The 69,950-nt window shown below is 55.0% G+C and overlaps 1 protein-coding gene across 2 annotated transcripts; it reads right to left on the bottom strand.

The window, feature by feature from the left end:
• Positions 1-12,949: 12,949 nt before the first annotated feature.
• ATP13A3 (ATPase 13A3) lies at positions 12,950-67,154 on the bottom strand. 2 transcript variants are annotated; one of them, XM_054982182.1, is made up of 33 exons: positions 67,106-67,154; positions 53,345-53,436; positions 49,888-50,061; positions 47,125-47,304; positions 46,619-46,689; positions 46,411-46,491; positions 44,288-44,357; positions 43,909-44,043; positions 40,720-40,792; positions 40,164-40,295; positions 39,700-39,879; positions 38,427-38,584; positions 37,886-38,074; positions 35,993-36,054; positions 35,342-35,492; positions 34,168-34,284; positions 32,658-32,675; positions 32,400-32,553; positions 32,195-32,315; positions 31,432-31,556; positions 28,122-28,300; positions 26,892-27,014; positions 26,400-26,479; positions 25,953-25,995; positions 25,731-25,840; positions 24,806-24,902; positions 24,409-24,481; positions 23,611-23,788; positions 22,206-22,393; positions 21,435-21,523; positions 19,814-19,894; positions 18,596-18,688; positions 12,950-17,173 (listed from the first exon to the last, which is right to left on the bottom strand). In XM_054982182.1, the coding sequence occupies exons 2-33, from the start codon at positions 53,390-53,392 to the stop codon at positions 16,976-16,978; spliced, it is 3,771 nt and encodes a 1,256-aa protein (XP_054838157.1). In that variant the 5' UTR covers positions 53,393-53,436; positions 67,106-67,154; the 3' UTR covers positions 12,950-16,975. The 2 variants fall into 2 exon arrangements, with proteins under 2 accessions (XP_054838157.1, XP_054838156.1); XM_054982181.1 differs by lacking the exon at positions 67,106-67,154 and adding an exon at positions 66,489-66,642.
• Positions 67,155-69,950: the final 2,796 nt, after the last annotated feature.

Below are 69,950 nucleotides of genomic sequence, written 5' to 3'. Positions count from 1 at the left end.
TTCCTCATTTCCAGCTTTGGGGAAAATGCTTGTGGATGCCACACTGCAGAGGAAACACACTTTTACAAAACTGCATCTGCATTTTATTTTGTGTCATTTATAGCCTGCCTTTCTCACTGAGACTCAAGGTGGATTACACAGTACAAGCTTAGTGTAATCAGTATCAAGGACACTTCCATAAACAATGCCACAGGGTAAATAGACACAAGTTTAAAAAGACGTAGCGTTAGCAAGAATCCAGTTCAGAGTAGAAGAAAATACTGGAGCAGAACATAATCACTTCTGGGACTGACATTAGACAACATGAAGCACAGGTAGTACATAGGAGTCCACATTTAAAGCAGCAGATAATGTGCAAGGCAACATAGCGGTGAAGTTTATGGTCCCTAACTCATTAGCGAAGCATCTGAGACCCCCTCCCTACAATACAGCCCTCCCATTAGAGTAGAAAGCCTTTTTAAATAATTCAGTTTTGCATCATTTGTGGAAAGCCAGGAGAGTGGGGGCTCTCCCGGCCTCCTCAGGCAGGCCGTTCCATAGGGTAGGGGCCACCACAGGGAAAGCCCATGTATGGGATACTGTTGATTTCGCCCATGTGCAGCCTGGCACCTGCAGGAGACCCTGTTCAGATGATCGAAGCTGCCATGGAGGAACATGGGGGGGAGGCGGTCCCCTAGGTATGCCAGACCAAAGCTGTGAAGAGCTTTGTAAGTGATAACCAATAACTTGAACTGAGCATGGTAACTGATGGGTAGCCAATGGAGTGACTGTAGGATGGGAGTGATGTTCAGGCTCCTGCTTGCTCCTGATAATAGTCGAGCCGCAGCATTTTGCACTAATTGGAGCTAACTAATCCTAGTTAGCTTAGATGGGAGACCTATGTATAATGCATTACAATAGTCAAGTCGTGATGTTACCATAGCACGGAAACAGGTGGCCAGGTTGTCCATGTCAAGATAAGAGGCCATCTTCCAGGCAAAGGTAGTACAGTATGCGAAATAGATCTTGGGGTAAGAGTGGACTGTAAACTAAATATGAGCAGTCAGTGTGATGCAGTGGCAAAAAAGGCAAACTCAGTCTTGGGTTGTATCAGAAGGGGCCATAGCGTCGAAATCGCAGGAGGTCATAGCCCCTCTCTATACTGCCTTGGTCAGGCCACACCTGGAGTATTGTGTGCAGTTCTGGAGGCCTCACTTCAAAAAGGATGTGGACAAAATCGAGAGGGTGCAGAGGAGAGCGATGAGAATGATCAGGGGTTTGGAGACTGAGCCCTATGAGGAAAGGCTGAGGGCCTTGGGAATGTTTAGTTTGGAGAAGAGGAGGTTGAAGGGGAACATGATTGCTCTCTTTAAATGTTTGAAAGGCTGTCATTGGGAGGAGGGCAAAGAGCTGTTCCAGTTGGCAGCAGAGGGTAGGATGCGAAGCAATGGGCTAAAACTACATGCAGAAAGGTACCGACTGGATATTAGGAAAAACCTTTTCACGGTCAGAGTAGTTCAAAAGTGGAATCAGCTGCCTAGGGAGGTGGCGAGCTCCCCCTTACTGGCAGTTTTCAAGAAGAGGCTGGATGAATATTGGTCAGGGATGCTTTAGGCTGATCCTGCACTGGGCAGGGGGTTGGACTAGATGGTCTGTATGGCCCCTTCCAACTCTGTGATTCTGAGTGAGGTTGTAAAAAGCATTTTTTTGCAGCTGCCTTAACATTTTTTTCTAGGAGTAGCACTGGATCCAGTATAACTCCTAGGCTCTTAACCGAGTCAGCGAGTGTCAAACAAACTCCATCGAAAGTGGGGAGTACAGTGTCCTTCAAGATCTCTGCTTTCCCAACAAGCACCACTTTGGTCTTGTCTGGATTCAATTTCAGTTTGTTGTTTTTCAACCATTTCACCACAGCTGTCAGGCAGCGATCTAAGATTTCCACTGCGTCCTGTGGGGACCTGGACAACGAGATATAGAGTTGGGTGCCGTCTGCATATTGGGGACAACCAACTCCATAGCTGCGAATGAGTTCTCTTAAAGGTTTTACACAGAGGTTGAATAATATGGGAGATAAGATTGCGCCCTGTGGAACCTCACAAGATAGTTCCCATTCTGGAGATAGCTGATCTCCAACAGCAACCCTTTGAGTCCATTCCATGAGAAATTATTTAAAACAGTCTAGGGCACATCCTTTGATGCCCACTTCTGTTTCTAAATGCCTCAACAGGATGGCCTGGTCTACTGTGTCAAAGGCTGCAGACAGATCCAGGAGGAGCAATAAGGAGGCGTGGCCCTTGTCTATATTCAGACGGAGATCATCCACTAATGCTACTAGTGCTGTCTCTGTCCCACACCCTGGTCTGAAGCCGGTGATGTCACTTCCGGAAGTGATGTCATCATGCCGCTGGCAGAGTGCACACATGCATGGGTAAGTTCCAGGCCCCTATCCTCCCGCTGAGAGGATAGAGGGACCTGGCAACCCTAGTGGGTCCGGTCCGAAATGTTCATGCCCAAGATGAAGTGAGTTGTTTACTCACGAAACGGGTTAATTGAAATCTGCCAGCATACTCCCGTCGGCGTTTTTGGCGGTAATAAATACAATAAAAACAAGTTACATAAATTAGATTAAAACATCAGTCACATCACCCGAGTATTAAAACACACCTGTGAGGCCGGGTGGCTAGCTACCCTGGGGGGCAACACTCCCACCCCCTAGTGGGAGTGTTAAAAATATAGGTATGGTAAAAAAGGTTCACCTCCAATTATACTCGCCGATTTCAGCAGAAACGCATTTCTTCAAGCTCTCTGGAGCCCGTTGGGAAGTCAGAGCAGCCCGGAGCAGCCAAGCCACAGGGTCGGTCTCCCCCCACCCCCCCGCCCCGCCCCCAGTGCTGCCTCTCTCGACAGAGACCCACACACGCCTGGGCTCACAAAGAAGCACAGCCAGCTACTAAGCGGAAAGTAACTCCAGACTGAATTGGACACACGTCCACATGCGCTGCAGCCTGGCATTTGGGGCCATCTGCCCCCCCCTCACTGAGCCTCTCCTGTGGCCCTGCCCTGGCCTCTGGAGCCCGGCCTGGCTCACCCCTGGCTATCAGTAGCCTTTCAGGGCAACCCCCACCCCGGCTTCTCTTCAGTTTAGGGCTCTGGAGGAATGCCAGGGCCGGACAATTTCAGCCACGGGTGCTGGAGGAGCGGGCAGCAGGGAAATGCCCTAAACACATTGCAGGAATGCTGGAATCTCTCTCTCTCTCTCTCTCTCTCCAGGGACGCAATGAGCTCTTCACTGGCTCAACTCATCAATATCAGAGCAGCATTTTCTCAGCCTGACTGGCTGCCCCTGCAAAGAAGCCTATTGAAGTTGCTTTTTGTGCCCCCTCAAAAGTAGCGTGAAAGCCGTGCTGCACCCACAGCCATGTTGTGCTCTTGCCCACCACAGAAGCAGCGACCCGAGTTCTTTCCCATTCGGCCCTCCGGCTTCTGCACGGGACACAGCGCCCCCAAGAGGCACAGGCGCAGCTCCCTCAACGGGGCCGACCAGCGCCTGCCTTCTCAAGGCTCGTGGCTGTGGCGATGCCGCCTTTGGCTTACCCCAAAAGCAACTCCCACCCAGCCACCCTCCTCCGGTGAGGAAAGAGGCCGACCCTGGCTGCAGGCTCACGTGGCCAGGCCCGTCTTGTCTTCCGGCCCAAAGAGTCCCTCCTGCAGAGGAATGGGTCGATGCCCACGTGCGCGTTCTGTTTCCTGGATCACACCACCAGAGGAGAACGTGGCTTTTTCTGCCTTCGCGAGAGGCTTCGGAGCTTTGTTTGCAGACCCATCTCAGATCGGCCGGGAGACGGATGGCGGGTCCAAAGGCGTAACTTCAGGCAAGGAAGAATCTCTGCCTGACTTCCTCCTCCCCGCACCGGGCCTTTCACTTCTCCACTTGAGTGTGGAGGCTCCTTGGGGCAGAGGCGTTACCTCCAGTGACAAACCAGTACCGAATCGAAGGCTCTTTTGGCTCTGGCCCTCAGCTCTGTCTGAAAAGGGAGTTCTGGGCAACAGGGACGCCTGCCAGGCCAGCCTTCCAACCTGCGGGCGCCCCCCCAAGGCCAGGACGTTCTCCCAGCGCCCCTTTCCCTCCCCGCCCTCCTGCCCCACAGAGCGCCCTGCCCTGCCCTGCCCCACCAGACATTCAGTCCTCCTTGGCAAGCAGACCCACTCTACAGCCAAGCCCCTCCCCGGCTTGGCTGCTTCACGCATGAGAACAGCAACTAAAATTAGCTGCAGGGAGAGCCCCGAAGGGGAGTTTGGCTGGCACACCTGCCAGACAAGAAACTGGCAGGCCGCGTCCCGCGGATGTGAAGCCCAGGCAGGGTCTCGGGAGGTGCTGGCTGGGCTGCGGGCCAAGGAGCAGGATCCGGCCAGGCCAGGCGGTCACATCAGCCCTGCAGGCCATTTCAAGGGGCAGATGGGATTCCAGCCCCAGGAAAGGCCCTCCAAGGGGCTGGGGTTAACGGCTGCTCTTAGCTCCCCCCTGCCCTGCCCTGCATGAGGGAACTGGGCTGTGGGGGCTACCGGGAGGGGCTGGGGGCAGGGTTAGGGTTGCCAACCTCCAGGGTCTGCTGGGAAACGTTGGGTGCCTTACCGGATGGGCTGAAGGCGTTGGCAGCAGGCCCGTGCAGCATTCAGGACCCTGAACTAGTGAGAGTGACAAAAGCCTTCATTACTGAGACTAACAAACTGGACAGGAAACAGGAGCAAACAAATCTCGCCGTCCTGCTAGTGGAGGGGTGTGCAGAGTTCTGAGAAGCCCCCAGAACAGCCTTCTGTGGACAGCCAAGGCAGAGCCCCTGCAGAAAAACGGCGTTCCCCCTGCAGTCCGCCTAGCTGGGGTTTGGTGCCCCCGCAGGGCCTTCTCTTTTCTTTGTGCTAATGAGGGCATTGTGAGACTCCGGCAGAAGGAACATAACTAGTCCTTAACATGATTTAATTCCTGGAATTTAGGGCCACAGGATGTCACGACAGCCACAAGCGCAGGTCTTTCTGAAAGGAGGTAATTCTGCTGCAAAAGAGGCTTCTTTTAATCTTCACTTAGCCCAAAATTGCCCCCCCCCCCCGCCTTGACTCAACTGATCCACCTTCATGGATCCAGCCTGAGGTCATGGCGGCCCCGGCTGGGTTGAAAGGTGTGTGATATAGATCTTGGAAATAAACAAACAAAGCACTTCATGTGATGTATCGTTCAAGGCTTTCACGGCCGGAGAACGATGGCGGTTGTGGGTTTTCCGGGCTGTATTGCCGTGGTCTTGGCATTGTAGTTCCTGACGTTTCGCCAGCAGCTGTGGCTGGCATCTTCAGAGGTGTAGCACCAAAAGACAGAGATCTCTCAGTGTCACAGTGTGGAAAAGATGTTGGCAGGTCATTTATATCTACTCAGGAGGGGTGGGGTTGAGCCGAGATGAAAAACACCAGGCTAACAAAACACTCTACACCCGACAATAGCCCTGCAGAGAAGATTAGCACGTCAAGCACCAATCCATATGCAAAAGAACCTCCTCAGGATACAGTGAAGCCTCCCTCCATCAGCATTCCACACCCTGGGAAACTCCTACAGGATGACTCAGCTCAACCCCACCCCTCCTGAGTGGATATAAATGACCTGCCAACATCTTTTCCGCACTGTGACACTGAGAGATCTCTGTCTTTTGGTGCTACACCTCTGAAGATGCCAGCCACAGCTGCTGGCGAAACGTCAGGAACTACAATACCAAGACCACGGCTATACAGCCCGGAAAACCCACAACAACCACTTCATGTGAGTCTGCCCGTGAAGACAACTTGGAAACTCCAGTTGCTACAAAGTGCCTCATTTCCGAGGGTGGTGGAACAGGCAAACTCAGCTGTTCCACGTGGAAGAATAAGAGGGCTTCTACAGTCCACCATTCTCACTGAGACCCAAGAGGGGTTATACAGCGCAAGTCAATACGATCCACCCTTAGGACATTCAGTGAACAAACGCCAGTGTACGGGCTGCAGAAATTTGAATTCAAGCATAAAACCAAACAGAGGTGAAACGGATTCGGTTTCGTTTTCTCAGCCATGCCGGACGCTCCTCTCGGCTGGTCCGGGAGGAAACGACCGGGCACCCTGACCGGGCGGCTGATCCGCAAGGATTAGCCCCCAGGACTCCCAGGGAGGGAGCCAGGGTCCGGGACGCGGCGAGAAGAACTCCCCGAAATTAATGCGGGGGGGGGGAATTGCCCGTTTGTCCCTATGGAGGCCGGCAGATGTGCGCGGCGCCTCGAGTGCCGCCGGGCAACGAGAAACGGCAAGTAAAAGAAACAGGCGGAAGCCTGTAAACAAGCGAATCCCTTCTGTTTTACAAGCGTTTGTGAAGGAGAGGTTGATCTGAAGAAGACTCGCTCTTCCCCTTCGTTGAGTTCCAGAATTTTGTTGGCGCCCCCCCCCCCCCCCAAAATGGCAGCAAAGAAGCAAAGTCCCGCTCTCGGTAAGTCAATCTCGGCTACTTTGAAGGGGGAGTCGCTCGAAGAGTTGGTGCGCAGGGCGGTGGTGGAAGCCATAAAACCCTTTGTTGACAAGCTGAACGAAACTGATCAAAGGGTGGGCTTAATTGAAAGCGAGGTGAAAACCATTAAGGCAGCAGCGGGGGGGGCAGAAAAGTCTGCTCTGGAAAGTGCGTCACTTGTGAAGGCTACAAAAAAGGAGCTGAAGTTGGTGGAGAACCAGCTGATCGGGCTACAGGTGGAATTAACGCAGACAATTTTGCGTCTCCAAAACGTGAAAGAGGAGGAAAATGAGGATCTGTGGGATTTGGTCTCGGAACTACTGGCGACACCCGCGAGGACGACTAAAGAAGAGGTTAAAAGCGCCATTTTGGAGGTCCGTCGGGCTTCTTCAAAATATGCAACAAAGCGACAGTTGCCTCGTGAGATCATTATTGACTTTTCATCTAAAAAGATTCGGGACACCATCCTATATAACTCATACAATGCGGATTTGGACTTTATGGGTTTGAAAGTCAAGATTTTGAAGGACGTTCCATTTCTAGTCCGGAAACGGCGTTTTAAATATAAAAAGTTTGCAGCTCTTCTGAGGGACCATGGAATAAAGTACAAATGGTTATTCCCGGAAGGAATATGGTTCAGATATAAAGATCAGGCCTATAAGATATTATCAGAAGATCAACTAAAGGATTTTGAGAATAAAAACCCAGAACTCTGCTGCACCAAGAACGAAGAAAAGGAGGAGCCGGAGGGGGGGGAGGAGGAGGAGAGCATCGCAACAGCAGTTGCACAGAGAGAACTGCGTCCGGGACCTAAAAGGGGGAGGAAAGTTTAATCAGAATGATTAACCACTCCATCATTACTCTATGGAGCTATTTTTGTATTATGACAGTATGAAGGGAAACATTGAAGTGTAGTGATGTATTGTCGAAGGCTTTCACGGCCGGAGAATGATGGTTGTTGGGGGTTTTCCGGGCTGTATTGCCGTGGTCTTGGCATTGTAGTTCCTGACGTTTCGCCAGCAGCTGTGGCTGGCATCTTCAGAGGTGTAGCACCAAAAGACAGAGATCTCTCAGTGTCACAGTGTGGAAAAGATGTAGGTCATTTGTATCTACTCAGGAGGGGTGGGGTTGAGCTGAGTCATTCTGTAAGAGTTTCCCAGGGTGTGGAATGCTAATGGCGGGAGGCTTCACTGTAACCTGAGGAGGTTCTTTTGCATATGGATTGGTGCTTGATGTGCTAATCTTCTCTGCAGGGCTATTGTCGGGTGTGGAGTGTTTTGTTGGCCTGGTGTTTTTCAGAACTGGAGCCCATGCTCTGTTCATTCTTAAGGTTTCTTCTTTCCTGTTGAAGTTTTGCTTATGCTTGTGAATTTCAATGGCTTCCCTGTGCAGTCTGACAAAGTAGTTGAAAGTGTTGTCCAGTATTTTGGTGTCCTGGAATAAGATACTGTGCCCTGTTTGAGTTAGGCTATGTTCAGCCACTGCTGATTTTTCAGGCTGTCCAAGTCTGCAGTGTCTTTCATGTTCTTTTATTCTTGTCTGGATGCTACGCTTTGTGGTCCCGATGTAAACTTGTCCACAGCTGCAGGGTATACGGTATACTCCTGCAGAGGTGAGGGGGTCTCTGCTGTCTTTTGCTGATCGTAGCATCTGTTGTATTTTTCGGGTGGGTCTGAATACTGCTTGAAGGTTATGCTTTTCCATAAGCTTTCCCATCTGATCAGTAATTCCTTTGATATATGGCAAAAACACTTTTCCTGTAGGTGACTGTTTTTCCTTGGTTGTTTGATTCATCCTGGGTTTGATTGCTCTTCGGATTTCATTTCTGGAGTAGCCATTTGCCTGAAGTGCGCGGTTTAGATGATTAATTTCCTCATTGAGAAAGCGCGGCTCACATATCCGTCTTGCACGATCCACTAATGTTTTCATTATGCCTCTTTTCTGTCGGGGGTGGTGATTGGAGTTTTTGTGTAAGTACCGATCAGTGTGAGTTGGTTTCCTGTAGACCTTGTGACCTAACTGAAAGTTTGCTTTGCGGATGACCAAGGTATCCAGGAATGAGAGTTTTCCCTCACTTTCTTTCTCCATTGTGAATTGTATGTTCAGGTGGATGTTGTTGAGATGATTCAAAAACTCCATCAATTCTTCCTCCCCATGGCTCCAAATGATGAATGTATCATCCACAAACCGGAACCATACACTGGGTTTGTGGGGTGCTGATTCTAGAGCTGTTTTTTCAAAATGTTCCATGTAGAAGTTTGCTATAACTGGGCTGAGTGGGCTCCCCATGGCCACCCCATCCATCTGTTCATAGAATTCGTTGTCCCATTGGAAGTAACTGGTTGTCAGACAATGATGGAATAAGGCTGTTACATCCTCTGGGAAAATCTGATTAATCAGTGCAATAGTGTCTTTTACTGGAACCTTGGTAAACAGGGATACGACATCAAAACTGACAAGTATGTCTTGTGGATTGAGTTTCAGAGAACTGATTTTGTTGATGAAATCTGCTGAATCTTTGATGTAAGACGAGGTTTTCCCGATGTGGTCCTGCAGGAGATCTGCCAGATGTCTAGCTAATTCATATGTCGGTGAACCAATGGCACTCACAATGGGTCGGAGTGGGACTGAATCTTTATGTATTTTGGGGAGTCACTTGGAAACACTTCGGAACAAGAAAGCACATCTACTCTGTTCTTTGACCTTTCTTCTACGCTGCAGGGACACAAGAACCATTCCATCTTTTCTCACAACTAAAAGAATCTTCAAAACCACACAGGCGAACCGCATTTATGACCGTCTAGAACAGGCCCTCTTACGTGAGAGAATCCACACTACCCGCAGAGAACTTGCTGCCACAGACAAGGAGCTATTTTGCTTGCATATCAACACCAGCCATAAAATGAGAAGTCAGGATTGGGACAAGGTCGATAATCTCACCTACAGGAAGATGGAACAAGTGTTTACCAACCACACATCCAGACAGAAGCAGAAGTTTAACAAACTACAGGAAAAAAGACAGACAAGCCCAATGCTCGACAATGCACGCATTGTCATCAATCTGACAGACCGTCAACTCTCACCAGAAGAAACCTCCATCTTGGCAAAGGGAGGAAACTTTGCAGTCACCCCCACCAGAATTCCTGTGGAAGACATCATTGCAAATGTAGAAGCTGCCATCCGTCATCTACCTGAAGAGGAAGCTGAGGAAATAAGAGGAGAGACAGCCAGGATTCTACGAAAGGCAAAGCTTCCCACCAGCAATATAACACGCAAGGAGAGAAATGCCATCAAGACCCTCAATGCAGATCCAGACATCATCATTCTACCAGCTGATAAAGGCAATGCTACAGTGATCATGAAAACGGAGGAATACAAAAAGAAGATTAAGGAACTCCTGGACCCCTCCACCTACAAAAAACTAAAACGAGATCCCACTTGCAAAATCACCAGGCTAACAAATGCGCTGATCAAGAATTCCTCACTACATCCCGACACGCACAGCAAACTATGCAAGACTGAAGCACAGCCACCTAGACTATATGGACTCCCCAAAATACATAAAGATTCAGTCCCACTCCGACCCATTGTGAGTGCCATTGGTTCACCGACATATGAATTAGCTAGACATCTGGCAGATCTCCTGCAGGACCACATCGGGAAAACCTCGTCTTACATCAAAGATTCAGCAGATTTCATCAACAAAATCAGTTCTCTGAAACTCAATCCACAAGACATACTTGTCAGTTTTGATGTCGTATCCCTGTTTACCAAGGTTCCAGTAAAAGACACTATTGCACTGATTAATCAGATTTTCCCAGAGGATGTAACAGCCTTATTCCATCATTGTCTGACAACCAGTTACTTCCAATGGGACAACGAATTCTATGAACAGATGGATGGGGTGGCCATGGGGAGCCCACTCAGCCCAGTTATAGCAAACTTCTACATGGAACATTTTGAAAAAACAGCTCTAGAATCAGCACCCCACAAACCCAGTGTATGGTTCCGGTTTGTGGATGATACATTCATCATTTGGAGCCATGGGGAGGAAGAATTGATGGAGTTTTTGAATCATCTCAACAACATCCACCTGAACATACAATTCACAATGGAGAAAGAAAGTGAGGGAAAACTCTCATTCCTGGATACCTTGGTCATCCGCAAAGCAAACTTTCAGTTAGGTCACAAGGTCTACAGGAAACCAACTCACACTGATCGGTACTTACACAAAAACTCCAATCACCACCCCCGACAGAAAAGAGGCATAATGAAAACATTAGTGGATCGTGCAAGACGGATATGTGAGCCGCGCTTTCTCAATGAGGAAATTAATCATCTAAACCGCGCACTTCAGGCAAATGGCTACTCCAGAAATGAAATCCGAAGAGCAATCAAACCCAGGATGAATCAAACAACCAAGGAAAAACAGTCACCTACAGGAAAAGTGTTTTTGCCATATATCAAAGGAATTACTGATCAGATGGGAAAGCTTATGGAAAAGCATAACCTTCAAGCAGTATTCAGACCCACCCGAAAAATACAACAGATGCTACGATCAGCAAAAGACAGCAGAGACCCCCTCACCTCTGCAGGAGTATACCGTATACCCTGCAGCTGTGGACAAGTTTACATCGGGACCACAAAGCGTAGCATCCAGACAAGAATAAAAGAACATGAAAGACACTGCAGACTTGGACAGCCTGAAAAATCAGCAGTGGCTGAACATAGCCTAACTCAAACAGGGCACAGTATCTTATTCCAGGACACCAAAATACTGGACAACACTTTCAACTACTTTGTCAGACTGCACAGGGAAGCCATTGAAATTCACAAGCATAAGCAAAACTTCAACAGGAAAGAAGAAACCTTAAGAATGAACAGAGCATGGGCTCCAGTTCTGAAAAACACCAGGCCAACAAAACACTCCACACCCGACAATAGCCCTGCAGAGAAGATTAGCACATCAAGCACCAATCCATATGCAAAAGAACCTCCTCAGGTTACAGTGAAGCCTCCCGCCATTAGCATTCCACACCCTGGGAAACTCTTACAGAATGACTCAGCTCAACCCCACCCCTCCTGAGTAGATACAAATGACCTACATCTTTTCCACACTGTGACACTGAGAGATCTCTGTCTTTTGGTGCTACACCTCTGAAGATGCCAGCCACAGCTGCTGGCGAAACGTCAGGAACTACAATGCCAAGACCACGGCAATACAGCCCGGAAAACCCCCAACAACCATTGAAGTGTAGTGTTTAGTGTTTGTAGTTCATTCCCCCCCTTTTCTTTCTCCACCCCCCTTTGTCCCTTCCCTCTCCCCTTTCCTTGTGATAGTCTGGTGTAGTGTCTTGTAGTTATGAAAATAAAAAAATTTATAAAAAAAAAACCAAACAGAGGTGAAACATTGCTGAAACAAAGCATAAGTAACTTACCTGATGCCTTTAACAAGGAAACTATCTAGTAGGCAGTGCCCAGTAAAACAGTCTACAGTCCCTGTCCCTTACCAACACACCTCTCTGAGCCCTATTACCTGAATAAAGAAGCCCTCCCGAATGATCCCGATGTGCAGAGTTTATAAAAAAGCCAGGAGAGCGAAGAGCCTTCCTGACCTCCTGAGACAGGCCATTCCACAAGGTGGGGGCTTCCACAGAGGAAGCGCATGTACAGGCAGCCATTGATTTGGCCCACATGCAGGGAGGTATCTGCAGAAGGCCCTGTTCAGATGTGCTGGAGCAGAGGGGAAGGGGCAGTCTTGCAGATACGAGGGGCATAGGCCATGAAGGGCTTTGTATGTGATAGCCAGAGCCTTGGATTAAGCTTGGCAAATGATGGCTAGCCAAAGAAGCGACTGCAGAATAGGCGCGAATGCACGCTCTGCCGAGCTGCAGCATTTTGCACTCAGTGGAGTCTCTGATTGATTCTGAGGGGAGGCCTATGCAGAGTACCCTCCAGTAGTCTAGCCTTGATGCTAGTGTGCCGTGAATCCAGGTGGCCAGACCAGCTGTGTCAAGGTAAGGGGCCACCTTGCAGGCCAGCCAGAGAGGGGAGGCGGCCCTTTTTGCAGCTGCAATTATTTGCCTCTCTCTAGCAGCCGCGCTGGGTCCCATAGAGCCCCCACGCTATCATCACGGCCCTTTTAATGCTTGGCTCCCCACATGTCATCTTTGCTTGCTTTCTCCCAACGTGTTGCTTCCCTTTGAAGTGGTGGCCCTTTGACGAAGAAAACTAGGAGCCCCTGCCTGGCCCTTTGGGCCTTGCTTGCTCTTTTCCCATCAAGGCACTCGTTTCCGGGCTTCGATTATGCCGATCTGAGATTACCTCGCTGCTTCCTTCCTGCTTCCGGCTGAGCAACTTCCCCTCCCCAAACAGCTCCCCGGCCGACTTGCGCCACTGAGCCACGGCCAGACGCCGCCATTCCTGACTGGGCGGAAATGACTGGGCAGCTCAGGACACCGAAAGGGGCAACCGCATCATATTTATTTCAAACCGTTTCTAGCGTAAAAACTGATTTTACAAGGTTATTTACAATGTACAGTTATTACACAAAATGCCTTTATTACAACCAGGTACCATACGCAGCAGCCAACAGGGCTTCATCTCGGAAGCAGCCGCTCCCCTGGAAACAAAGCAGCAGCTTCCGGAACATTCCGAGGTGGCGAGGCCTTGTGGCGTTGCCGGGGGGGAGGGGGGAGATGCGGTAAGGATCCAACTATCCGAAAATTGGTTGATGTGGCAGAAAACCAACATATCGGAGATGTCTAAGGGATGAGTCTTTTCATCAAATGTATATTTTTATATTTCAGAATTTAAATCTCTGATAATCAGGGAAAAATTAAAGGGGGGAAAAGTTGCAGTGTCAAGGAAAAGAGTCCCTCTCTTGCTCAGGAATCGCGTATGGGCAGAAAAATACAGCAGATCAACTCTTCCAGTCAATACAGTCTGCATACACACTCCCAACAAAAAATATAAATTAAAAAAACGGAGTGCAATTGGCTAACCGTTCCCATGGAACAGCTGTAAGGAAATAAAACCTCTCTACCGCCTTCTAGGCAAGTACAGCACATATGGCAGCCACAGCCCTGAGTCCTGGGCCGGGCAGGCCCCTTCTTCTTGCTCAGTTTGGGGCGCCAACGCCCGTGTCGCCGGAGGTGGGGGGCAGGGGCGTGTGGCTCCCTCAATACAGCTACAGACAGGCCCGAGTGCCCCGCCATTGCCACCAACTGTCCAGAAAGGAAAGCAGAGAGAAATTTTAAAAATAACCCTGAGGGAACATTTCGTTTAAAAGACCTGGTTGTTTATTTTAAGAATTATTTTTTAAAGTTACACGTTATTTAGCGGCTCCTGTCTTGGGCAAGCCAGTCCAATTGGTCTGTGCGGAAACAATAAACAACCACTCTCCGATCCTCACCCCCTCAGCACAGACTGGAGGTTTGGGGTCTGCATAACTAGCAAATAATTTAATAAGGAATTCTGAATCCAACGCAACTCTGGACTTTTGGGCAGCGGACCATCTCGTGAGGACATCTGCAGGCAACCGTTCTTCTTCCCTGAAGGCACAAGCTTGCAAAGAACATTTTACAAAAATCAAACCTTTTAAAATTAAATTACAGACATGGACGCGCAAGCTGAATTTCCCAGTGTGGTGTGCTGGCACTAAGATGTTACCGGCACCTGCAGTTCTAAACAGACAACACACACACACACACACACACAACCTTCCAAACCCATCCAGACGAACGAGGCAGCACGATCCAGGAATGTCATGGAAGGGCCTTGAGATGCTGCAAACGACTGAAGAGCGAACACAAAGCTGGGCGGGCGGTGGGGTTATTCCCCACCCCACCCGCACTCGATGCTGCCACGATGCTTTCAGCCCAGGGAGCCTTAGTGCCAAGGGAGAACACACGATTCCTCCCCCGCCAACTGCTAGGAAGCTGAAATGAGAGGACGGACGATGCACAGCATGGAAGAGCAGGGGAAAGGCACATGGGACCGGGCCCCTCCCAACCCTTTGCGTGCCACTAACCGCGCACAGTTCCCTTACAGCTCAACAAGGCGGCTGCCGGCCACAGTTCCCAGGTCAAAGGTGCATAGCTACGTGGGTGTCTCCCCCCCCCCCAATTAAAAGAAAGTCACCTGAATTTTAAAAACGCCTGCAACAGGCCTTGTGCTGCCCCACTGCGCTGTCAGCGGTCTCCAGGGACAGCCATCAGACACGCTACACGCGGCCTTGGAGGGAGGGAGGCAACCCTGAAGCCCAGCCGTCTTGCAAACTACTGAGCACCACTGAGAATCTGCAACGCCCGCACAGCAAGGGCTGGGGCAGCCACCGAGGCAGCCCGCAACCCGGGAGAGCACCTTGCATGCTCAAGGGCGGGCGATTTGCTTGGGCATCAGAGGTCTTGGCCCCCCACCGCCTCGGGATCACTGGCTTCCACCCCCTTTGGTTTAGGAAGGAAGGGGCAGAATGCAGAGCTACTGTGCTGCCACCTCAGAGGGTGTTTTCTCCAAGGGGCTGGCAGAGGCAGAAATATTTTGGGCCCAAGCAAGAGAGTCCACAGCCCCCAAACTCCACAGTGTCTTGACAGGAGCCCCTACTCAGCATCCCAGAATCCACTGTGTCAGGTTTAGGAACGGTCCCTCGGCTGTGTTTGCAGGCGTGGGTGGGCCTTGGGGCGTGCCCACCGTGCCTGTGCCAGGGGGCTGGGTGGCGGAAGGTACCTGCACAATGGGAGCCAATGGGTGGCGGAAGGTACCTGCACCATGGGAGCCAATGGGCGGCGGAAGGTACCTGCACCATGCAGCCAATGGGTGGCGGAAGGTACCTGCACCATGCAGCCAATGGGTGGTGGAAGGTACCTGCACCATGGGAGCCAATGGGTGGCAGAAGGTACCTGCACCATGGGAGCCAATGGGCGGCGGAAGGTACCTGCACCATGGGAGCCAATGGGTGGCGGAAGGTACCTGCACCATGGGAGCCAATGGGCGGCGGAAGGTACCTGCACCATGGGAGCCAATGGGTGGCGGAAGGTACCTGCACCATGCAGCCAATGGGCGGCGGAAGGTACCTGCACCATGGGAGCCAATGGGTGGCAGAAGGTACCTGCACCATGGGAGCCAATGGGTGGCGGAAGGTACCTGCACCATGGGAGCCAATGGGTGGCGGAAGGTACCTGCACCATGCGAGCCAATGGGTGGCGGAAGGTACCTGTACCATGCAGCCAATGGGCGGCGGAAGGTACCTGCACCATGGGAGCCAATGGGTGGCAGAAGGTACCTGCACCATGGGAGCCAATGGGTGGCGGAAGGTACCTGCACCATGGGAGCCAATGGGTGGCGGAAGGTACCTGCACCATGCAGCCAATGGGTGGCGGAAGGTACCTGCACCATGCAGCCAATGGGTGGCGGAAGGTACTTGCACCATGCAGCCAATGGGTGGCGGAAGGTACCTGCACCATGGGAGCCAATGAGTGGCGGAAGGTACCTGCACCATGCAGCCAATGCACGCACTGCCTAGAATTCTTGCTCCTCCCTGCTTTGAAAGTGCTTTCTGGTTCCTGGCATTTTGATTCTCACCGCAGCCGTTCAAACTGGCCTCTTTTCAGCGCCACTGAATGGTGGGAAAGCACGACCCGGCCCCTGGAGCAAAAGCGAGCTCCTCGCCTGCCATGGTGGCTTCCTGTCCCGCCACCAGAGTGTTTGGGGCCGTTCTAAAGGGCCGTTTTGTTCCCTGCCTCGCCCCCTGCTAGTTTGGGTAGGTCAGCAGGAAGCCCAGCCCCCGCAGGCGCCTGTGATTTGTGGAGTGGGCCACAGGGATCCCGTGAAACGACACTGGCGGAGGCCACCTCCAGAGGAGTGGGGCTACCGTAGCCCTTTGCTGACAAGCGCGAGTCCCCCCCCCCCCCGCCTAGCCAGCTGCCAGAAGCCTTTGTTCAAGGGTGTGTCTGGCGGGAGCGGGGAGACGTTGGCGCTTTCCCTCCTGCTGGGCATCAGGGGGAACCCAAAGGCCCTGCCCAGTCAGAACGGGCGAGACACTCTGCGTTGGCTGGGCCTCTGCTCAGTCGGGCTCTGGCACAGCCAGCTGAAGAATAAGCCAGGAGCAGCTCAAAGCACAAGGGCTGGAAAAAGTGACAGCAGTGAACTCTCGAGGGGTCCGTCGAGAGACGGCCAGTGTTCACACCCTGGCGAGAGGGCAGAGGTAGACACAGCTGCCTGCTTTTCACCACACCAAGCTGGCCCTCGACTGGGAAGTTCAAAGATTTCCCTCGAAGTGTTCTGAAGTGCAGCCTGAAGACAGAACTGGCCGACGGAAAGAAGGAAACGAGCTGGAAAGATGCTTTGCGCTTTCTGGAAAAGCGTCTTTCCCCAGGAGCTGCCGAGCTCGAGCGGCAGAGGGGATGCTCCCCCCCAAGAGTCCAGCACCCACAAGTTCAGCAGGCAGGATGTCCCTGAAGATGGCGTGGCTGCAGCCCGCTGCTACGTGATGGTGACGATGCGGCAGGAGCCGTTCTCGTGGGCCGGGGCTTTGGCTTCGGTGGTCGTGCTGGGCTTGGGCGGCCACTCGGGATCCACCAACAGCTCCTGGGCCAGGTGCATATACTTCGCCTTGGGGGGCTGCTTCCGAAAGCCAAGCAGAGCAGGCAGGCTGCACCCTTGCCAGCGATCCGGAGCGTCCTGGAAAAGGGCAGAGAGAGAGAGTTGACAGGGAAGCTGCCTGGAAGAGAAGGGCGGGACGCACATCACCAAGGGGCCACCCTAACTTCCACGGGCTGGGGCACAGGAGGGCCTTGTGGGCAATCCCCTGCTGCTCTGGCAACAAGGGAATGAGGGGATTGGGTGGAGGTGGGGTGGCACGTGGCAGCTGAGGGTCACGTGGGAGAGGTCCGTGGCCATGCCAGCTCACCGCCGGAGCAACACAGAATCAGAGCAGGAGCCGAGGGGGCTGCTCTGGCAGCTCCCCTCTGCTGAAAGCTGAACTGCATTTTTGCAACAGGTGCCCACGATTCACTGGCTGCTGCGACAAGAGCCAACGTGTTGCTGATGTGCCCGCCGACCTCACGGGAGGCAAGCCCAGCTGCAGAAGGCTCTTGTCCTTTTTGCCCATGGGCCAAGAGAGGTGCCTAGCACGGTGCTGCTGCACCGGCTGCGGGTTCGAGTCCTACTCCGCTTCCCAGAGGAGAAGGGGCTTAGAAGCCACCCAGTCCAAGCCCCACTCCTGTTTAACGCAGAAAAACACAAGCCTCTTTAGAAGTAGCTGCCTGGAGCTGTAACTCTGACCACAACTGCAGCACTGCAAGACAGGGTGGCTCACCCCCCCCCCGCTCATTTTCAATATCCTCATTTTCCTCAATCTAACTGCCCCCACCCCCAGCCAACTTGGCAAAGCTGCTATCAGGCCAAGCAAGGGATGTGTTTTCCTTCCCCATCAGACTGAAGAGCAGCTTCAGGAGGGTGATTCAACCCAGGCATGGCGGCGGGGGGGGGGCGTGCACGTTCAAACCCCTCCCCCCCAGCACTGTTATCCCGATCTCAGTGGCAAGCCTGCCCCGCTCCACTTCAACAGGAAAAAAGCAGGCGGCTGAGGCTCAACCAAGGAGTGTTGCAGGCTTCTGCATGAAAGGCCTGTAACACCCCCCCCCCCTCGTTCTGAAGAGAGAAACTCATTCATCAGCGCCCCCCCCCACCTATGTGCTGTGTGCTGCAAAAGGCACAGGCCACAGCAGGTGGCTTGGGGCATGCCAGCACCCAGTGGGCAGAGGGTCAGCTGTGGGCTGGGGAAGGCCCAGCACCAGGTCCCCGCTCCACCCTGAAGTGCGGGGAGTAGCTCAAGCTGGCCACTCTCTTTCCACTCTCACCTGCCTCTCTGGGCTGCTGGCGCCTGCTCCGAGACTCTGGGGAGGAGGGCCTAACCCTAACCCCCACCCCACACACAGCCCAATGAGGAGGCTCCAAACCTTTTCCTGGGGCCCCACCCCAGGACTCTGGAAAGGGGGGGGGTCAGATCTAGCCTTCCGCCCCACACCCAATCTGTGGGGCCCGCCACAACATGGCGCCTCACATGCTCGAATGACAGACAGTAAAGCAGGGAGTTCCAACCTGTGGTGTGTGGGAGGAGGGCAGGCGGAAATCCCCTTGCTTGTCTCGACTGAAGAGAACTTTCCAGAGGACGGTGTCAAAGAGGAGGGCATTCTGTGGGGCATTGCAGGGAGCAGGAGAATCAAGAAGACCGGGATCATTTCTGGTTAGCAAGCACTTTACAAACAAGAGCAAAGGCGGGGCAACTGCCCCCATGCAGAAGGAATTGCTGGGAGGCTTTGGCTAGCAAGGTTAGTTCATCGGCATGGAAGCGTTTGGGAGGGCAAAAGAGAGGGCGTGCTGGCGCCTGGGCGTGCCTGTTTCCCAAGCCCTGTGGAGAACTGCCGCTTCCTCCCTAAGAGAAAGCACAGCCTCACTCCAGCAAATGCTGATCCTGTTGTTCTAGAACGACTGCCTGTAAGCTGCTTTGAGCTGAGAGGGGAGGCGGGGAATGAAACGTCATAAATAAAATAAATGAATTCCAAACATTCCCAGGTAGCACAGCAAATTTATAGGTTCTGTGATTCAGGATTGTGCATAAATCATCTTGCAAACTTCTTTCGTTACTCTGGTAGTAAAGAGCTTTCAGCAGAGTTAGTGAGAGGAAGGCCAGTGCCCCCCCTCCCCCTAAGCTTTAGACCCCGGTCCGGAGCCTGTGCAGGCCGGCCCATTCCAACACTTCCAAGCCCCACCCCAAACCCCTGGGCTCGGAGGCAGCGCTGAAGCCAAGCTCAGCCAAGGCCAGGGGCTGCGCACGTGCCACAGTTCCGGCAGGCGAGACGGGGTCACCCAGGAAGTGCGGAGGGTCCTACTGCGCCGAGATTCCAGCTCTGCAGTAACACCCACTTTCACTTTCAAAAGCCCAACCCCAACCTCCAATTTCTAGGATTTATGGCTGCTGCTCAAGATCCACAGGGGCTAGCGGGGGGCCTTCAGTGCCCTATCCCAAGACTAACAAAAATTAGAACAAATTTCACAAATAACAAAAGCTGAGGAACAGCTGTGAGAAAGGACAGGAATCTGTTCAGTCGACCCGGCTAAACGTGGATTGCAGAGCCCACTTTTTCTTGCGGCAGAACCGGGCATGGTGAGAAAACGCCTTTCCCAAAGGCTTCTGCCCAAGTATCACGTAACGAGGCTGCAATACAAACACCCTCTGCGGGATTGAAAAGCGAAGCAGGAGGTTGTTGCCCCCAGCCCAGCCTCAGCACTCCTCCCTGCGTGCCCCCAGTGACTCACCTCCACCAGGATGGACACCACGGCATTGAGGGCCACGATGACGAGCAGCGTCACCCGCCACTGGAAAGGCACACACACCAGCTGCAAAAGAAGCCCCCCCCCCGGATCAGCAGAACAGCAGGTGGCACGGATGCAACCGCTGGTGGTGCCCCCACAGCTCCACACTCCAGGAGGTGCTGCAGGGGGCGCCTCAAGAGCTGCCGTGGCAGCACCGCTGAGAGAAAGTCTGACGCACAGCAGCCTCCGACTTTACCCCCTTGATGGACACCGTTCCCTGCGTGTGGGGCTCTGGCTACCCTAGCAAGATCTGAAATGTCTCCGTCTTGGAGGAAAACAACGCAAAGGATGTAAGTGGCCCTCTCCTCCCTCCCAACACGCTCAGAAACAGCTGTGGGGAAAAGGACCTGACCAATGCAAAGCCCCACAGATCTCACCCCATGGAAAGAACAAGGGAGCCTCGTTTCAAGAGGTCTGCGGTCCTCCGAAACCTGAAAAGGAGAGGCACGGAGCCTCACCTGGAAGGAGGGCAGGCAGGGCCCAGGGCCCAAGCACCACCCTTGCGCCTCCTGCCTGCCATCCAGCCAGCCTTGTTAGTGCCTGGATTTCATTCCCCCCCCCCACACACACCCACACCCACACCCACACACCCACACACACACCCCCCCCACACACAGAGGAGCTTAAAGCAAGAAGGAGAAGGAAGGAACCTCCTGCAAAAAGCACCAGAAGCATCTCTGCTCAGCTGAACGGGGCCTTCTGCAGATACCGCCCTGCAGGTATCTGCTGAAAATGTGCCCGCACATGAAATCGGTCAAGAGGAGTCACAGCTGGATCCAGTAGTGCTGCCCTGGCACAACACAGCAGCAACATCTGGAGAGAGGACCTCGGTGTGGGAGTGCACCCAGGCACGCACGGCCCGAATGCAAGGGCCAGGTTTGTCCTGTGCCATTTCTATGCGCTCCCCATGCACGCCACCGAGCTGGGTTTCTCTGCGACCTCAGAAGCCACAGAGGAGAAGTCCAGGAAACATCTGGCTGTAGCACGAGAACTCCACCCTCACCTCTCACGTGCTTCTCAGGCCACTCTAGAATGAGTTTCAACCGCAAGCGACCTCCCCACTCTCCGAGCCATGCAGGGCCAAACCAGGGGAGTTCCATGTCAGAGCAGCGATTCTCAGGCACGTGGCGCAGAGATTCTGCTGCTGAGGACCAGGGAACGGGGGGGGGGGGGGGACTTCTGCCTTCTGCCCCTCATCATTTCCCCCAACCTAAAACGGCTCCACGATTCGCCTGCCTGCGGCAACCCTGGGGTCCAAAGAGGGGGACCTGCATCTTTGCCCCACGGGGACAATCAGCGGCTCACAGGGGCTGTTTTAGATGGACGGATGACCTCCCCCCTCCTTCCACCACAATCCCAGTCTAGGTCAAGGCCTCCAGGCCTGAAAAATGCCAGGCGCACCAGTCGGGGAACTCCCAGCGCCTGGGGGCTGCTGGCACGCCCTTCCTAACTCCTGCTGATGCCCGGTGTGGGGCTAAGCATCCCGGGGGGGAGGGGGCTGCCCGGCAGGGGGCCAGCGCAAGTGTGCCGGAGCTGAGCTGAGCAGAGCCCCTTTGGGTCATACCTCCAGGGCCCAGTCAACAGACCCGATGGGATGCAGCATGATGAAGAGCGTGAAGGCGTACAGCACCAGCACCGAGAGAACGAAGAGATCTGCAAGAGAGGAGGAGGCGGCGGCCGCTTGATGCTTTCCTCTCGGCAGGAGCATCCTCCTCCGGTGCCTGTGGCTGGGAGCCAGCATGAAGAGCCCCGAGGAAGACCAGCCAGGGCACCTTGGCAAAAAGGGGGCAGCAACCAGCCAGGGGCAAGCCTCGCCGCCTCTCCCAGGACCAGGCCTGCAGGCTGCAGCCCCCACTCTGCTGACCTCCCCTCTCCGAGGAGGCCAAGAGTCCCTCCCTCTCTAGGGCTGGGGCTCCCACTGACCAGCCCTCCTCAGCCTGGCCTCCAGCTGGGAGAAGAGCTTCTCACTGGCTTTCCAGGGGGCCACCTGCCTGGGGCTCCCGGCACCTCTGCTGAACACCTTTTGCCCCCTGGAGGACAAGGAGGTGTGGACACGGCAAACCCTTCTCTTTTCCTCTGAGTCAGCAGAAACGGCTTCCGGCATGTGCCCCACAGGCTTCTCCAGGGAGAAAGCCAGCACCTGCCCCCCCGAGAAACACAACGCAGCAGCTCTGCTGCAAGGAGGCGGGTCTCGGTGGGGCCGGGGGGCAGGTCTGCTGGCCGTGCCAGCTCCCCAGTCCCGGTCCCCGCACCACCCCCTTCTGCAGACTGCATCTCGCCTACCACCACCCCAGGAAGCTCTCCTGCCGAACAAGGTGCATAACAAGGTGCATACAGTTTTTGTAGCAAGGCTGTCGGAAGGGCTTCCCTTTCGAGAAAGCGATGGCGACAGTCAGGTACTGGAAGCTGGAGATGAAGAACAGGGTTGTGTTTTCGTAGTTTTGGATATTGTGCTCGTCGTGAAGAGTCTCGTTCCCGTGCACAGAAGCATTGGCCTGGGGGGCTCCGGACCGGCTACAAGCACTGCAACAGGCGAGAGAGGCAGCAGAGTGACAGATGACCGCAGCAGAGGAGACGGCCAATCCTCGGACGGAGGGCTCCGGGACAGGAGCTTCTTGAGTCGCAGACTGGCCATCCAGTCCTGGCCCGGGCAGCTGCCATCACCTGGTTTCCCAGCTGGAGGCGGGGAAGGCGGTCCGTGGCTCTCCCGATTGAGTGAGCACCTTGACGAAAAGCCCCGGCAGGAGCCATCTGCCTATCATAATCTAGCTCATACTTCCCCCAAGCCTTTATTTATTTTACAACATTTCGACCCCACCTTTCTGCCCTTACAAGGGCCACCAAGGCAACTAACAAATTAAAACACTCATAATAAATTTACATTTTAAAACCACTCGCACCCCAACAACACATCATTAAAACGGTTATAACCAGAGTTAAAATTCATGCAAAAACAAATAAACACCAACTAAAGCAACCAGTTCAGGGCAACACACCCAGGTTGTGTTACCCTCCTCCTGCGAGGGAGGCCTAGCTGGTGGTGGTGGTGGTGGTGGTGGAAAGTGCTGTCAAGTTATAGCTGACTTGGGGTGACCCCTGCTGGGGTTTCAAGGAAGGAGACTAACAGAGGTGGTTCGCCACTGCCTGTCTCTGCAGAGCAGCCTTGGTCTCTTCTGGAGGGAGGGTCTCCTACACGGTTACTAACCAAGGCTGACCCTGCGCAGCTTAGCTTCCAAGATCTGAACTTGCCTGGGCTATCCAGGTCAGGGTGCAGGCTGGGAGACCCACAGAAAAAAGGACAGGGGAGAGAGGAGGCCCCTTGTCCCGGGCTACCCCCAGCAAGCAATACTGCTCAGGGGGGGGGGGTCTGAAGCCCGGTCTCCCTGCCTCCAATCCAGCCCACGCACCGATTCACAGCTCAGGTGGGCCAGCAAGGGGCTGGAGCGACTCCCCCAGGGGTGAGGGTCGGGGCTGGCTCTCCCCAACATCTGCCAAGAGAATGACCACTGGGGGGTGGCCAGGAGAGAGCACACGGGGCCCGGGGCCAGAAGCAGGCAGGCAGCTAGGCAGCTCCCAGCAGCGCTGCCAAGAAAGTGACAATTCTGATCAGCTGCCACTGCAAGACTAGCGCGCGCACGCACACAGACACAGACACAAAGGGCTCCCGAGGCCTTCCAGGGAAATCGCACTCCAGCGCCCAGCCTCGCGAGCCCCGAGCACCCTGCGCATTGGCAACTTACTCAGAGCGTGGGCTCCACGGCTCGTACCACGGCTGCTGCCGGACCCAGAGGAACCCCAGGATTTGGAAGCTGAGGCAGACCAGGATCTGGGCAACCACGGAGCACAGGAGGGGCCTGGAGATGAGACCGGCCGGGGGCCTTTGCGCAACGAGCTCCTTCCAAGCAGGATTCAGGCTCACTGCAGGGAGACGGGCGGGGGGTGGGTGGGTGGGTCACGCATGCAACCGGCCAGGACTCCGAGGGCCAGCGAGCCGAGGGCTGCCCCTAACAACGCCCAGCGTGGAGACCTGCACAGACTGGGGCCGCTTAGCAGGTCCCGACCGGGCTGCGTGTCACCCACTGGAGATGTTCCCCTGCTGAAGCACGGCTCCCCTCCCCTCCTCGGCAATCTGACCAGGCACCCAACCTCTCTTTGCAGCATCAGGGCCTAGGAGCCCACCCTCTGAAAGACACCAAAGCCTCTCTCTCTCTCTTCACCGGGGGCTGGGCCCCGTGGCCAGCGCCACCTCCTGGGTCCCCCGGGAGGCAGTGCTAGTGGGCCAGCGGAGTGCTCCATTGTCCTGCTTTGCTTGTGAGCTTGGTGGGGAACGGGTCACTTCTCTGTACATCGCTCAAGCCACAGGGTCCGGGGAGGCAAAGTGGTCCCCAGCCCACATGCATGACTCTCCCAGACTTACACCGGAAACCCAAACGGAAACAAGGCCAAGGCCCAGCAGTTCTCGGGGGCTACTCTCAGGGGGGGATGGAAGGCTAAGGACAAGATCTCCTTCAGACTGGGGCCCCGGGGGCAATACTCACTGGTGAAGACCACCACCAGGATGATAGCAAGGTCGATGAAGAGGAACTGCAGATCTCCCAAGTTGCTCAGCATCTGGAAAGGAGCCGCAGGTGAGGCAGGCCGCGCCTCTGCTTGAGGAAAGGCGGCCGCCTCTCACTGGGGACAGCCAAGGCCCATCTCTGCGCCTCTCCCCGTCTGGCCAAATGGAACGGCAAGAGGGGCCTCCTTCACAGCCTGTGACGCCGCACTGGGGCTGAGCAAGGCAAGGCCCGAACGCCAGGCCCTCTAAAGAGCCACAAGGAAAGGCTCTGCCACAGCTCGGGCTGGGAAAGGGACAGAAGCCACCCTGCCCAGGGCCTTTGAGCAACCACACACGCTTTCACAACACATGGCAAAGCCCCGCCCTTAGATACTCACCGAGTACAACAGGGTGACAGTCACATACTGGATAATGCTGTACAAAGCCATAAATTTGAACACACAGAAGGACGTGATCAAGGCCGCCCGTCCTTCCCTGTGAAACAAAACAAAACCCAAGTTGGGCTCGCAGCCAGCATCAGCTTCCATGGCAGAGCACCGACTGGCAGGCTGCAGGCCTCCAGTTCCAAGGGCCAGGGACCGAGCCGGCCCAACTGCACCCAAGCAGGGCCAACCTGCAAAATCCAACAGCGAACGCGGAATTCAGCCCCCAGGAGCGGAACGGCAGCAGCTCCCGCCCAGAGCACATTTCCAGCCATCGTGGCTACAGAGACATGCCTGGATTCCCCGAGACCTCTGGAGACGGAGGCAGGCCCCTCCCCACCTCCCCCCAGAAGCAGGACCCATCCCGGCACACCTCTGCACAATATGCTGTTTTCTGGGGCAGGGTTTGGACCCCTTTAGAGCCACCCTGGCTTTGGACACCCTCACGCGTTTGGCCGGCAGCCCTCGCCCCCACCCTACAAGGAGGGGGTTAGGGGAAGGGCTGCTGGCTACAGAAGGCCACAAGGGCGGCGGGGGGGGGGCTCGTCTCCCCTCTTCCTGTCTCAGGGGTTCAAAGCCTGAGCTTTGTGCGGGGAGGGGTGGGCAGGGGTGTTTCTTCCTTTGACGCAAGCCACTTTGGGTTACTTCTCAGGAAAACAGCAGCCCATAAATAGTCAAATAAATAAACGGACAGACTTCCCCATTTCTACCAAGTGCTCCGGATCTGAACTCCCACGTAGCTGGGGGCCACAACTCCTCAGGCTTTTCCAGGATGTCAACAGTGAGCGGCTGCGGCTAAGAGCGGCAGTGTGCCATGCGATGCTCAGCGGGTATCAGCTGAGTCTGCCAGGGAAGCGGGAAGCGTTCTGAGAAGCAGTACCTGATGAGATTTGGCACACAGGCGATGCTGGGGGTCCTGGAGGTGAACGGCGATGCCACAGAAGCCTCCAGTTCGGACAGGGAAATGCCACCGTGTGCCCGCTTCAGTGCCTGCCGGGGAGGTGGGGAGGGGGAGAGAGTGAGAGTGTGCAAGGGAGGGTGTTGCTTCCTCAGAAGGCGCTGGCCGAACGGGATCACGTGACACCCGAAGGAGGGTACTCACCCCACAGTCATTCGCCCCATCGCCACACATGCCCACGTAGTAGCTGCAAAACGACAAGCTCAGGTTAGGCTCCTGCTGGGGTTCAGCTCAAGAGCCCTCCGGCCTCCCCTCTCCCAGGGCAGCCTCCGCCCCACAAGACGACGACTCAGGGCAGCTGCCCACCGCAAACCCCACAGCCGGAAGGGGAAACGGCGGGGCCTTTGTGGGGGCGCGGCAGCTTCTGAACCCTCCACTCGGCCAGCAGGTGCCGGCGTCCTGCCCAGCCCTTGCCCCACCCTCGCGGGGCGTGCGGTCCGCACCCTCTCCAAGCTGGGGCCCGTGGGCAAGACGGGCCACAGGGATAGGGGAGAACCAGCCAAAGCCCCCCAGAGGCCAAGGCAGCCGACTGCTCTGCCTGCTCCAGGGGCAGCCTGGCCACGGCTGTGGCACAAGGGCCACGATACTCACTCCACATTCTGCAAAGCTTCCACCAGCTGGGTCTTCTGATCGGGTGCCATGCGAGCAAACACTGTGCCATGGAGGACAAGCTGGGGGGGGGGGGAGAGAAATATTGGTTCTCTTAGCAACACTGTTCAGTTACAGACCAGAGAGGAAGCAGGTGGGGACGCCGCAGCAGCGTCAACAGAAGTCCAGCCTCTCGCCTTGTTCCTTCAGAGGCAAGTTAGTTACAAGGGGAATTTCTGCAGCCCTTGGCAGAAGCCATTTGGTAGCCCCCCAGAGGGCCTCCTCGGCCTGGAAATGCCACCGGGAGGACTGGAGAGCCTTAGATACAGCCCCGCCCACCCAGAAAGGAAAGCAACCACCTTCAGAGCACGTGTGCGTGGGGGTGGCCCTGCAAACCGCCGAGAGGGGACGTTCAAGCACTGCCCACCTCCCCACCCCCACTGCTGCCCATCGTCAGAGCAGAAGCAGCCAACAGGCGCTGTGCCAGGTACAGACCTTCGGGACCAGATCCTGAAAATGCTCCTGGATCACTGCAAAGGACTTCCCGCTCATGGCAAAATGGTGCTTGGTCACGGGGAGTTCCTCGAGGCTGTCCGGGGCCAATTTAATAGGGATCTCCTGCCACACAGAGAGGGGGCATCACGGCCTCAGCCGGCTGCCCATTTCCTGTAGCAAAGACTCTTCCCTTTCCCACCACCAGGAAATCCAAGCCCAGGGGCCCTCCCTGAGCCTGGCAGCAGGAGGGGGAAACGGCACCTCCTGGGCAGGGGCAGGGGCAGGGGCAGGGGCAGGGGCAGCCACCAGCAGGCAGCCAGGCAGTCGCTCCCACGCACTGGAGGCTTCCTGGGGCAGAGCTCAGCAGCCCAACTTCTAGGAGGTCTGCAGCATCTTTCACAACACTCTGGGACCACCGAGGGCAGAACTCCACGGGGGCGGGGGGGGGGGGCGGGTTGAAGGAAAATCAGTAGGAAGGAAGAGGCAGGATTTCAACCCCCTCAGCAACCCCCCCCAAACCCAGCAGCTGCCCATTTTCTCTCAACCTGCCAATCCCAGCAGTGACTCCTGGTTGGGAAGGAAAACAGCTGTGGGATGAATAGCCACGGTGCCTTTCTAGCCACAGATCCTGCCAGAAAGCAGTGCCACCCCCCCCCCCCGCAGCATTTGGCTCCAGGTCCCCCTTTGCCACAAGCGCAGGGGCGTAGGGGCACGGCGGCCTTCTTCCCCCTCCCTCCCTCCCGCCCTGAGTGCCGATCTCAAGGCCCCCGCGGGCCAGAGCCAGGAGAGGGGAGATCGGGATCTTGTCCTGTCCAGGTTCAGCCTGCCCCAAGGACTCCTGAAGCTGCCAGGGAACTTTCGCCCTCCTCTGACCGTGAGGCTTTCCCAGGCTCAAAGTCCCACCAACCCACACCGCTCTCCGAGCTGGGGCACAGGCCCGTATTTCCCCCTGTGGAGCAAAGACCAGCTTCATCTGGAGGAAAGCTGGGGGGGTGGGGGTGGGGAGGGTTAGGGTGAAATGCTCCTGGCCAACTCTGCTGCTTGGACGCGGCTTGAAAGCAAGAGAAAGGGGCCCATCCTGAGGGAGGCTCTCCCAGGCCTTGCCGTATTTTGGGCCACGGAAAGAGCTGGCCGTGGCTCCTCCTCGCATCCCACTCAGCACCTGCTTGGACCCGGCTGGCCACCCCCAGGGCACCCCCCCCCCACGCAGAGGGAAGGGGCTGGTGCTACCTCTGGCTGAATGGCTGGCGAGGAATCCGTGCCCTTGCTGAGCATGTCTGCGTAGTGCCAGTTGATCCTGGCCGGCACCCCGTCCTTGGGAGCCAGCGCTTCCGCAATGATCACCTTGTCCGGAGGCTGGATCATCCCACAGTCCCTGGCCACAGAGATGGCGGTCAGCATGTTGTCGCCTGTGAAGCAAGCAGAGCCGGCCGCTGGGTCTCGAGCTCCGGCCTTGCGGCCTCTCCGGGGTTGCCTGGGCCCCCCTTCCATGCCGCTCTGGGGAGCTCTCAACTGACCCAGGACGACATCTGAGCACCTTCAATAAATGGGCTGCCAATTTTTCCTTCCCACGTTTCTAAATATGCATTTGAAATATCAGGCATAATAATATCACATAATGAATGTCTCTACATTTTAAAATTAAATTTTAACTTGAAATTTGAAACCATTTGGTCCAATTTCCTTTCCACGAGCATAAACATGCTTCTCGGAAGGCAGGGGGCGCCCCCTCCCGACCTGCAGGCCACCCGAACGGGGCCCCGACCCCCCGGTCCAACCCAACGTGGCCGTCAGACGAGAAGACGCAGCAGCAGCAGCAGCAGCAGCAGCAGAAACACGCCTGGGCCATTGCTGGAGCTCTACAGGATCTGGGTGGTATTTCAAGCGCAGGAACCCGAACGCAACCCATGCGCCCACCTCAGCCATTCTCGCTGCAATGCCAAGCCACGCCACGCGAATGCCACGCACAAGTGGCACACCCCATGTCACAAGAATGGTGGTGGGCAGCTCTTTATGTTCAAAGGCAAGAGATGTGGGGGTTGCTTGGGCCTTTCGGGGACCTGGACGGCCACTGTGGGAAACGAGAAGCGGCCCTCAGTGGCCTCTTCTCGCTGGCCTGCCCTTCTCGCGAAGGTCCCTGGATGGTCTTGGGGTCTGACCACTTGGTGGCCCAGCACTGGAGGGGGCTCCCCAGAGCCCCTCTCTCAGCTCTCCCCGCACAGGCCCTCTCCCTACCTACTTATCTGTAGGTACAGGTACAGGATGGCTCTCACTTGAAATATTTATGTACCCGTCTTTCCTGCAAGCACGGAGATCCGAGAGCTGAGGCAGGGTCATAAGAACGTAAGAGGAGCCCTGTTGGATCAGGCCAATGGCCCGTCCAGCCCAACACTCTGTGTCACACAGTGGCCAAAACACCCAGGTGTCCTCAGGAGGCCTGCCAGTGGGGAAGGGGCACTAGAAGCCCCCCCACACACACACTGCTTGCCCCCCCCCCCAACACCAAGAATACAGAGCCTCACTGCCCGAGACAGAGAGTGCCATCTATACCTCGTGGCTAATAGCCACTGATGGACCTCTGCTCCATATGTTTATCCAATCCCCTCTTGAAGCTGTCTATGCTTGAAGCTGCCACCACCTTCTGTGGCAGTGAATTCCTTGTGTTAGTCACTCTTTGGGGGAAGAAGTACTTCCTTTTATCCGTTCTAACCCAACTGCTCAGCAATTTCATTGAGTGCTCACGAGCTCTTGTATTGTGAGAAAGGGAGAAAAATACTTCTCTCTCTACCTTCTCCACCCCATGCATAATCTGGTAAACCTCTATCATGTCACCCCCTCAGTCGTCGTTTCTCCAGGCTAAAGAGCCCCAAGCACTTTAACTTTTCTTCATAGGGCAAGTGTTCCACCCCTTTAATCATTCTAGTTGCCCTTTTCTGCACTATTTCCAGTGCTATAATATCTTTTTTGAGGTGTGGTTGTTGTACCAATACAGATAAAAGCATGTGACAATAATCAATACTGAGCAATACTAGGCCAAGCGCTTGTATTCTAGATGAATTTTCAGACTTCGCATGAACTGTCTGTGTGTTTTTTTCTAAGTGTTAGGTAATTCTAACAGGTGTGCTTTAATCTTTTGACAGTTAATTAAAATAGTGGACTCTATCGAGATTAATGTTCCTCTATCAGAGATTCAACCAATGGTGATCTCTCAACTTAACTTTTTCTGACACTTCTCAGAGATTTATAGTTTTGTTTTGTAAGTTTGAGTATAACGTCATTTTTTACTAATTGGAAGGTTATACAATAGAAACTATGAATATTCAATGAAGCATCAGACCAAATATCGTTTGTTTGTGCTATCATGTGAAAAGCTCTTAGATATCTGCACATGATGACTTATAAAACTGCAAACTCAGATAGAATGGCAGAGCTCTGATAGAAGAAATCTCTTGAGAGAATTTAGGTGAGAACTTATTATTACCTATGCATTTCATAGAAACTTTGATTATGTTAAACTTGGAATTTATTAGGAAATGTTAGCAAACGTATTTCTTATTGCCTTTCTGTGTTCTGTTTTTACAGGATTTATATTAATAACCATTTATATTTTGATTACTTGCTTCATTAAAAAACTAGGGTGTATTTTCAATAAAGTGAAATAAACTCTAGACAGGTGTCTGTGTGTTTGATAAAGAGTTGCACAGCAATATTGAACCCTATATAAATAAATGTACTGATAAACAGGTGGTTCAAAGAACTTATCTGTTTGACAGGTCTGAGAACTAATTGCTGAAAGCTTTCCAAGAGAAAAGACACATCTTTCTTTTGGCTAGTAGAAGCTTGGTTTCAGACACGGGCAAAAGCTCGTTACATGGTGACCAGAATTGTACACAGTACAATTCTGGGTCCTCACCAGCAAGCGCTGGGCCTCCCCCAACAGAAGCTCCACATCTAGAGGAGGCACAAGAAAATGCTGGAGGGTAAGAGCCTGCCTAGGGAGGGGAAGCTGCTGGGAGGCCCAGCCCTCCAGTCCCCATTGCTCCCAGGGACCTTTCTTCCAAAGGGGATAACCAGAATCCTGCCAAGCTGAGGGTTCTCGGGGTGTGTGTGTGTGTGTGTGTGTGTGAATACATCTGCCTGCTGCACCCCCGGGACCCTCCATGCCAGGATCAGAGCACTGAGCTGTGACCTGACACACCCACCCCAGCTTTGGTAATGTGCAGGGGCTGCCCAGTCACTTCCAGACTGCAGGACAATCTCATCGCAACTTCTGCATCCCTGATGCAGTCAGTCTTGCCAGCGGACGCGGAGGGCAACCAACACTTTCTCCTTCACAGACACAAAGCTGAAGGTGGGCTCCAGCTTCCAGCAAGCGGGAATCCCAGCATCCGCTCACTATTTCTTCACCCTGGCTCAGACACCAGGACCGGTCTCCTGCAGGAGGCCTGACTGGGAGGGCAGGTGACCGCCTTTCAACGCCAACTTCAGCTGCCCAAGGAGAGGACACGCTTGGACAGCGCCACGAGAGCAGTTCGCTCACCTGTAACCATGACCGTGCGGATATTGGCCTTATGCAGGTCTTCGAGCACTGCTGGCGTCTCTTGCTTGAGTTTATTCTGCATTACAATTAACCCCAAGAAATCCATATTGGCCTCAATCGCCTCTCTGCAGTGGAATGGGGCGGGGGGGGGGGAGCGCGGGGGGGGGGGGAGAGACCAGAAATGCTGTCACTAAAACGGCAAAACTTACAGCGCTGGGCGATTTATCCGAAAGCAGAGGAATCAAGACTCAGCCGTCAGGGAGGGGGCCACAGCTGGGCTTGCAGGTGGCATATGCCAGAGTACTCAGGACAGCAAAATCCTGAAGGGACTCTAAGGAGCCCAAGGCGATAGTCAAGCGGGTGAACGAGCTACAGCACGACAGACGAGATGGGAAGGGCTGGATCCAGCAAACCATGAATGGAGCACATGCACAGAATGGCTTCTCCCCCCCCCCCGCCCCCGAACACCCCAAAGAGCTGCTCCAGAGCACGGGCAGATAGTTAGCCACCGAGAAGGTGCACAGCACCAGCCTCTGCAATCACCCTGTGAGGTGGGTGGGGCTGAGAGAGCTCTGAGGGAGCTGTGACTGACCCAAGGTCACCCAGCTGGCTTCAAGTGGAGGAGTGGGGAATCAAACCCGGCTCTCCAGATTAGAGTCCTGCTGTTCTTAACCACTACACCAAACTGGCAGGGAGCATACTCAGACCATCCAGCACAGACCATGGGAGAGTGCCAGTCGTTGCTCTGAACCAGCCAACTTACCGCCCCACATTCTGTACCCTGTGCCAAGTCAGCCTGGACTCCAGCCTCCGGTGAGCGACTGCAATGACGCGGAGCCCCTGCTTCGTATACTCCTCCAACACCCGCTCAAAATCAATCGGCACTAGCAAAAAATGAAACAAAGCAAGCTCAGAAGGATTAGCCCACCCCACTGCAGCTGCCAAGGATCAGGCGCACCCCTCTTTACCTGTTTCTGGCTTGCACAAGCCAGCCACCACTTCGGGCGCTCCCTTCGCATAGGCATCCATCCTCTTTTGCCCAAGGGCTCTGGCCACCACGCACATCCGTTGCAGAGCCGAAGAAAACGGAAACTGCCGCACAATCCCGATCTCATAAGTGGCCTAATCCAGCAGCAGAAGAAAGTGAAGATGTTTAACCAACAGATTTCCATGCGCATGTTGGGAAGCCAATGAACGGCTCAAAAACAAAGAGCTAATGCACTCACCGGAAGCTCAAACAGCTCCTGCAAAAGGAAAGAGAGAAAGAGACGCATTTCACTTACGCAGCCCAGAGGGCGGCAGGCACACTCTTGCCCTCGGCCCTCAGACAGGCAGCGCCACTTCAAGCAGGGCTGCGCCAGACCCCTTCCCCTGCGCTTACATCCCCAGAACCCCAGCCCAGGCCCGTCTCTTCTTTCTCCCCCGTGCCGCGCCAGCCTTCCTACCACAGGCTACCTCTAACACTGCCCCAGGCACTTCCCATGGCTTGCAGCCCTCAAGCTGTGCCTAGCCCCTCCCCGCCTACCCAACAATGAAACGGAGCCTCAGTACCGGCAACTGAGGCAGGCACAGGTTCCTCGGGCCGATCCCCAGCCCCACAGGGCCTTCTGCGGTCTCCCTTATAGCAAGTCACAGAGCGTAAGTTCACGGGGAAGAGATGGATGCCTTGGACTCTGTCAAGCCCAAGGCACACTGAGAAGAGCAATAACACGAATACCTCACGGGAGAGAGCCGGCATCGCTTCTGTGACTCCTGAACATCAGGGGTAACTACCTAGCCCAGGTGCCCTTTCCTTGGAAAACCTCAAGAGCGAATGGCTCTGTCACTTTGCCCTGCGAGGACACTGCTCCCGGCAGTTCGGTGGTGCTCAATGGCTCCGTGACAACACGACAGGGCTCCACCCCACGGAGCCTCCGAGGTGCAAGAGGAGCCACGGTGGTCCCGCCACTGCCGTTCTCTGCATGGCAGCCCCAGCCTTCCTCGGTGGCCTCCCCCACCCCCACCCCCACCCCCCAGTTCTGGCCCGGCTTAACGTCTGAGCTCTGACGAGACGGGGCTCGTCTGGGCATCTCCTTCATCCCAGAAAAGAACGGACTTCCTCACTGGGATGACTTGCTTTCCGCAGGGCACAGGCACACATCACAAGACACAACAGGGCGCGTGTTTGTGTTTGCAGGACATACGGACAGGGTCACTCAGGGACTCCCGTGGCCAGATACAATACAGTTTCATTGGGGTTCGTCATTCATAAACACCAGCGACACCAGCGACACCCTCCAGAGCAGACTTTTCTCCCAGGCCCATGGCAAAGGCCAATTGCTTTATGAAGTGGCCAGTATTCTGCGCTGCGCCCCCACCCCCACCCCCCCGGCCAACATCCCAGCGGAGGTAACTGATCCCGGGCTCTCTCCCTCAGCTACCACCAATGCACAGCGGGGTGGGCCAGAGGCACAGGCAGAAGGAAGGAAGGGGCCAGAGGCCGCCACGCAGTTGGGCTGCGCTGGCCTGACCCACAACCTGCTGTCTGTGCTTAAATATTTATGTGGTTTTATTGGTTTTAAAGCTGTATGTATTTTAAATTACTACACCGATGGTAATCCACCCTGAGCCAGCTGATACGGGGAGGGCAGAATATAAATTGAAATAAATAAATAAATGCCCTTCCCGGGCATGCAAGCGGCCCCCATGCCAAGGACAAGCAAGAGGCGGGGGCGGGGGGGGGGGGCCCTTCCCTACCAGGTCTTCGTTCGCTGCAGGTGCAGATTCTGGGAGGAGCTGCTTCGGTGGCCGGACCACGGTAGGCATGATGCGATTGTGAAGGGCCGTTTCCTCCTCAGTTGCCTCTTCAAGAATCTGCGTGAAACACAGCCACGTTATTGCCTCTGCAGACCTCCTTGTGCCCAGCACCCTGATCCGGGGAGGAGACAGCAGGCATGGATGGCTGCGTGCTTCAGCCTGCTGCACTTGAGGGACACATGTGGGGAGGGCGGCTGCACTTCAGCCAGCTGGCCGACTCCAAACGTTGCCAGTCTGAGCCGAGCAGTGCGCAGGGCCAGGCAAAGGAAGGGCCCCCTCCCTCCTGTGTGTCCATTTTTCAGAAGCTGGCCAGCACATCAGGGGGCTGTGCGCATATGCAACACTCTTTACAGCCAACAACAAATGGAATTACATTCTTCTTTTGATTGTGACGTGCCCCAGCCAAAGGATAAGGCCACAGTCCAAATACTGTACAAGCCAGATGCCAAATGCCCCTCCACCCCCACCCTGAACCACACACTTTCGCTTCCCCAACGCACCCTGGTATGCACAACACAATTAACTTTAATAGTAATGGTTCTGTCTATCTGCCTTGCGCCTAAAACACTAAAACGTTTGTCAAATGACAAAATGCACAAACAGGCTCCTGCTTCAAGTTACCTCCTTTTGGGGTGCAGAACGTTTGTACGGCTCGTTTTACCCCTCTTCATTTCCCACGTGGCTGCAGATGCAGCAACGCCTCCTCCCAGCTGCCCTGCTTGCCCGCCTTCTCTCCCAGACTGGGCCCGGGGCCACAGAAAGCAGCCCTCCCAGCCGCCACCTCTTGCTTGCCCGCTCGCCCTGGCAGGGCCACTGGCCGTCTTGGCTGCCCAGCTCCTTTTCTGCTTCTCCAGTCCACCCAATGCTGCTTCCGGGCAGTCCCTTCTTCCCACCCAACCAGCTCTGCCCATGGGCCAGAGGCCTGCTGAGTGCTGGCACCGTCTGCGTGGGGAGGGAGGCCGTGACTGCCCTTGCCAAAACGGGGACTGAGCATCTCCGCAGCCTACCACGTTTCTTACACGCTGGCGGCCTTGGCACCTTTTATCAAGCCATCCATTTACGAGAAGGCCTCCCCTGGCCGCCTGGAGCTTTCCTCCCCGCCGTGGCTTCTTACCCAACCAGTGGCTTCAAACATCTTCAAATCCAGTGGGTCCCCCGAGATCACTCCTTCGATCTTGGTCAGGGAATGACAGGCTGCCATGCACGCGATGAAGGGAGACTTGACCAGCCGCTTGCTGAAAGCGTTTTCTTCTGGCAGAAGGAAGCTGAGCACGGAAGCAAGCCAACATCAGTCAGGGGGGAAGCGTTTGCGCTTTGCTGTGGTTTAGCTCTGTTTCTAAAACAGAGCATCTGACGGCGGCGCTCACAGAGGTCCATTGATTCAGGAGCTTTGAGTGAATGAAGTTCTTCTGTTCACCCAGGGGAGGGTGTAGTAAAGAAGAGGCACAAGTTTCGCAGAGGAGAACCTAGGGTAGTTTGAACCGCCTTTTCCGTAAAGACTCTGACACGGCTTGAGGATTTTGCTTTGGGCTGCCTCCACTCCCTGCAACCTCTGTCTCCCATGGAGTAGTTACACAGTTCGTGAAATGGAGCTCCCCCGATCAAGAGTCCTACCACTCAAGCAACACCCACCGTGGCTGGCTGGGACTAACACAGAGGCCTAAACTTGCAGCCTGCAGTTGCTCTGCGCCGTGGCACCACACACGCCCTTCTGCTCTCTCTTAGCAATTCTGGCATTTTGCAGCTGAGCTCGACAGGTACTTACCGAGCATTTTCCACTCTTTGGATCCCCCAAAGATCAAGGCCGTCTTCAGTAAGAGTGCCTGTCTGCCAGGGGGGAAAGCAAAATTTAACAATGATGTTTGCAAAGCAAGGAACATATCTCAGGTTACTGAGGCAGAGCCTCCTCGTTGGACACCCTCCGTGCAGGTTCTGCTGCCGAAGCTCAGCCAGCCCAGCCCTGGTAGCTGCCCGACTGGGAGGCTGCCCAGAAACTGCTCCCTCACTTCGTGAGGAGTGAGTCCCAAAGGGAAGACAGAGGTGTTTTCCCCACACCGCCCCTTTGGAGGAGAGAGTGAAATGGGAGGGGGGGGGACAGAAGGAAGCAGGTCTCTGTGATGGAGGAAAGAGGGAGGCGCCCCTTCCTCATGGCCCGGGACACTGAGTGGGCTGGTTGGGGCAAAAGGCTGCAGGGGAAATGCAGCCGGATGAAAGGGGGCGAGGCGTGCCCTCCCAGAATACCCTCATTCTGCTCATACTGCTCCAGTATGACACAACAACACTAGAGTCCTATTGAGCAGAAGTCTCTCACGTAGTGCCAGCATAGCAGGTGGCAAAACTGCCCGTAAGTTCTGTGCCCATGCAAGGGGCAGGGGCCCTTCATTTGGCCACGTCCACTTGGACAGCATGGCTGAGAAGCAAGGGAGGGGCCGGGAAAGAGGCGGAGGCACCCTGGTCTGGCCTGGGCGGATTGAGACCGTTGCGAGTTAAACTGCCGGTGGACTATCTTTTTAGACAAATTCATTTTAATCAAAGACTTATGTCAAGAGTTTAGGCTATTGGGCTGGTTTATTGTTTGTCATTCGAACATGGTGATATTTGGGTCAGCACTGCTGGAGCGCTGCACATGGCGGGGGGGGGGGGGGCAAGGGACAACGCCCGGGAGGACCTGGACCGGAGGTGGCTTTCCAAAGCAGTGGGAAATTTTCTCCTGGATAACGGGGGCCTGGTTATCTGTCACCCTGACATTTCTTTCAGGATTACGGCCTTTTACCGCCCAGACGGTGTGCCCCTGTCCAGCTGGGGACAGGGCATTTGGCTGCAGGATGCCCGGGGTGGTTTACTGTGTTGGTTGCAGAGCTAGGAGCTTTGGCGGGGAGCAAATAATGCTCGGAGCTGTTCTGAATTCCAAGCAGAGAATATCACCAAGCCTTTGCCCTCACGCTCTATCAGAAAGCCCAAACCTCTTTGGGGAAGATCCTAGAAATCACGAACAGATTTTTCCCACCTGCCCTTGTGGCCACTGGAGACCTTTGGTCAGAGTTAGGGGAGCTCCACAGACAACGCACCATGGGGGTGGGGTGGGGTGGGGGGATGAGGGGTGGCTGTGAAGTGGGTAGGCCTCGGGAGACACTGCCCCCATGTCTCCCCTGCATTTTCATCAACGGGGAAAGAAAGGAGGAATACTGCCCCCCCCGTCCCCCCCCCCTGTCCAAAGCAGCATGCCCTGCGTCCCACAAGGCACTCCGTGACCCCATGTGCTCCCTCGGGAATTTCCGGGTACTGGCTCCCTGAGTCCTCAACAGCACCAACCGTAACGGAAATATTTGTATCAACCAAAACCAAGCACAAAGACTTTTACGTGCTGCTCCATGGGTGTCCTACTGAATTATTCTTCCCCAGAGGCTTTGGGCTCAGACAGGCTAGCAGGCCAAGCAGTCAGTCAGGAGTGAATGCGGAGGCCACGCTTTGCTTTCGAAAGACGTGCCGTTCCTTCGGCCCGCCCTCAGCTCAAGGCGGCACAATCCACACGCGGGATCCGAGAGGGAAGGGCCTGGCTGGTTTCAGCTCGGCCCCTCTGGCAGCAGGGCAGGGGGAGGGTCTGCGGCCACCTCGGCACAGGATCGGCCAAGCAAAAGAGAGAAGGCGCAGGCTGGACCTTGTCAAAGCACACGAGATTCAACTGGCCGCAAACGTTGATCCTCTGCGGGCTGATGCAGAAGATGCCGGCCTTCTTCAACCGCCTCTGCGCATAAACAATCCCAGCAGTCATTGCAGCAGGAAGGGCGGGCGGGACGGTGATGGTGATGATGTCGAGAGACTCGATGATGATGATTCCGGCGGGAACCTGCAAGAGGAAGAGGAGGACGAAGGTCAGCTCAGTCTTCACCAGCCTGGCCTTGGAACTCGGTCCAAAGAACTCTCGAGAGAGAGAGAGAAGTCAAAGGTCCTGAAAGCTGGCAGGGGCGGAATCCACACCATCCGGTACTGCATCCCTGAGCCCCGGAGTCCGTGTTTCCAAAGGATACGCACCAAACCGGCAACGGCGCGCCTGCACCACGGCGTTCGTGCTTGCAGTACGGCACCGGGCCACGAAGGGGGACGAGAATCACAAGCCACCCTCTGCAAGAGGCTGCTGCCCGTCTCTGGCATCTTGAGGCTGGCCCAAGAGTTCGACTGGTCAGAGGGGAAAGGAATACCTTATGGAGAATGCTGTTGACAATGGTGTAGAGAAATCCAACGCCTGCCACCCCGACCAGGAAGAGCAAGAACATGTAGGCATCTCTGTAGAGCTTAAAATCGGTCGGCTTTGGATACAAGATGGAGCGGACCAGCTGCCCTTTGGATGTGCTGAAGCCTGCAAGGAAGGGGAGCTTCAGAGGGGGGGGCAGAACCCCCCCCTAACCCACAGACAACCCCCAAACATGCCATGAGTTCAAAAGCAGACAGATTATTCATAATGCAGCAAAGGCAAATACAGCGGCAGAAGGCTGTTTGGGAAGGCTGACCCTTTAAAAGGATTAAAGAGCTTTAATTCCAAGCGCAGGTAAACTCTTCAGAAGGAGGACGGGCTTCACTAACAGAGAAGAGTGACCATCCTAGACCCAACAACACTCACACCCCCACCCCTGGCCCACGCCCCCAGCAGAAAGGCTCTCTTCTCTGTCTCAAAGCCACGAAGGAGCTCTGTGTGCCAGAAACTATCAAGAGGAGTCCGTTTGGGGCCAGAGGGCAGGGCTGAGCTGGAATGAAAGAGCAGAGCTTAAAGAGCTACTGCGGTCACAGCCACTTGGCTGCCGGCTCTTTTAATACTGTAGCAAATGAAGACGTGCCCCCCCCCCTCCCCGCCGCCCCCGGGAGCTCTTTTGCCCTGCCACTGAATCTCAGTTTATGAAGACAGCGCAGGAAACTGGTCAGGGGGCTGGACTTAAACAAGAGACTCCTCAACTCAACCCACCGCAAAACATGCCTGGACAGCCTCGGGCCAGCCGCCATTTCTCTCCGGAATCTACCTTCAAGGCTGTTGTAGGGATACAGAGGGGGAACATGCAACACCCCCCTCCCCCTAAGCAGAGATGGAAGCTGGCCATGAGAAAGAATGAAATCCCAAATCAAAGTTTGGTGTAGTGGTTAAGGGCGCGGGACTCTAATCTGGAGAGCCGGGCTTGATTCCCCACTCCTCCACTTGAAGCCAGCTGGGTGACCTTGGCTCAGCCACAGCTCTCTCAGAGCTCTCTCAGCCCAATCCCACCTCACGGGGTGTTTTGTTGTGGGGATAATAATAACAAACTTTGTAAACTGCTCTGAGTGAGTGTTAAGTCATCCTGAAGGGTGGTATATAAATCAAATGCTGTCGTTATTATTATTATTAAATCCACTGCAGAACTCCTTATGCGCCCTACGGAGGGCTTCCCTAGAGCAGCGTGCCCGAGCCCAAATGGCCCCGTATTGCAGCTGGGCCAACACACTGACCAGTCCTGACGACGACGGCCTTAACCAGCTCTGCCGTGTAGAAGCGGGTCTGGATGACAGTCGTGCCGCAGAACAAGGTGTGCCTCCTGTGCCCCTCTGGGCTGTACGCTTCAGCTTCCGGGGCTTTGGGGTCCTCGCTGAGATTCGGCAGGTTAGTCTTTGTGACGGGAACGCTTTCGCCTGCAACGGGAGGAGAGGTGGGCTGCCGAGGCCCTGGCACACGAGGCCACTGGCCGGCTGAAGGCAGCGAAGGAGGCCCTCCGCCCATGGGCAGCAGCTCCCCAGGACCTCCAAGCGGGGAAGGGAAGATCCTATGGAGACACCAAGGGCTGTGTCCAGGGCCTTCGGCACACAAAGCAGGCACTACGCCCAATCCCGGGCGGATTCAAGGGGAGCTATTCCCAGCCAGCCAGGAGCCACAAGGGCCCAACCAGCTCCCGGCCCAGGACTGGCCCCCTGCCCACCTGTCAGCATGCTTTCATTGACAATGCAGGTCCCGCTGAGCAGCACCGCATCACAGGGCATGATCATCCCATTCAACGGGACCACAATGACGTCTCCAGGCACAAGGTCCGTGGACAGGATCTCTTCGATACCTGAACAGTGGAAGCAAATTGGGAAACATGCGCCACGCACAGGCACGCCCCCTCCCCCCCAATCCAACCAATGTGGGCACCTCGCTCCCGCTGCTGGAGCCATGTGAGCACAGAGTGCCAGGAGGAAGTGAAGAACCGGGGGGGGGGGCAGGGGGGGCGCACACTAGCATCAGCCAGGCCCCTGCACATTCACACTCAGCAGGAAGCCCCTTGGGACGAGCGGAGGAGGGCACCGGGCACAAACAGGACGCTAATGCTTCTATGCCGTCCTTTGACCTTGGGAGCATGTTCTGCTCGACCAAAGTGCTTGAATGGGGGAGGGGGGCAGAAGCCGGATCAGAGGAGAGGCTCTACACAGGAGTAACCCATGAGAACAGCGGGCTGGCTATGCCTGGGGGGGGGGCATCCAGACCCCCTGCCCTACCTCGATCTGTGGTGCTGACGGACACCCTCATGATGCTGTGGGCCGCTACCATGTCGTGAAGCATCATGTATTGCTGAGGAGAGAAGGAGACGGTGCCTCAGCACGAAGCAGGTTTCTCCAGCGCAAGCAGAGCTGGCTTCTGTCCCCACTCCAGCCCCGCCAGATCCTGCTGGGAAGAGCCCCCCCCCCAACACACACACACAAGTGGGCCAGTCAGATCCGGAGCACGAGCAGAGGAGCAGCCTGCAAGGAGACCGCGCTGGGCACACAAGGTCCCCACAACACGCATGCCATCTTCTGCAACGCTTGCCGACAACATCAGGCGGCGTTCTTGCCTTTTCCTCGGGCCCCCAGAGGCACGACATCTGCAACTGCGCCGTAAAGGTGGGGAGGGGTCAGAGAGCGGCCCCTACGCAGAAGCACGGGGAGGCACCGCCGCTGCTGCTGGGGACCTGGGGCCAGCCTCGTCTCCCCCAGACCCCATCCTCCACATCTTGGCAACCCTCACGTGCTCCCACTGCTCGCTCAGGCAGCACGGCTGGCCCAGCACCAGCAGCCAGCCTCCTGCCTGGGACCGGCCCACTGAGGGCTCCTGGCCATCATTCGAAACGCTGCTGTCCCCCTTGGGAAGCTCATCTCAGGAGCAGCTCTGGAGCCCCTTCCCTTGAGACCCCCCACCCCCCCCAGCACTTGGGTGGGCAAAAGCACAGGGAGCAGGAGGAATGCAAGCCCACCCCTTTGGGGCTGGGGCTCGTTTTGAAAAGCCTCCAGATGCACGGAGGGAAAGCGAATGCATTCTGTCCTGGACCTGATGTTTCACGAGGCACTTCGAGGGCAGGGCCAGGAAGCCCAGAGCCACACAGCAGAGGGAGGAGAGAAACGGTTCTGCAGCCCGCCCTTCCTGCTCTCCCACAGTGCCGCCCAGGCTTCAACCTTTGAAGACAGCTGCCACGAGCCCAGGATGTCCGCTCGTCTACTTTTAGCACGCTGACAGCAGCCAAGCCTGGAAATCTCTTAGATCCTCCTACTACATAATTGTCTTAGCATCTTTCAGACGACGCACTTTTATCCCGGTGCATCTGCGCAGGCGCACCAGGATAAAAGGGCGCCATGGAACACCGCCTCCAGTGGCGGAGGGTCAGGCGAGTCTGTCCAGCCCTCTGCCGCCGGGCTACGCAGCCCAGCGGCGCAAGAAGAGTGACGTGCCTGCAAGCCATGGCAGAGCTGGGGCAATGGGGCGGAGGCGAAGAGCCCGCTGCCCCCGCCCTCGGAACCCTGCTGGAGCCGGACTGCCTCGCTCTCAGTGGAGCCGGGGCGGAGGCAAGGCGCCCACTGCCACCCTCGGAGCCCTGCTGGAGCTGGGCTGTGCCGCTCTCGGTGGAGTCGAGGCGACAGGGCGGAGGCGAAGCGCCCGCCGCCACCGCCCTTGGAGCCCTGCCAGGGCTGGGCTGCCTCACTCTTGGCGGAGCCAGGGCGGAGGCGAAGCGCCCAGCGCCGCCCAGGGAGCCGGGCTGCGCTGCTCTCAGCGGAGCTGGGGCAACGGGGCAGAGGCAAACCGCCTGTCCCCACCTTTGGAACCCTGCCGGAGCCGGGCCGCGTCATTCTCAGCGGGGCTCACAGGGCTACAGGAGCGTCAGCCCCTGCTCCTCACCCTCGCCAGACCCCCTTTGCCTCTCCACCTGCCAATCCTCCCCAGACCCCTCCTGCCTCTGAGCTCTCCCCAGACCTCCCCTTGCCCCCCATACCTGCCAATCCTCCCAAGCCCCAGGCGAGCTGGGGTGGGGGGGCGGAGAGGCAAGGGCGAGCTGCCCGCTGCCCTCCAAGCCCCGCTCGAGCTGGGGATAGAGAGGGAAGGCAAGCCGTCCTCCGAAGCCCTGTTTGAGCTAGGGAAAGGGGAAGGTGAGCCCCTCTGCCTGCCAGCCCTTCCATGCCCCCTCTGCCAGCCAGCCCTTCCATGCTCCCTCTGCCTGCCAGCCCTCCCATGCCCCCTCTGCCTGCCAACCCTCCCATGCCCCCTCTGCCAGCCAGCCCTCCCATGCCCCCTCTGCCTGCCAGCCCTCCCATGCCCCCTCTGCCTGCCAGCCCTCCCATGCCCCCTCTGCCTGCCAGCCCTCCCATGCCCCCTCTGCCTGCCAGCCCTCCCATGCCCCCTCTGCCAGCCAGCCCTCCCATGCCCCCTCTGCCAGCCAGCCCTCCCATGCCCCCTCTGCCTACCAACCCTCCCATGCCTCCTCTGCCTGCCAGCCCTCCCATGCCCCCTCTGCCAGCCAGCCCTCCCATGCCCCCTCTGCCTGCCAGCCCTCCCATGCCCCCTCTGCCAGCCAGCCCTCCCATGCCCCCTCTGCCTGCCAGCCCTCCCATGCCCCCTCTGCCTGCCAGCCCTCCCATGCCCCCTCTGCCTGCCAGCCCTCCCATGCCCCCTCTGCCAGCCAGCCCTCCCATGCCCCCTCTGCCTGCCAGCCCTCCCATGCCCCCTCTGCCAGCCAGCCCTCCCATGCCCCCTCTGCCTGCCAGCCCTCCCATGCCCCCTCTGCCAGCCAGCCCTCCCATGCCCCCTCTGCCTGCCAGCCCTCCCATGCCCCCTCTGCCTGCCAGCCCTCCCATGCCCCCTCTGCCTGCCAGCCCTCCCATGCCCCCTCTGCCAGCCAGCCCTCCCATGCCCCCCCTTCTGACAGCCCTCCCCAGCCCCAGGTTTCCAGACCATGTTGTACTTCTTCTCACAATGGGGCTTTCTTGCTAGTAATACAATAAGCAGCCCCAAGCAGGACCAGACCACAGGCTGGCCCGTCCCCTTCTCCTGAGTGGGCAGCAGCCATTCAAGCAAGCCTGGAATGCTGACACGACAGCAAGGAGCAACGGCCGGCCCACAGAGGGGCCAGAGATGGAAGCCACCCTTCAGCCTGGGCCAAGTGCAGTGTCACCCCCTGAGCCCCTGCAGCGTCTGCTGCCCCAGGCCAGGCCTGCCTACAGAACTGCAGTCCCAGCTTTACAGGCCACTCTGCCTAGAACGCTTCGGCCCCAGCAGGTCTCTCAGCCTCACAGAGACAACACACTGGGAAAGGAGAGCGCTCCTCTTTGATGTCCTCCGGCGTCCAGGCACGCACGGGCACAAGTCTGCCCACGTGAAAATGCACAAGAGGGTGGGTACCCCCACGAAGCCTCTTGGCCCTGGGCCCCAGGGAGGCCTACCTTCCGGATGGTGTACAGGGAGCTCGCAATGGAGACCAGAGACATCACCACAATGGCCAGCGCATAGTAGTAATATTCATCTGTGCTCCAGAGGATCACACTGAACAGCTGGAAAATGTAAAACGGGTTGAGAACCTGGGAGGGCGAAAGACAGGGAGGGGAGAAAGAGCGCGCCAAGTCAGACACCCTTAGCACTCTCGGCTGCAGCTGGAACAGCCCCGGACCAAATGTGGCAGACATCTTTCCAAACCAGTCATCTGCCTGCATGCCAGCAAGGGGACCCACCTGCCACTAGAGCAGAGAGGGGCTGCAAAACGGGCAGGGGTGGGGAACAGCCCCCCCCCCCGCCAACACAGTCATGACAACTACCAGCTCTTACCTCCTTAATCAACAGTTTGGAAACAGAAGGCACTTTCACAGCAATCTCATTGACTCCGTAGAACAATCTTCTGTATTAGACATGATTTAAAAAAAATAAACACTGAAAATCCTACTTGTCAATACAGAGCATTTCCCTTCCACACTATGACAGCAAGGAACAGTCACAAGCAGTTGGCACATGAGAGAAAGAACGCAGCACTGGCAGGAGGGGCCAAAGACACAATGACCTGTGCCCTGCCCTGTTCGATAGAATCTCAGTCCAACGGCCCCAGGTGTAGTTCCTCAAGTGGCAAAAGCCAGCCTCGTGGCACAGCATTAGTCTGCCAAGCCTGGCTGGAGGGTGGTAGGGGCCTCTCTGGGCTGAAAGACAGACTAGGGCAGCATCAAACCCAAAGCCATGGGTCAGCGGAGAACTCCATGCCATGAGGCCCCCACTCTGGCCCGTGCCCAACCTTGCCCATGCAGGCCATGCACAGGGGCAGAGTGGGGGCTCCGCTAGCACACAGGCCGCCCCTGCCTGCACTGGCAGAAGCAGCCTCACCCGACTCTTGAGATCTGCCAGCAAGCGCCTAGAGGGGCCACTCGGCGAGGACTGCTCTAGAGCTCCTGTCTCTATGGCAGACACAGGCCTGACGCAGCACGCCGGGGGCCCAACGCACAGCTCAGGTGGCAGCGTGGGCACCCACCCGTGTCTTCCTCACATCTGCCTCTCCGGAGTTCGTACACGTCTGTTCTCTATGGCAGCAGCCTGAGACCGGTCCTGCTACTCCCCACAGGGCACGTGCCTCCTGTCCATTTTCGACTCCTGGCCCTCAGCCCAGTGGGTCAGCAGCGTCACAGAATCCCTTCAGAGCCCGCTTTCTTGGCTGCCTTTAGAAGAGGCACGCCAACGGGCAAGATCCGCCAGTGCCCGTACGGGCGCATCCCCTGCGTCGGCTCCCTCCTTGTGGAATGGCCTGCCCAAGACGACCGGGGAGGCTCCCGTGCTCCTGTCATCCCGCCAACAACGTAAAACCGAATAGCGCAGGAGGGCGCTTTTATGAAAGGGAGCAAGGCCGTAGTATAATGGGACGGTTCAGGAGGGCGCTTTATTGAAGGAACGGGACTGCACTCTATGCCTCTGTTTATCGGATGGTATTACCTCGCTCTTACTCCTCTGTTGCCTCTTCCTTTTTTATATATATCATGCCTGATCCTTTCTGTGAATTGTTCTAATTGCTATAAACCTAAGTGCATTTTTGTTGGATGTCTGGTGCTATTTGACTGCATTATTCCACTCTGTGTCATCCACCTTGAGCCTCAGCAAGACAGGCGGGCTATAAAGTAAAGCGTTCAGTCAAGACATGCTGCAAGCGAACATGTGCAGAGGACCAGGGTGCCATGCCTCTGGCTGCTCTGGGAGAAGCTGCAGGATGGGGGGCTCAGCAGCACTCAGTGGCATGGAGGGTGCTTTTTAACACAGGGAGTCAAACGCTCCCCCCCCTACCAGCCCCACACGCCACTTAGTGTCTCCCCCTGCCTCCCTCCACAAGCATTTACAGTGGGGACCAGCTCCCCTCCCCACCAGCAAATGTGTAACTCGGGCACTGCCTCCTCCTGTCATACAATTGATGTCACACCCCTTCCTGTCATGTGCTTAGAGCTCGGTGGGCCCTGTGCCGCTGCCTGGTGATAAAGGTAAAGCCCCTTTTCAAGTGAGGCTGTCTGCAGCTCTGCAGCTGGGCATCACCAGCAGGCATCTGAAAAACCAAAGAGTGCCCTCCAGCTTACACAGGCCCGACGGGCACAGATTGGCCCAGAGTCTGGGGGAAGTTCCTAATGTGTAAAAGCAGCCAATGCACAGCTGGGCACTAACCCCCCCCCCACCCGCACAACCTGAAAACAGCATTTCAATCCTTGCACGTTCTCAAAAGCTGGAAAAGACCTGGCTCCCAGGATCTGTCAATTTTCAGGTTTACTACCCAAATCTAGAAGTGTACGGCTACACTCTAAAAGAAAACCTCCTCTCCAAACCATCCCTCAATGTACACACAAAGCCTTGCCCCCACCCCACATGTGGACAAACAGTTGTGTACATTTGTGACCTGTTACCAGGATGCAAACCAGTTTTCTTAAAAGTACCTATAATCCCGGACCCCCTTGGTCAGTCCTGCGCTGTGCTCGCTGTGGACTGACGAACAGGAAACGGATCCCTCCAGGCCCCTAAAGCAAGCGGAGACGGCCAGATGAAAAAGACGTTCTGAGAGGGCAGAAGTGGCAGCTTTCCTTCTGCAATGCATCTCTTAGGGGGGGGGCCAAGGAAGGGACAGAAAACCGCAGCGCCTCTTACTTTATGGAGCTGAAGGTTTGGACCCCCTCGTTCCAGAAATACTTCACACTGTGGTGGGTAAAATGCCGGATCTGGAAAGCAGAGAAACGCAACTGACGCTCTCAGAGACTTCTCAGAAGAGAGAACTGAACGGCAAAAGGGCTGGAAACTCAGAGCAGAAGATGGAAAGGGTGCTGCATTCCAGCAAGAGAGGCCGAGCGCACCTGGGGGGCTACAAGCTGCCTCTGTTGCCAGCAAAAACTGGCATTGGTGCAATTCGCCTCAGTGCGACTCAGCTGTCTTGGAGTAACACCTCACCTGGAAAGGTCTAGCTAAAGGGGGGAGGGGCATCGAATGCTCATGGCACAGGAACCCAGCTCTCTTCCCCAAACACACACACACACACCAGCCCTGGAAAGCAAGCATCTGAGGCTAGCACCCACACCCACACCCACGCCCCCCACACCCCCACACACTGCACTTCTGTGACAGAAGCAAAGAGGACAGTTCCGCAAAGAGGGGGGTACCTCCTGCAACTGGCCCTGGGAGAATCTGTTCTGATCATTGTCTTCCAAGGCATCTATACATAAATGGTCGCTGACGCCATTGGTCACCTTCTCTCTCAAGAACGCTGGAGTCTGCAGTGGATCGGATCCCAAAGAAAGCACAATGCGAACCTTTGCACAAAACCAGCTGTGGAATTCATCCTTTTAAAGCAAAAAGAGAGAAAAGGCTTTTCAAACAATTAGCTGCAAGAGCGCCACAGCTCCTGATGAACTAACGACTGGCCAGTGTTGCCTTTATTTCATCTTCTGGAACTGGAGATCTCCCCCGAAAAGTCCACTGATATCTGGGAGGAGGGGAGGATTGTCCTCTGGATGGCCAGACTTCCCCCCCCCCCCAAAAGATCCACAAGTCGCTTGTGCTCAAGAGTCTTCCATTCTTCGGATTATGCACCACAGGAAAGGGTGGGAGAAGGAAGCTCTGGAACAAGGGCAAGGGGGGCAGCCCTGCCCCAGCCCCACCTCAACACAGACAAGCCAGGCCTTGCAGAGGCCAAGGGGCATCAGGCTGGGGAGCCACTGGGCGAGCAGCATGGAAAAGAAGCCCTGGCAAGGGCCAGTTCCCACGTGGAGACCAGAAAGCTGCCTGGCTCTCTGGCCCACTAGCTCCCCTCTCTACTCTCTAAAATCCCTCTTTCTGAATAGCTGGCATCGTCACCACCCCCCACCTCCCTCTTCCACAATACTAGAACTTGAGGGCGCCCAGTGAAGGTGATGAGGAGGCTCAGGACCAACCCAAGGAAATGCTCGACACGGAGCACGAGTTAAGAGGCGGAACCCACTGCCAGAGGAGGCAGAGGTTGCCGCAGGCCCAGGCAGCTCCATCACGGGATCAGACAGAGCCACAGAGGGGAGGCCCATCCGTGGTGACCAGCCATGGAGACTGAGGGCACCCTCCACACGCAGAGGCAGCCCACCCCTGAATCTCACAGGCCCAGGAGGCAAAACCAACGGGAGGTTTTGCCAGCACTCTGTGTGAGACACGGCCGCTGGGCTGGATCCAGCAGAGCTCTTCCTCTTATCAGGGGAAATCCCTGCCCAAGAGGTCTCGTCTCAGGCCCCTTCCTGGCATGACCTTCCACTCTGCTTGGGCCTTTCCCAGGAACGAGCACCTTCTGCGGAGAACTAGAGGGTGGGTGGGCCTGACTGCTGCCCCCCCCGCCCACCACCCCTTGGGGTCTCTCTCTGGGCACATTTCTTCCACTCTGGTTGGGATTTCTGCTTGTTCTCAAATCTTTGCAGGTTTGCATTTATAGACCCTGTCGCTCTGTTTATTGAAATGCCTCGGCGATTGACTGTATTGACTGACACTGTGTTACTCTGCCTTGTTTAAATAAAATAAAAATACACGATAAACCAAAAATGGTTGAAGAACAGATAAAAATCTATTGCAAGAACATATATAACACCAATAAAGTAATTATGCTTTGATAAATACACAAGTTATATGTAAGTTTAAAAGCATACAAAAATAAAATATTATACAGACCAAACTAAAAAATCATGTGCCAAATGCATTTCAATGGAAGTCCGGCAGCACCTTAAAGACCAACAAGACGGGGCTTTTGAGAGACAAAGAGCCCTTTGTCAGACGCGAGCAGGAATGGAGATCCCTGAGCCTCCAGCGTGGGAGGGGCACTGCAAGGCCACCTGTCAGAATGCGAAGGTGCAAGGGTACACTGCAGCTTTAGCATCTGTAGCGAGATAAGAATCCCGGGTCTCTATTCCACTCCAGGGCTTCCATTGTTCTGAACTTGCAAATGAAGACGGGCGCAGCAATCTCACATTGTAATCTGCCCTTGAAGCGTCTTTGTTTCAGGACAGCCACTTTTAGGTCAGCAATGGAAAGTCCTGGAGGGTTAAAATGGTCTCCCACTGGTTTTTGAGTGTTGTCATTTCTAATGCCAGACTTGTGCCCATTTATTCTTTCCTATAGGGACTGACCTCTACCACCTCCTTCTGGAATTGGTCAGCCAAGGAACAGCAGAGACGGGGCTTTTTTAGTGGTGGCCCCTCTCCTTTAGAACACCCTTCCCCTTGAAGCTCACTGTCTGTTTTCCATTTTACCTAGGCTATTTTAACTCCCGGGGGGATTGGGGGTGTTCCATAATTTTCAGTTTTTAATATTCTGCTTCTAGCCTGAGGGCTCTTTAGTGGGAATCACTTTAGGCTGCTGAATTGATGGTTTTAATACTGACCACTCTTATGCTGTCTGTATGATTTATTGCACTATTGTCACTTTGTGAGCTACCTCCAGCAGGTCTCAGCCTATTGCTTTTCATTAAACAAATCACCAAGCCCACATTGCTTGACTTCCAAACTGCAGAGCTCCAGAGGCTGAGACAGCACGGGAGCATTATCTACTTACTAACATTTTTAGAAAAATACGTACGCCACCTCCCCAGACCTGCTCCAGGCAACTCACAACAACAAAACCAAACCATGCAGACAATAAAAACAATCATGACAACAGAAACAGATCAATAAAACAATCCAGTGAGTAATAAACACCATGCCAATAAAAGCCAGCCAGGGCATAAAACCATGAAAAACAGAGCAGCCCAAATTGGTACTGAGCAAAGTCCTCAGGCTAGCAGCAGGCCATGAAGCAGGGAACAAAAACCCTCCAGCCAGCCGGCTTCCTGGAGAGAAGGGCTCGGTGGCCTCCCTGGCCATCTGTGGAGCAGCAGTCCGGAGGAGGCTCTGGGCCTGGCAGGGGGGGCTTACCGTGGTCCTCAGCAGCACCACTTCGCAGCCTCTGAGCGGAGCCCTCCGGCACATTGCTTTCACCCGCCACTCGGGCATCCAGTAGAGGAGGAGGAGGAGGAAGCCCCCAGTGCAAAGCACCCCCCCAGCAACTAACGCCAGCTTCCACTTGCAAAGATTGTAACCGTAGATCTCCTGCAAGAAACAGGGAAACCCATCAGAGACACTGGCGTGCCGACAAGCTTTGGCGGGAGAGCTCAGGAGTGGGAGAAACCCCTTCCCGCACTTCCAAGGCCCAGGCGCCTGTTCTGCCCCACCCTCTCAGCAGCAAATTGAAAGAGGCATCCCTGAAGATGGCTTCCTTGAAACCCAGGGCTGCTTTAGATGGACACACTGACCCTCCAAGGCAGCCTCTCCGGAGAGACACTGCAGGGACAGCTGCTCGGGCCGGGTCGCCTCCAGCCCTGTATTACGCCCTGAGCAGAAACACCTTCTTCTGCCACCAAGAGGCAGAGCAAAGAGAAAGGCAGAAAAACCTTTGCGACCTGGCAGGAGCAAGGAAGCCCAGGGCTCGGGAAGGACTGCTTCCTCTCTTCCAGAAACCATGTGCAGACCAGAGCTCTCTCTGGGGGAGTTACTTGCCACGCTCTCTCTCAAACAGCCCACCAGGCACATTGCAGGGCAATGTGTCTTTCTTTAAAATATTTATTAGCTGCCCTTCCACCACCAAAAGGAGCTCAAGGCAGCTTACAGTATAAAATATAAACAAAACAACCGTTTTTACAATATGAATCAATGATTAAAATACAAGCAACCAAATCATCAACCAGGCAGTCCTTGAGCATTTGGAAAAGACGGCTGTAATTATTAAAAACCAGCACGGGCTTCTTAAGAACAAGTCATGTCAGACCAACCTTATCTCTTTTTTTGAGAGGGTCAGGCAGATACTGTGGACATAGTTTATCTCGATTTCAGTAAGGCTTTTGATAAAGTTCCACGTGATATTCTTGTTGACAAATTGGTAAATGTGGTTTGAATTCTACTACTGTTAGGTGGGTCCGTAACTGGTTGACAGATCTCACCCAAACAGTACTTGTCAATGGGTCCTCATACTCTGGGGGAAGAGGGACAAGTGGAGCGCCTGAGGGCTCTGCCCTGGGCCCTGTCTTGTTCAGCATCTTTATGAATGACTTGGACAGAGGAATGGAGGGGATGCTCATTAAATCGGAAGATGATACTAATTTGGGGCCGGGGGGGGGAGGTTGCAAATACAGTAGAAGACAGGTGCAAGTTTCAAGGTGATCTTGACAGGCTGGGAAACTGGGCTAAAACAACTAACGGAATGAATTTCAACAGGGAGAAACATGAAGTTCTGCATTTAGGTAGGATAAACCAAAGGCATAATTATAGGATGGGGGAGACTGGTCTTGGCAGTAATATGTGCAAAAAGGATCTAGGGGTCTTAGTAGACCATACACTGAACATGAGTCAGCAGTGTGATACAGTAGCTAAAAAGGCAAATGCGGTTTGGGGCTGTATCAGCAGAAGCACAGTGTCCAGATCACGAGAAGTGATGGTTTTGCTCTACTCTGCTCTGGTTAGACTTCACCTAGAGTGTTGTGTTCAGTTTTGGGCACCACAATTTCAGAAGGATATAGACAAGCTGGAAGGTGTCCAGAGGAGGGCAAGGAAGATGGTGAGGGGTCTGGTGACCAGGTCCTATGAGGAAAGGTTGAAGGAGTTTGGAATGTTTAGCCTGGAGAGGAGACGACTGAGAGGTGATACGATAACCATTTTTCACAAACAGGAGGTGGAGCAAAGTTGTTTTCTGTTGCCCCAAAGGGTAGGCACCAGAAACAATGGGTTAAAATTAAACCAAAAGAGTTTTCGGCTATGCATTAGGAAGAACTTCCTAATGTTTAGAGCAGTCTCTCAGTGGAACAGGCTTCCTTGGGAGGTGGTGGGCTCTCCTTCCTTGAAGGTATTTTAGAAGAGGCCAAATGGCCACATTACAGCTATAAGAGCCAGTTTGGTGTAGTGGTTAAGAGTGCGGAACTCTAATCAGAAAAAAACAGGTTTGATTCCCCACTCCTCTGCTTGAAGCCAGCTGGGTGACCTTGGGTCAGTCACAGCTCTCTCAGAGCTCTCTCAGCCCCACCGATCTCACAGGGTGTTTTGTTGTAGGGATAATAATGGCATACTTTGTAAACCGCTCTGAATGGGCATTAAGTTGTCCTGAAGGGCGGCATATAAATCAAATGTTGTTGCTGTAATTATTATATTACTATGATGATTCTCTGACTTTATTTATTTATTTATTCAATTTATATACTGCCCATCTCCAGGGGCTCTGGGCACTGAATGCCATTAATATGAATGTCCGCAGAGTGCAAGAAGGGATGAGCTGGTACCAGGCTCATGTGCCCCCTCCTTATATGCCCATTTCCTCCAGACTGGCCATCCTCTTGGCACGGAGCAGAGGTCACTCTGGGGTGGGTGGGGGAGGAGATAGTTGTGAATTTCCTGCGCAGTGCGAGGGGCTGGACTAGATGACCACTGGTCCCCTTCCAGCTCTACGGTTCTAACCAAAACAGTGAAAAAGGGAGGCTAAAAACGTCCTAAAAGTTCAGAGAGCTGCCTTTCATCTCCCCTGCTAGAAGTCCCAAGCAGGTTCCTCAAAGCGTAAGGCTACAGAGGCCGTTTCAGAGCTGCCTGGGCCAGCCCGGCAGCCTGCAGGGCCCTGAAGATGAGCGGCTGATGAGGACAGCAGAGGGCGGCAGCAGGCCATTCGGAATTCACCCGCATCTCGCACAGAGGCAAGAGAAGCACTGGGTCCCCCAGCAGGAGGAGCAGGAGCAGGCGAGGGCGGCTGGAAGCTCCAGACCCCGCGGTGAGCCTAGAGAAGGGGATCCGGAGGTGGGAAGGACCAGCGACACAAGCCAGGCAGGAACCCTGTGATCTAGAAGCTGGACCACAAAGGAAAGGGAACTCCCGGAGGAGCCCTGGTCTGCAGCAGGGCAAGGAACTGCAGGGCCAGGCCAAGAGGTGCCAACCCACACACCTCTCCCAGCCCCAACTCAAGCTCCAAACAGGGCTTTTGTACATGAAGACCCCCCGGGCAAGCAGCAGGGGCCAGGCTGCTCTCCCAGTAAGGAGGCTGCCTGGGGGGGCCCACGGGGCCAGACTCGCTCAGCCCTAGGAGCACAACTGTCTTTGAGCTAAAAGGTTTGGCTCATGCCAGGGCAGTCACGAGCATCTTGCAGAAGAGAACCCCACTTGCCCCTGGCTGGCTTCACAGCACGGGGCGGGGGGGGGGGGCGCCTTGGCTCCATTCCTGCAGCTTCAAGGGCCCCCAGGTGTCAAGAGGGTTTCTGCCCAGAGACCGGCCCTCGGGATGACGGAAAAGCTTCTTTCCCGCAACTGCTCACTCCAGAAAGGGAAGACTAGCACTTCTGCTCCGTTTAGAAACGCCCATTACCATCTCCTCTTCCTCGCCTTTGTTGATGACTTTTTCCTCATTCTCCATGTTCCCTGCGGCACAGAACTTCTTGGCTTCAGACACCAGAAAGCCTGGATTGGGAAAGGAAGGAGGGAGACACAGTGAGCAGCTATTTAGGCAATGTACAGGCCTTGCAAATACCCCGAGAGGCTCCGAGCACCAGCCCAAATGCGACAGGCGTCACTGGAGAGAGGCCCACCCAGGAACGGACACGTTGCCACACTCCACAAGAAGTTCATGTAATTCCCACCAAGTGACCTGCATGGATCCCGCATCTGCGCATCAAGCTTACTTCTTTCACAGGGACGACGACGACAACAACAACAACAACAACTGGGGGCCAGTTCTCGGAGAAGCAAGCGGCGTGATCGACCCATTCCCCCTACTCATCCCACCATCTGATTTTTAAAGGCTCATCTATTCTCTCCTATACTTCTTAGATGAATAGATGCCTTGATCACCGAGCTCTGCCTCACAGACCCTGCCGGGCGGCACTCTGCAGTTTTCAGAAACGGCAACTAGAACATCCAACCAAAAGCCACGGTGAGCGTTTTCCTTGCAATCCGTTCCAAGGAGGCCTGCTGAAGGGTGCAGCCTTGGCTGTGTGCCAATGGGCTTCCCCCCTTCCCCCCCCCCGTGGCCTTTCCCCAGGCCCTCCTCTCCCCCCAAGGAAGGACGGACGAGGTATCCTTGGCCCCAGCTCTTTCCTCCACCCCAAGTCCCCTGCAGGCCAGCGAAGGCACCTACGTTATAGCAGTGCAGAGCAGAGCAGGCTAGTCTCGAGCAGTACACATGTATCCGAGTGAACTTCCTGAACTCTGCATGAACTCTGCTGTGGGTTTGTTTCTCACTTATTGCATAACCAACACCGGTGAACTTTCATCTTTGACAGCTAATTAAAAATAGTGGACAGTATCTAGATTAATGCCTTCCAATCACAGAATGGACCGGTGCCGATCTACTCACTTAACTCCTCCAGTCGTATTTCACAGATGCTTAGTCTTACTTTGCAAATTGGATAAAACATCACTTTTTGGCTAATTAGAACATTATACAATAGAAAATATGAATATTTAATTAAGCATTAAACCAACCATAGTTTATCTATGCTATCACATGAAAAAGATCTCAGATTTTTGCATAAGATAATCTGCAAAAAATGCCAACTCTGATAATATGTCAGATTTCTGACTGGAAGAAATCTCATGAGGACCTAGGTGAGAATTTTACCGTTGCTATGGGAATCTTAATGCATTTCCTAGAAACTTTGATTGTTTTAAACTTAGAGTTAAATAGGAAATATTAGCAAACCTAATTCTTATTGCTTTTTTGTGTTCTGTTTTTGTAGGATTTATATTCATGACTATATATATTTTGATATCTTGCTTCATTAAAAACTAGAGTGTAATTTCAATAAAAGGAAATAAACTCTAGAAAGGTGTCTGTGTATTTCGAGGAGAAAAGGTAAAGCGAAAAGGACCCTATAAATAATGTACTGATAAGCAGAGTAGTCCTGTTTGACAGGTCTTAAATTAATTGCTGAAAGCTATCAAAGAGTAAAAGATAAATCTTTCTTTTGAGATAGTAGGAACTTTGTATTGTCAAAGGCTTTCACGGCCGGAGAACGATGGTTGTTGTGGGTCACAGTGACACTGTGAGAGATCTCTGTCTTTTGGTGCTACACCTCGGAAGATGCCAGCCACAGCTGCTGGCGAAACGTCAGGAACTACAATGCCAAGACCACGGCAATACAGCCCGGAAAACCAACAACAACCAGTAGGAACTTTGTTAAGGCGCGGATAACAGTCCATTACAGGTCCCTGCCACAGGACACCAAACGTGGCTGGATGGAAATCCGAAATGCAGCGTGCCCTCCCTGACCATGACTGCACACCGTGGCTTCTAGCCTTCAAGTCAAGAACGCAGCCCCTCCTTGCCAACGCTCAAGGGCTTGGATGTGTGTTAGGCCAGGGTGCCAGGGGCTGTTTCCACATGCTGGTCTTGCTCCACTTGGCAGCCTGGTTTTCGGAAGCATCCAAGAGCCTTAGGATACGGCATGGATAGGACGGTGCATATTTTCGCAGTTCTACCAACATCAACACCCCTTTTCTCACCTTGGCCCCCCAAAGTCACCCCCCAACTGGAGGGATTAGGGGGGCCTTTAAAACAAACATTAACTGACAGATTGCAATAATGTAATAACATAATAAATCCAGCCAACCTCTGTACACACACACACAAAAAGAACGGACACAAACGGACACATTAAAAATGCCAACTTCCAAAAACCAGTGGGAGAACACTTCAATCAAACAGGACATTCCATCAAAGACTTAAAGGTCGCTGTAGTTCAACAGAAACCTTTCAAAAACAAAATCCAACCAGAGGCTGCTGAATTGGAATTCATATGCAAATTTGACTCTGTCAAGCTGGGACTGAATAGGGACTATGAATGGTTATCTCATTATCAGACGCAAACTGATTTGCATCTACTCCCCCCTCCCCTCAACATCTGTATATATATATGGCCAGTTTCTCCATACCCTCCATGCACCTGATGAAGAGAGATGTGGTTCTCGAAAGCTTATGCTACAGTAAAGTTGGTTAGTCTTAAAGGTGCTACTGGACTCTTTACTATATAACATTATAACAAACTGTAGCAAACATATACTAAGTCTCCAGATTAAAAAGAAAAAGTCTCTAGCCATTTTTTTGTTATGGAGTTAAAAAGCAAAATGTGTAGGCTGCACATTTCCCCTTAGAACTTCCCATTAAAGAGAGCTAGAAGCTTTTGGCGGGGGGGGGGGGGGGGGAATGAAAACTGGGGATTGGTAGGTGGTTGCATTATCACGGTACAGTGATCTAGCAATTCCCATTTTTAAACCCTCTGATGGAGGGAGAGGACATGGGGGCTGTGGGGGGTTGAGGCAGGGAAGTTATGGGGGGAACTGCTGTGTGGATTACTCTGTGGGCGCTGCAAAAGCCTCTGCATTGGCCAGCAGCAGCAAGAGCGACACAGAGAACCTTCTCTGAGGGGAAGCAGCCCAGAAGTCCTCGCCATCACTCTAAGCCTGGTTAAGTTACATGCTTAGCAGAAGGACCCAAATATATCTACTCTCCCCCCCCCCGCACCCAGTTTTAGGTCTTACTACCTGGGTCTTTCTACAGCCAAAGGGCCTCCAGAGGAAGAGGAGCAGAGCCCCCCCCCCCGCCCCCCCCCCCCGCTGTTTGTGCTCCATCACGGAGCACAGCACTGATCCCAAGTCTGGCGTTACACGTGAATCCAAGAGTCACGTGGCCCTTCAGCACCACACACAGAAGATTAAACAGCCCAACTGCAACCAGCCAGGCGGGAGAATCACCCTACAAATATCCTGTCTGCTACTGCCCTAAATTTATGAAAGGCTTTCAAGAGGACGAAACAGGAGACGGCTGGGCCCACCACGCAGCCCAATGAGGCCACCCGCCTGGCAAAACCAAGGCTTTGGGCGCCTTAGGGAGGAAGTTCACAAGCAAGCGGGGGGGAAGGGGGGAGAATCCTCCAGAACCAACCCACCCCCCACAGCCCCTGGCATGTCCCCTCTGCTTGCTTCCCCACAGAGGAGCAAAAAGCCAACCCGCGGCCTGTCCCGCCTAGCCTTCCTTTTCATGTAGGGGTCGACTGGATGCCTCTCCCAAACCCACAGAGCTGGGGTGTCGACAACAGCCACTCCCACAACAACGCAAAGGAGAGTGCGCGCTCTCTGCCAGGGAGACCTTCCTCAGCCCCCTTTGCAAATTACCATGGATAGCTCCACCAATCTATCTAATTCCCTTTCACAGCCAACTAAACACCCCACAGCAGCAGGGAGCGAGGCAGAACTTCCGTCCGTCTGTCCGGGCTCCCCTGCCCATCAATTCCACCGGGTGCGCAGAGGTTCCAGCATTAGGGAAGATGAAGGGGGGGAAATCCCTCCCCCACTACCCCATACCTATTTTTTTCAAATCTCATCCCCCCCCCACCACCACCTCCACCTTTCTTCTAAACTGAAACATCCCGGCCTCTCCAGCCTGGCCTCCTAGGAAAGGGGCTCCACCCCCTCCTCCTCTTCTCCCAGCTCTGCAGTGTCCTTTTGGAGATACGGTGACTCGAACTGCACACAGTATTCCCAGTGAGGCCACTCCGCACGCATGACAGTACTGGCTGCTTTCCTTTCAGCCCCTCTCTTAGCAATCCCCAGCACGGAGTCTGACTTGTTCTATGCTGCCGCACACGGAGTCCACGTTCCCCTCGACATGCCCACACACCCCCTCCTGATCACGCAGCCCTTGTCCAGGCGCCATCAGCACATGATCACATTCGGAAGTTTTGCCCTCAGGAGCTTTGCTTTACACTATGAGCAGATCAAGATGGGTAGCTATGAGCAGAGTCACTCATGAAGCACGAAGCTCAAGTGCACAAGTGTCACTCAGCTTTCCACAGCAGACCCAGGAGCTGGAAGGAGCATCCTAGCCCCCCACCCCCACCCATCTTTGCTTGGTGCGAGGGGGGGGGCTTTTGTTTGGAACCTCCCTGGGAAGAAGAGCAGCCCTCCTCCGCGTCACACTTGCCTCACCTCCACTCCTGACGGCCCCCTGCCCTTCCGCTCCTGGGAGTGGAGGAGGACTCTTCGCAGGGCTTCCCCGGTGGGCGGAGGGCAGCTGCTGGGCCTTCCGAGGCACAGGCAAGGTTGTCTGTGTCTAAGATCCCAGCCCTCCCTCTCGTTCAACAACTGCTACGCTGACATTGTTTGGCCCCCCATGAAAAAATCCACAGAAGTAGCACATCTGTCCCTGCCTTCTCGCAATGGCAAGATTCGGGCCCAGTTAGCTCCTTAAAGACCAAGCAGATTTCCAGGGAATGAGCTTTCGAGAGTCAGAGCTCCCTTTTCCCACTCCGGGCATCTGACTCTCGAAAGCTCATTCCCTGGAAATCTGCTCGGTCTTTAAGGAGCTAACTGGGCCCGAATCTTGCTCTTCTCCTAAAGACCAACACGGCTGCCCACCTGAAACCTCCTCCCAACGGCCAGCTGCTTACCCGAAAATGACCTCAAGTATAAAACATACCATGGTACGGCAGATGCGGTGGGGAATCAGGCAAAACCCCTCCCCTCCTCTTCAGCTGGTGCTCTGAACGGGCACCGGAAGTGGCGGCTTCCCCCCCCCCCGCCCCGCTTCCCCGCTCCCCTCAGCAGCCCCCTCCCCTCTCCCCACGGACTGCGGCACCCCCAAGAGGATTTTCAGGACAAGCAGGGCGCTGCTAGGGCAGGAGGAAGAGCCGCTCCCCCTTCCTCCACAAGCGTGCCCAGGGGATCCGACCCGTCCACCAGCCCCCCTGCAGGCTTCAGCCCAGGACTGTCAGCTACTTCACGGACTGGGGCGACGTGTGTCAACCCTCCCCCCTCCCTGCAAACGCCACTCAGAACGGGCAGAGAATGAAAACCAGGCTTCCCAGGGGACTCAAGCCCCAAGGCCCCAGTCCTTAGATCCCGCCATCTTCTCTCCACATCCACCCCTTCTTCTCCACCCTGTTGCTCTCTGACTGGAGGGTCAGGCTTCCCAGCAGGACCCCGGCAGCCGTGGCTTCGGCGGGGGGCGGGGGGGGCGGGGGGGCGGGGGGGCGGGGGGGAGTCTAGTTATAGTTTTAAAAAGGGAGAAGGAAGAAAAGGACTCAGAGAAGAGAAGGACTCAAGCCAGCAGGAACACACGCCAGAAAAACGAGGCTACAATCCAGTACATACTTACTCAGGAGTAAGAGCCATTGAATATAGTGGGGCTTACTTCAAAGTAAACACGACTGGGTTCAAGCTGCATAAGAAGTCAAGGCCCAGGTCCAAAGAGGCTGAGCACTGCGGCTCTAGTCAGCTCAAGCAAGCCCCGATCCACGGGAAAGAAGAACCTGCACTACTCGCTCTGGGAGGAACCAGAACTCGCCCCTGAGGAGCATCACACACACACTCCCCCGGGGCTCTCCAGCCCCCACGACCACGAGGAATTCAACCCTGTGCACCACCCCAGAAGGACGGCAGCCAGCCAGCCAGCCAGGAGAACTCGCTCAACACAGGCGACAGGCAGGCCCCTGTGGCCCGCCACGCGATGCCAAGGGCCAGCTCTGGTCCCCTCAGGACGCTGCAGTGCATGACCGCGAGCCCACTGGAGAGGCACACCGGCGAGAAAGAGGAGAGGAATCTCCCTGCTGCACACAGACAGAGGAAGGGCACCAGGCCCAGGGGCAGGAATTAAAATCCAGCCCAAGAAGCCTTTCTTGGCTGAGAAAGAAAAAGGAAAGGGGCAGAGAGCGGCCCGGGGGAAGCGGCACCCACAGCGGGGCAGGCATTTTGATCCGAGTGCCTTCCCCGGTGCCACGGGCGGTGGGGCTGGGGGGAGTGCTATCAAGCACACATCCAGGGTACAAGTTAATGAACAACCAAAAGGTGGAGAAACATCATCTAACAGAGAAGAGCTAGCAAAGGCAGGAGAGAGTAAGAATCTCTCCTTTCACATCTCCCCAGCTTTTAAAAAATATTTTCAATGGAAATTTTTTAGGAGAAACAAAAAACATCCTATAAACTGTCTTTTAAGGCAATGTTATAAAACTGAGAGACAGTGTGGTCCAATGTTTAGAGAGTCGGACTAGGATCTGGAAGGCCCGGGTTCGAATCCCCCCTCTGCCACAGAAGCCTGCTGGGCAGCCTTGGGCCAGTCACACGCTCTCAGCCTAATCTACCTTACAGGTTGTTGTGAAGATAAAATGGAGAAGAGAATCATCCACTGGGGAGAAAGGAAGGGTATAAATGAAGTAGACAACGTTAATACACTAAAAGCTTTATGAACCTGTATCCACAGGAAATTGGGGCTGCCAGTTAACCCAATACGCTGGCTAATAAACCTTTACCCAGCAGCAAGCAGACAGCAGTGTCAAATGGGCAGCCACCAAGCCTGGGAACTGAATGGGACCTACAGCCCACTCCAACACTGCCCACTGGACACTGCTTCCCTCTTTCCACTGCTCCAATCTGGAAGCCAAGAGAGGGCAGTGCTGCCCAACAGGCAGTACATGAGTCCCTTCAGGTGGACCTTGGGCATGCTGGCAATTGAGCTGTCTGGCTAACAAAGCTTTTCCTGTGCTGTTTGAGGGTAAGCCAAGTGTAACACCCGATGGAGACTTCCCAATAGCCCAGAGGAATGCGAGCTGTAGGGCTGGGTGCCAGGATTCCACCTCACACCAGTGGCTGCTGGAAAACCAGGGTTACAGGTATTTGGGAAAGTGTTAGATGTTGCCCTGAAAAGAAGGTTTATCATTTCCATTAATTCGCAGCATTTTTTCTTTCCTACTTTCCCAAGCATAAACAGACTAAGAAAACCGTCCACAGAAATCCAAACACACACACACAACGGCTTCAAAATATCTGGACATTTTACATTTCAGTGACAGCATGAAAATGGGAATACTGTGTAATAATTAGGGTTGCTGGGCTTAATTAAAACCCTTGGATCAGTTCAAAAGTCCCCCTATGATTAACTCAGCTGGACAACACACTGTATCACATATGTATTCATAAAAACATGAAAAACAGCATACAAGAGAATCCCTCCTGCTGAACATCCTGGTATCAAAAGGGGGGGGGGGGAATATTCACTTTTCTTCAAACACTTGTTTGGGCCACATGAAGAACCATACAGATTTAACTGATCAACTGATTAATCTACTAAGATTTCTTTAATCAGATGAGAGGCCTATAAATAACGCTCTAATCCACTCCTAAAAGGATTTCCATTCTCAACGGGATGCCGGGAGTGCCACGGGCCCATTCACAGGTAGCACGTTTGTCTTTTACGTTATCTCATTGGGCGGCTGAGCAGTGGCAATAACAAGAATAGTTATGTTGTAACTGTGACCTCTACAGAAGAAAACTTGAGGCTGTGTTTTTGGAAAAAGCAACCCCTTACTTGGCGCCCCTTAAGTTCTCACTGTAAAGCTCTCTTGTTTGCACGGCCAAGGGTGCAAGGGAGTGGAGGCAGACCACCACCACCACCACCGCGCTCCGTCAAAACCTGCTCCAGCCCATTCCAGGGCACCTGTCCTTGCGCACTCTCCTCCTCTCCTCTCCTCCGTGCCTCGCAAGCATCATGTGAAGAGGAGCACGGGGCTGCTAGTTCTGAGCCATCAATACACCACCGACAAAGACCTCCTGTGCAGAGAAAGCCTCCGGCTAGCAGCGAAAGAGTACCTTACCAGCAGGTTCTCCGCAGGCGTCCTCAGCCGCTGCTTTAATCTCTGGGACTTGCACGAAGCAGCTCCTCTTAAGCAGCAGCTGCCTATCTGCAAGGGAAGCGCCGCCAACAAAGTATTTTGTCTAAGCCCTAAAAAAAAAGGAGACTCCAAAGGCAACTTTCACTGCCTTATCAAAAGAGTATTTGGCATGCCGCGTATAGCATATTTGGGGGGGGGGGGGGGGAAACAATGGCAAGCTTGAAGGGGGGTGGGAGGGAGGATGTGGCTGCAGCTCCCTCTATTCAGAGCGGACAAACAGCCCCAGCGCCCCCCACCCCACCCCCGGGGGGGCCTGCAGAAGCCCGATGTTATCTCCACAGCCCAAAGCGTGGCTGGCCAAACCCTTCCTCACCAGCACAAAGGGCAGCATTGTGCTCCAAGACAGCAGGGCACAAACACGGGGAAACTGGGGGAGTCCTGTCCACGGCCTGGAAAAGCGTGGGGCACCAGTGGCAAGCAAGCACCAGGCAGCCCTTCCGCTGCACTGGAGGGAGATGCCAAGCCCAAAGGGGAGGCAGGAGGGGGAGGGGGGAGACGCCGGCCTTTGCTCTCCCTTTCTAGGCGACTTCTCCTTTCAACCAAACCCAGACTCAACAGGTGGGGGGGGCAGCATCATTTTTAAAGAACAGCCCCTCACCACAGAGTCCCTGGACTTGGGGTCAGAGGGAACCCAGCAGCACTCCAGAGGAACAGACGCGGCGCATGGAGGAGCATGAGGGGTGTGTGTGTGTGTGTGTGTGTGCTGCTTAAGCGAGCTGTGATACAGATGGCCATGGCTCAAGTAACAGTTCTTGACTGTGGTATCAAATGAAAGTGCAGGCAGATGTTCAACAAGGGCAGTTTCCCAAGTCAGTTCACATGCAGCTGTGCAGCCTTGGCCCCAGAAGATCTTCCACATTATATTCTGTTTTGCCTTGGTACTTAGGGCCCAGAAATGAATTTCTTGCTGCTGTTTTAAAAGGCGTAACTTCTTTTCCTGTGGTGGAGAAACTGACTTTCCTTCTTTCTGATTCAGACTGCATGCTTCTCATAGAGTGCCACAGGTTGCCAAGAAATCACAGGCTAGAGCTGTATTAAAAGGCTGAAATACTTCACTTGTACATAGTTATGGTACCTATATGTTTTTATCATTGTTTTTATTGTAGCTTGTTTATGTTCTCTTTTATGTGTCCTAGTTGCAATGGCTTTCAGCCCCATGCAATAAACACTGCCTATTGCTCTGTCCATTCTGGAAGCACCAACATCTGCTTGGGCCAAGGCCTTCAGCCTGTGACCTCCAGCTACCAGAGATCCATCTAACACAATCCTATCTACAGCTGTGTCATAGGCAGAAAGCAACCATTTTATTTGCCTCCATATGCCCAGCAGGGCTCTAAACAGCTTATAACATTGCTCTCCCCTCTTCCATTCTATCCTCCCATCAACCACCCTTTGCTGTGGGTTAGGCTGACCAGCCCAGGGTCAACCTAGTGAGCTTCCAGGGCAGAGTGGGAATTTGAACTTCCGGTTTCTCAGGATTAACGGTGCGTGCAAAGAGCAAGGTTCAAGCAGTACGACTAACTGTAGGTAAAGTAAAGCATGCAGTCAACTCGCCGCGCTGGCTTGCCATTGCCTTCCTCTGTATAGCAGCTCCAATCTTCCTCGGTGGCCTCCCTTCCAAGTACTGGCCCTGCTTAGCTTCCAAGCTCTGACGAGATCAGGCCAGCCTGGGTTATTAGGGCTGCTAGATGTCATGTCACATCACACATATGCAACGAATCAGGAAATTAAGCATCTAAAACACTGTCCAGAAAACAGTGGCCTCTATCAGGCTGGAAGTCTGCAGTCCTAAAGGCAATCAGTGGATCCAGAGCAGAAAAAAATCAATCAAGGAAGCGAGCCAAGCCAGAGACTCAAATCACCATATGCATTACAGTGTCACATACATGCACTCTCGACAAGAGAAGGGTGGAACTCTGCTCTTTATTGCATCTGCTACTGTTCCGGGGAGAGGCACTTCACGCTTACTTCCTTCTGAGCTGCTGCAGCCGGACTTTGGACCCCAAAGCCTCTCTTCCATACAGTAAAAGGCAGTCCTGGGTCCTCCTGAACGGAATACAGCAGAATAACGGCCCTTGACTAGACAACGCTTCTCTCGCTGCAAGCCACGTGGAACACACAGAACCGATTCTCAAAGAACACTCATCACCAGGTAGCTTTTGGGCTACATGCCAGGTGTTGGTGTTGACCCTGGAGACCCAGACAGGCCAGGTCCAGGAGAACCAAAGACGCATTTTCACCCCTCGACCTGCGCTCAGGAGATGAGACAGAGGCTTGAGTTCTGCCCCTTTCAGAACCAAGGCCTACCTAAACAGGCTTTTCCAAGGGCGCTGAGGCAATCCCGCTCCCCTTCAAAAGGGAGGTGACCCCATTCATGCCACTACCACCTTTCAATGACCTGTCTGAGCATTCTTCTGCCTTCGTGCTCAGTGCCACCAGGGCTCGACAAATTCCAGGCCCCAGGCTGCCTAGAAATGTCACTGCAGGGCCTAGCAATGATTTTACTTGGTGTCTCTCAGCAGAAGTACAAACTTATCTTTTCACATCAGAACATGTTTTGCTGTACGACATACAACTAACACATAGGCATGAAGGCCTTGTCATTCCTTGTTTATTTGTGGACTTTGCACCATGCAGCAGTAGTGGTGAATTCATTTCTTGACCCTCTGTGCATGAAACGTAAATCCTGAAGTTGCAGCCACAAAACCAGTCCCCGCAGAGCCTCACGGCAGCACTTCTTACCCAGGACTCTCACAACCAGAGAAGCCAGGCGGCAGGCCCTGCTGGCATGCACTTTGCAACCCCGTAGCGAGTCACTGTGCCTGAATACACTGACTGCTGCTCTGCCAGCAGATGCTGCTGCCCTTGTGAAGACAAGCCCCTTTTAGGAATCCTTCTCTGGCTCGAACGGCCCAGTTGCAGAACGGCGAACAAAGCTTCCCGCTCTACTCCCACTAACCACCCCATTACAATAGGCGTGACATCATAGCTTAATGAATACCTGGAAATTTTACTAGTCTACCCACGAATTTTTAACAAAGCTCTTTGCTCAATGCCCATTTTATCGCTTCCCATCTTGGGCTTTCTGGTATAATGCAGGCTTTTGTTCCAGAATTTAAGCTTCAGGCAGACCATTGTATCTCCCCAGCACTAAACCAAAATGGTATTTACATTTGGAAAAAGGGCATTCCTGATAGAACGCTATGTTTTCGCAGACTGCGAGACATACAGCCACGTTCCATTCAGCATGATAGACTTGGGAGCCAGAAACTACCGCCCCGATTGACAGGCCTGCTGACCCCAGAGGATCACAGATTATCCAATAGACTCCAAAAGGCTTGTTTTCACACAGAGAATTAAGTTGTGTCCAGGTAAGCTGGAGCTGGTCGTGGGGAGAGATTGACTGCTCAGTCCAAGTGGACACCAAAAAAATGGTGAGCACCCCACCCACCCAGGGCTCCTCACCATTGCAGGTGGTTGCCCAAGTTGGTGTGATACTCCAGCAGTTTAGGAATCAACAATATGTGGCACACACAACAGCTGTCAGGCAGGGTCAGGCTGAAGGTCCACCTCCTACAAGCTCCAACTCCGAGAGCAGAAATCCCCCCACAGGCTCCCGGGAAAGTCTTTTAAGGCTGCATCCTGCTTGTTCCCTGTGCCTGGCAGAGAGAGAGACGCTCCAGTCCTCATGGATGGGCTTCTCTGCTGACTCAGCTCCGATCCTGTGAAGCCACCGGGGAGCTCGCTCCGCTCTTCCCTTCCAGCTGGCACTAGACTACTCGCAGCAAGCAAGAGGATTAAGTATCTGGAGTACCTTTCCTACAAGGAAAAGCCAAACAGTCCAGGACTTTTCAGTTTAGAAAAGAGATGACTAAAGGGGGACATGATAGAGGTTTATAAAATTATGCAAGCGGTAGAGAGGGTGAACAGGGGGAACTTTTTCTCCCACTCCCAAAACAGCAGAACTTGAGAGCATCCAATGAAGCCGGTGTGCAGGAGATTCAGCAGACAAAAAGACACTTTATATGAGTGATTAAGACATGAAATTCACTGCCAGAGGAGACAGTGATGGCTACAGGCATAGATAGCTTTAAGGGGGGACTGGGCAGATCCACAGAGGTGAGGTGTCTCAGGAGCTACTAGCCATGGTGACTAAAGGGAACCTCCGCATTCAGAGGCAGTCAACCTCTGAATGCCCTCCCCTGGATGGCCCAGGCTAGCCCAATCTTGGCACATCTAGGGCCACTAAGAGAGGCCGGCAATGGCCAACCTGTGAATATCTTCAGCCTTGAAAGCCCAACAGGGGTCATCATAAGTCAGCTGCAGCTTCACGGCACTTTGCAGTTTTCACCACCAAGCTGGTATCTAGCAGTGGCAGGAGGCAATAAGGTGGGAAAGCCTGGGCCTCTAAACCCTGTTATCAGCCCTCCAGAGTAACTTGGCTGGGTGTTGTGTGAAGCAGGATGCTGGACTAGGTGGCCCCTCACCGGTGAGACCCAGCAGGCCTCTTGTTCTGTTCTTAGCATCACTCCTGGGCAGGCCCAGCAACATGCCCAGGGCTCACGCCTAGCTAGCTCAGATCAGCTCCAGACTCCCTTACTCACTTGGCCTTCCCTTCAAATCCAGCCGTCGCTCTCCAACGGAAGGAAGCTCGTTGCTACGGTACCAACAGGCATGCCCCCCCCCCACACAAACACACCGGGGGTACTGCAGGACCTTCGCCGAAGGAGTGAAGGTCTGGAGTGAGGAAAACCTCTGGGGAGCCTGGCAGGGCAACACACACCCACTTACGTCTCCTGGACGAGCGCCCCGCACGTGCTTCCAACCAGCACGTTCACTGGGGCCAAATCACAAGGAAGACGGAGGTCCCAGGGCACGGGGGTTTCGCGGGGGTTCGGCGGGCCTCGCAGGCTGGGCCAGGCGCCCGCGGGTTATCCTAGATCCACGCTGCCGCTAGCAAAGCCAGCCAAGGAAGCGGCCCGAACCGCCTTCCTTCAGCTCAGCCTGCTCCAAGAGCCGGTCTGGCCGCCGGGATCCACGCCAGGGCCCCACCCGGGCGAGGCTGCCGCGAGCGGCGAGCCCTTCGCAGGCCACCGCGCAAAGTCGGCCCGGAGGCGCCAGGCAGCGGCGCCGGAGCCCCTCGGCGGCAGGGCGCGGCAGGGCTCCCTCCCGCCCGCCTCCCCTCGGCTGCCGGCTCGGGGCCCGGACCGGACCGGGCCGCCCCTCCCCTGCCCTGCGGGGCCTGAAGCCTCCGCGGCGGAGCCCTGCCCTGCGCCTCAGCCCGCCCTGCCTGCCGCGGAGGCCGCGGGGCCCCGGCGAGGCGGCTCTGGGCACGAGGGGCCGCCGCTCTCCCGGGAAAGGCCGTCCCGGCAGGGGAGCAGCCCCGCCCCGCCGCCACTGCTCCTCACCCGGCCTCCTCTTCCTCCTCCTCCTCCTCCGGCCTCGCTCCTTCCGCGCCGGTCGCAGCGGGAAGTGACGTCAGGCGGGGCGCGCCGGAAGGGGCGGGCGCTCCAGGGGCCCGAGAGAGGCGCCTGAGCGAGGCCCGCGGCCCGCCCGGACGGGGCCCTCTCGGCGGCCGAAGCGTCCCGCGGCTGCTGTGGGGCTCCAGCGGCGGACTCGGCCGGCCTCCCGCCCCCCCCCCTTCCGCGGGCCCCGCCGCCGGCCTGGCCTGGCCTGGCCTGGCCTGGCCTGGCCTGTCCCTCCGTGCGGGAGAGGCGGCGGCGGCGAGTGGCGCAGAACGGCAGGCGGACGGGCGCCCTTCCCCGCCGCGCCCTTTGGCCCTCCGCGCTGCCCCCGCGGCCCGTCGCCCACGAAGATGCTTCGGGGGTTTTGTGCTCGGGGCGGGGGGGGGGAAGCAGCGGCGCCCCCCTCCGCAGAGCCCGGCTGCGGGCCGCTGGCAAAGGAGCAGAGGGGGACGCGCTCTTCCCAAGGCCGGGGTGCGGAACCGGGCGGCCAAGCCGGGAAAGGGATGCGGATGAGCCCGGCCTCAGGGCGAAAGCGGGCGGTCACAGACTGCTTCGAAAGACGGAACCCCCGAGTGGGAACCCCGGGAAGAAGAAGAAGAAGAAGAACCCCCCCTTTGGGGCCCCCAGACTCTCGTGGGCTTCCCAGGGCAACGCCGTCCAAATCCCTCGCATCCGAAAGGGCCGCGCAGGGGAGGCCGCCGCCGCCTTCCCCTCCTTGAGGAGAGGCACCGAGGGGCCTCGCTTGGGGGGCCCTTGGGCTGCTCCTTAGCCCCATCCAACAGGTTTGCGGGAAGAGGGAAGCCCCTGACTGAGGGTTCCCCGCGACGCCCGTTGCGATTCAGCTGGAAGGAAAAGTAGCCCAGGCAGTGGTCGCCCGCCTGGACTCGACCCGGTTCTTCCCTGGCCGGAAGGGAATGCCCGCCGGCCCCTTTCCGTGCCTGGCTCCCCGCTTTGGGCCCGGCCCCTCTGGCCGCTGGCTTGCAGGGCGAGGGAGCCTCCCTTGTCTGGCCGGGGCAGGCTCATTGTCCCTGCGGAAGGGGCTCTCCGGCTCCCAGGCGGCTCTTATCAGGAGGGAAACCGGAGTGTGCCGGGTCTGGCCAAAGGGCGCGTGACTTCTCCGCAGCTCCGGCAGCAGACGCCATTGTCCGGGTGAGGGCCACGGGCAGAAGCTTGGTGGGGAGACCGACCCTCCCTTGGCGCTCTCGGCTCCATTGTGTTGTGGTGGGTGTGCTTGCAGACACACAGTCCTGCGGCTGGCCTGGGGCCTTCCAAAGCTGATAAGGCCCCATCAAGGGGCGGGGGGGGGGGGGAGCTGCAGGGAGAGACAATACCCCTGCTTTCTGGCCCCACCTACACACAAGCAGCCACTACAGAGCCCCCTCTGAACTCCCCCCCCCATACACACGCACAGCTGCAGCTCAGCACCCCCTGCTATAGGGACAAATGGAGGGGCACTGTACACTGACAGCGTAAGCATAGGAAAGTTTACTCAGAAGTAAATGGAATAAGTATGTGTGCTTATGGGTGGACTTTTACAGGACCTCTGGATTCCCTCCAAGGAGGGGGAAAGGAACGTCTAATTTAGAGGACTTTTGACAAATCTATAAGTTTTTCCAAACAATGTTAAACATTCCACATGTGTAACCATGTTCGCATCTAATGACCTTGCTACTCAAAACAGCTATTTGGAGGTGCCAGCCCTTCAACTTGCGTCTTTGTTAGATCCTCCTGGAGAAGAAGGTGCTGTTGAGCATGTGCAGAGGCCCTGGCCCTCCCACAGCCAGTCTACATCAAGAAGGAGCTGCTGGGCCAGTGAGTCCCAGGGCCTCTCACTTTACAAACTAAGCACCCATGCGCAAGGGGAGGGCTCGTGGTTTCTGTGGCTGTTAGCAGAGCAAGGTGCTTGGCACTGGGCGGCTACCCTGCAAGGGATGTGGAGGCAGGGAGCTGGCGACTCCCTCTGTGCCAAGTCTCTGTCTGCCCAGTGGCTCTGCCAGGGTTTCTCCCTGGATCTCTCCAGCTGAGCAGCCACGGCCATGTTTTCCGGGCACATGTCTCTGCCGGTGGCTTTAAAGGGGGCTGAAACATCATGTTTATTTATTTGTAATTTATAGCCCTCCTTTCTGATACTCAAGGCAAATCACACAGTATGAGTCAGTACAGTGAAGTCTAAAGACAACATCAGCACAAATTCAGTACAGTTGAAGAAATGCTGAAACAGAGCAAAAGCCGTTCTAAGACTGGCAGCACTACCTGGCAGGATCATATTTACAGCAACAGAGGTGGTACGTGGTAGGTCTACGGTCCCCCCGCCCCTCTTGGGCATCTCTTTGGAGAGCAGTTCCTTACAGCAAAGCCCTCCTGTCTGAGCAAAAAAGGACTCTTGAATACTTTGGTTTTGCATAGTTTGTGGAAAGCCAGGCGAGGGGGCGCTTTCCTGACCTCTTTGGAGGTGTTCCTGCGGCCTGGGAGTTTATTTTTTTGAACCCAGACAGAAATTGGGGCTGCAGGCTCAAAGTTTCCCACCAAGCCTATCCTTCAAAAGTCTGGGTGTCGGGGATGCCAGCAGCGAGAAGTGATCCCCTGAAGCTCTTCTGACAGCTGGACTAAATGGAGAGATGAGCCCCCGACACGAGTCCGTTCTCAGTGTCAACGATCCCCACTCCCTGTCCCTCCCTCCCTGGGGTGTAACTTTACGATCTAATTGCCCCCACCCCACAATTCAGCCTGTTACTCTAAGGGCACATATTATCCTTTCTTAACGTGGATCACTTGCATGTTGTGGCAC

Source organism: Eublepharis macularius, chromosome 6 (assembly GCF_028583425.1).
Source record: "Eublepharis macularius isolate TG4126 chromosome 6, MPM_Emac_v1.0, whole genome shotgun sequence".
NCBI classification, from domain to species: domain Eukaryota; kingdom Metazoa; phylum Chordata; class Lepidosauria; order Squamata; family Eublepharidae; genus Eublepharis; species Eublepharis macularius.
The sequence above is the reverse complement of the archived record's forward strand: the minus strand, read 5'-3'. Positions and strand labels throughout refer to the sequence as shown.

What these genes read in the sequence shown, in the direction of transcription:
- ATP13A3 (XM_054982182.1), bottom strand. Translation starts at nt 53,392, where the DNA reads ATGGAGAATGAGGAAAAAGTCATCAACAAAGGCGAGGAAGAGGAGATG. An exon ending in CCAAACTGTTGATTAAGGAG is followed by an intron (nt 44,044 to 44,287) that starts GTAAGAGCTGGT and finishes TCGCCCTCCCAG; the next exon opens with GTTCTCAACCCGTTTTACAT. An exon ending in CGCCAGCCATTCAGCCAGAG is followed by an intron (nt 27,015 to 28,121) that starts GTAGCACCAGCC and finishes TCTGTGTGGCAG; the next exon opens with GAGATCCCTATTAAATTGGC.